This window comes from Oncorhynchus keta, chromosome 12, assembly GCF_023373465.1.
Source record: "Oncorhynchus keta strain PuntledgeMale-10-30-2019 chromosome 12, Oket_V2, whole genome shotgun sequence".
In the NCBI taxonomy this organism is placed as follows: domain Eukaryota; kingdom Metazoa; phylum Chordata; class Actinopteri; order Salmoniformes; family Salmonidae; genus Oncorhynchus; species Oncorhynchus keta.
In genome coordinates this window covers 2,450,899-2,522,987 of record NC_068432.1, presented here as the reverse complement: position 1 = coordinate 2,522,987, position 72,089 = coordinate 2,450,899, and the positions used below count along the sequence as shown (strand labels likewise).

Here is a 72,089-nt window from a genome sequence, read left to right as displayed (position 1 = left end):
TCAGCCTCTTTCTTCCCCTTTCTCTGATTAAGGAATTTCAGTGGAGAACTATGCAGGTATGGAGGAGCTCAGCTTGAAGGGTTCCCTTCTTATCTTGCGAAATTAATACCAGACATAAATACTCATTGACACTTTATTTTTATTCGGAATGTGCATAATTGAACGAATGTGCTGCTCATGCATGCTCTTACGAAAAGTGATTTGCAGCCTTGAGGGTAGTGTTGACTTTTTTGTAAAAGTGAATCATGTCGAGTCAGTATCCTAATTTCCTGGCACATGCACTAAGCCACAACCACGGCGTGCCCGATTGCTAGTATCTTTCCATGACATTCACTGACCAGGTGAAATCTATGATCCCTTATTGATGTCACTTGTTAAATCCACTTCAAATCAGTGTCAATGAAGGGGAGGACACAGGTTAAATAAGGATTTTTAAGCCTTGACATAAGACAGAGATGACTAAATGACTTAAATGGTAAATGTTTGTGTATGTGTGCCATTCAGAGGGTGAATGGGCAAGACGAAATATTTAAGTGTCTTTGAACAGGGTATCGTAGTAGGTACCAGGCACATCGGTTTGTGTCAAGAACTGCAAACCGGCTGGGTTTTTCACACTCAGTTTCCTGTGTGTATCAAGAATGGTTCTCCACCCAAAGGACATCCAGTCAACTTGACAACTGTGAGAAGCATTGGAGTCAACATGGGCCAGCATCCCTGTGGAATGTTTCGACACCTTGTAGAGTCCATGCCCCCACAAATTGAGGCTGTTCTGCCGAGAGGGTGAAACTCAAAATTAGGAAGGTTTTTGGTATACACAGCAAAGTTAAAATGGGAGTACAATGTCAGATATTGTTAATGTATACAACAGATTGTGTTATTACTGTGCTTCTGTAACAGTATAACTTTAGACCGTCCCCTTGCCCATACCCGGGCGCGAACCAGGGACCCTCTGCACACATCAACAACAGTCACCCTCGAAGCATCATTACCCATCGCTCCACAAAAGCTGCGGCCCTTGCAGAGCAAGGGGAACTACTACTTCAAGGTCTCAGAGCAAGTGACGTCACCGATTGAAACGCTATTTAGTGAGCACCGCTAACTAAGCTAGCCGTTTCACATCCGATACACTTCATCATTTTTAAGGTACAAATGACAAATAAGGTACAAATTATTTTCCCGAGGGAGCAATTGGAGCTCAACATAAGCAATGAGAAAGAGAGAATGGTCAAAAGTGGCTTAATTTCAAAGGGAGTTTTTTTGCGAAACAAAAATACTAATTTCCCCCTTTGGGATCAGTGGCGAATTGTCTCTTGACATGGTTTGTCCGGTGGAGTTGACATATGTTTTTGTTCAGCTGTGTCACAGTGGGTAGGAAAGTGTGGTGGGCATAATACATTTTCTCTGACATTAGGCGAGCACCGTTTGTTCAGGTGTTAGTATAGAGAAGGATTCCAGGGTGGGCTCAGAGAGTGGAAGTACGGAGTTCAGTCCAGTAGCAATGCGTGGGTAAAATCACCAGGGAAACCAATCCCCCCCAAATTAAATACTTGCGTTTGTGTCACGTCTACTCCCGCTCCCCCCTCTTCGGTGTGGACATCACCGGTTTACTAACCACTGGCATGGGCAATCATCATTAAGCATGCCTGGCAACATCGTTTCGCTCACCTGCACCTCATTATGAGGCACACCTGGCCTCCATCACGTCACTAATTACCTCCACCATATCTGTCACTCCCTTAGTTCCGTTCCCAAGGCAGTATTGGTTATGTGTTTCATATCCAGAGGCTACTCTTGTTTTGTTTAGTTTCATGGTTCTTGTACTATTAAATTCACCACCTGCTTTCCGCCTTCCAGTGTCTCCGTTACAGTTTGCTCTATAACCTGATTTCATATGCCTTGACACCGTGATATATAGGCCTAAGGCCGAGACAATGAGAAGACAGTGGCATAATAAATTCAACCACACATTTGTTTCATTACAAAACTGGAGATCAACATCTGTTGGTATTGTCCAATCACATGACCTACAGCATGGTCAAACAATATAATGTTGCTGACATTTTCGGACTACTAAACAACTATTGATTAGGAACCACGGAGAGTTCCCTCAAGTCGCAAAAAAAAAAAAACAGGAGCTGCCCCCACTATTCCAGCACCATTTCAACTTCAACATCATCCAATCACCTATGCTTAGTCTAATACAGTGCCAACTAAAATATAACAAAAATGATTTAGTCCAATCAACGTAAGCTAAATATGTGGTTGTCCATAGTACTTATTTCTCTGTGTGTGTGGTATGTGTCTGTGCATGCAAGGACAAACATGTTGACTCCCCCTACTTGTAGAGAAACACCATCCTCTTTGCCATCCTCTTTCATGTTACCTTTGTCTAAATGGTCTAGGATTCTGTCATACAGTACACACTTAAAATGTTAGTTGTCCTAGGCTACCTAGCTAAAATACCTTCTGATTAGCCTAACTTCCTTTCATGGGCAATGATACGCCAGGCTAGCTAGTTCAAATTAGCACACATGAGTCAGGCCTGCAGACAGTGACCGGACCTAGCTACAGACAGTGAACTTCCATCCTCTCAAGCCAGGGGCACAATGTATGAATTTATGGTTGGGGACGGTGGCTACCTGGAGGACAAAAACATAACGAGATGCAACAATTCAATTTTTATCTGTCAATAATGATGTTTGGCTTATGATGTGATTGGTCTGAAGCCAAATCCAAACTGGCTTCAGCTGAGGCTTTTTTTTGGTGCACCAGGTCCATTCACAGCTGAGCTTACTCAGTTTAGCTCAACACTGATTAGCTATTATTTTATTTTATTATCAAGGGAAGCCAAATGCTTGCTGGCTACCCTGGCATTCAATGCTATGGGTTACAACAATGGCATGAACTTTCTGACCAGACAACATTAGATAGACACCCTACACATACTGAGACTGATGGGCTCTGTTTAGTTTGCTCGGCTGCTTTCTCTGATAAGATACATTCAGCCTCCTACAAATTGAAGGACATTTGTGAAACACAAAGAAACTAAAGAAACATGATTTTATATGTTTTTATTTTTTATTTTTCTTCATACATTTTTTGGGGGAGGGGGGGCTGGCTTCCCTTGGCTTCCATGAATACACAGGCCTGAATAATACAGGCCTGCAGACAGTGAAAATGTTAGATTGATGTTTAACAAGCATGTTTAGAGCCATTTAGTTTGTGAATGAGGAAATTAGCCATAATCATCCTTGACAATGTGTTGCATTTAAGGTTTTGAGAAACAATGGTAAAAAGGCCCATTCTCATTACTTCTTACATCATTGCTAAAAACCAAAGAAATATTGAACTCTGGAGGACAGTTCTGCTTTCAGACTTAATTAGTTTAAGTCTAAGCCGTGTGTGTGTGTGGGGGGTCTAATCTGACGTATGTAGTTGTTTTAAGATGGTCATACTATGGGTCATTTAGCTATTTGATTTGGAATTTTAGGACCCCTCTATGTATATAAAAAATATATAATGATTATAATATTGAATTTGGCCTTTACTACTATAGCCCAGATAAATGCATTGAACAAAACATTCATAAATGGCTAAGATGACAGTTAAAAAACAAGGTTTTGAAGTGTTTGTCCCATATCTACAGACATAAGAAAGCTCAAATATTGATTATATATTTTTTTTACAAATGTTTACCTATTTTTTGGGTCAGCACAAAACTACAAAACTTTTATTCATTTTTAAAAACCGGTACCAGTTACCTTCAGATGAGTTCTGAGACCCTTGTGGGGGTTGTAGAGCAAAACAGAGAACACCATCGTGTTCCCCTTTCCACAGTGGTGTCACATTAGTTTGTCGCCCAGACGGTACTGACTTCAGATGAGTCCCCTGACACTTGTAGGGGTCATAGAGCCTTATTTTACCAGGTAAGTTGACTGAGAACACATTCTCATTTAAAACAACCTGGGAGACAGTTACATGGGGAGAGGAGGGGGAATGAATGACCCAATTGGAAGATGGGGATGATTAGGTGGCCATGATGGTATTCGGGCCAGATTTGGAATTTTGCCAAGACACGAGCGTTAACACCCTTACAATAAGTGCAATGGGATCTTTAGTGACCACAGAGAGTCAGAACACCCATTTAACATCCCATCCAAAAGACAGCACCCTAAACAGGGCAATGTACCCAATCACTGACCTGGGGAATTGGGATATAATTTTTTTGGACCAGAGTAAAGAGTATCTAAATCTGGCCCTCCAATACCACCTCCAGCAGCATCTGGTCTCCCATCCAGGGACCAACCAAGACCAACCCTGCTTACCTGCAGAGGTACGCCAGCAGTGGGATGCAGGGTGGTATGCTGCTGGCTAATTGTTTGTAAGTCAAACCGTTCTGATGCTACAGATGTTTTCGTGAGAATTTAGATTTTCGGGATGTCTCATGTCTCATGGTCTCATGACAAACTTTTCTCTAGCTCTGCGGACGTCCGACATCGGTGGATGCAGTGGATTGAGACCAGTGGTGGCTGGTGGGAGGAGCTATAGGAGTGCAGGCTCATTGTAATGGCTGGGATGGAATAAATGGAACGGAGTCAAATGTGGTTTCCATATGTTTGATGTGTTTGATACTGTTGCATTTATTCCATTCCAGCCATTACAATGAGCCCGTCCTCCTCCCACCAGCCTCCACTGATTAAGACACATCCAATGCAAAACATTTTTTTTTTAAATTATGTTACTTATATTGACACGTTGTGGTCTCTAGGGAGTTTTAACGTACATGTGCACATGCACTCATTTTCGAATCAGAAAAGCAGACAATATGGGTCTTGTGATGCTACTTTTTAGTCCAGAAAATGTGTCTATGGTGGACTCCCTACCATTTTGGATGAATACCCGGTAAAATATGTTGTATTGCCTGGTGAAATACAGTACAACATTTACAATTGCCTGAAATTGTGGTGGGGTTAAAAAAAATCTGCAGATGGCCCGATTCCATTTACATTTACATTTAAGTCATTTAGCAGACGCTCTTATCCAGAGCGACTTACAAATTGGTGCATTCACCTTATGACATCCAGTGGAACAGCCACTTTACAATAGTGCATCTAAATCTTTTAAGGGGGGTGAGAAGGATTACTTTATCCTATCCTAGGTATTCCTTAAAGAGGTGGGGTTTCAGGTGTCTCCGGAAGGTGGTGATTGACTCCGCTGTCCTGGCGTCGTGAGGGAGTTTGTTCCACCATTGGGGGGCCAGAGCAGCGAACAGTTTTGACTGGGCTGAGCGGGAACTGTACTTCCTCAGTGGTAGGGAGGCGAGCAGGCCAGAGGTGGATGAACGCAGTGCCCTTGTTTGGGTGTAGGGCCTGATCAGAGCCCGGAGGTACTGAGGTGCCGTTCCCCTCACAGCTCCGTAGGCAAGCACCATGGTCTTGTAGCGGATGCGAGCTTCAACTGGAAGCCAGTGGAGAGAGCGGAGGAGCGGGGTGACGTGAGAGAACTTGGGAAGGTTGAAAACCAGACGGGCTGCGGCGTTCTGGATGAGTTGTAGGGGTTTAATGGCACAGGCAGGGAGCCCAGCCAACAGCGAGTTGCAGTAATCCAGACGGGAGATGACAAGTGCCTGGATTAGGACCTGCGCCGCTTCCTGTGTGAGGCAGGGTCGTACTCTGCGGATGTTGTAGAGCATGAACCTACAGGAACGGGCCACCGCCTTGATGTTAGTTGAGAACGACAGGGTGTTGTCCAGGATCACGCCAAGGTTCTTAGCGCTCTGGGAGGAGGACACAATGGAGTTGTCAACCGTGATGGTGAGATCATGGAACGGGCAGTCCTTCCCGGGAGGAAGAGCAGCTCCGTCTTGCCGAGGTTCAGCTTGAGGTGGTGATCCGTCATCCACACTGATATGTCTGCCAGACATGCAGAGATGCGATTCGCCACCTGGTCATCAGAAGGGGGAAAGGAGAAGATTAATTGTGTGTCGTCTGCATAGCAATGATAGGAGAGACCATGTGAGGTTATGACAGAGCCAAGTGACTTGGTGTATAGCGAGAATAGGAGAGGGCCTAGAACAGAGCCCTGGGGGACACCAGTGGTGAGAGCGCGTGGTGAGGAGACAGATTCTCGCCACGCCACCTGGTAGGAGCGACCTGTCAGGTAGGACGCAATCCAAGCGTGGGCCGCGCCGGAGATGCCCAACTCGGAGAGGGTGGAGAGGAGGATCTGATGGTTCACAGTATCGAAGGCAGCCGATAGGTCTAGAAGGATGAGAGAAGAGGAGAGAGAGTTAGCTTTAGCAGTGCGGAGCGCCTCCGTGATACAGAGAAGAGCAGTCTCAGTTGAATGACTAGTCTTGAAACCTGACTGATTTGGATCAAAAAGAGAAGAGAAAAGAAAGAAGGGATACTGGTCTGTAGTTGTTGACATTGGAGGGATCGAGTGTAGGTTTTTTCAGAAGGGGTGCAACTCTCGCTCTCTTGAAGACAGAAGGGACGTAGCCAGCGGTCAGGGATGAGTTGATGAGCGAGGTGAGGTAAGGGAGAAGGTCTCCGGAAATGGTCTGGAGAAGAGAGGAGGGGATAGGGTCGAGCGGGCAGGTTGTTGGGCGGCCGGCCGTCACAAGACGCGAGATTTCATCTGGAGAGAGAGGGAGAAAGAGGTCAGAGCACAGGGTAGGGCAGTGTGAGCAGAACCAGCGGTGTCGTTTGACTTAGCAAACAAGGATCGGATGGAGATGGGAGAACCTTCCAGAAGTACAACCATCTCTGCAGCACTCTACCAATCAGGCCTTTATGGTAGAGTGGCCAGGCGGAACCACTCCTCAGGAAAAGGCACATGACAGGCTGCTTGGAATTTGCCAAAAGAAACCTAAAGACTCTCAGACCATGAGAAACAAGATTCTCTGGTCTGATGAAACCAAGATTGAACTCTTTGGCCTGAATGCCAAGCATCACGTCTGGAGTAAACCTGGCACCATCCCTACGGTGAAGCATGGTGGTGGCATCATTATGTTGTGGGGATGTTTTTCAGTAATAGGGACTGAGAAACTAGTCAGGATTGAGGCAAAGATGAACGGAACAAAGTACAGTTTACCTTTATGTGATTGAACAAAATTAGCAAACATTTCTAAAAATCTGTTTTGGCTTTGTAATTTTGGGGTATTGTGTGTAGATTGATGAGGAAAACAACTTAATCAATTTTAGAATTGATTAACTAGATTCTGAGGGGACTGGCTTTCATTCAGCCTCAAGAGCATTGGTGAGGTCAGGCACTGATGTTGGGCGGATAGCCCTGGCTCGCATGGGGTTGAGGTCAGGACTCTGTGCAGGCCAGTCATGTTCTTCCGCACCGATCTCAACAAACCATTTCTGTATGGACCTCCAGCTATGCTAGGTTGGCTATACCAGTTAGTCTAGTTGTGGGAGGTAGAGGTAAATGCCACCTGTATAAAGATTTGGATCTCCCTGTATCGAGCCGACTGCCAAACCCTCACCGTGGCCTGAAGATTTACATCAATATTCCATGATGTATCGTCACCTGCTTTGCATTGTCTGGCACGACTCTTTACCTACATTCCCCTCTTCTTCTGTTACCTTAGGCCACCTGCTGGGGATGCATTATTGGCCAGAGGTTAGCAGCAGTGCTATTTACATTTCAGCACACCAGCAGCTATGTGTCCCGCCCGTCCATCAAGAGGAGTCTCTCGTAGTGGCGAATCTCAACGAGCCTGTGAAGTCTGGCAACGTAAGATTAGCTGGTGACAGTAACTAAGAAACTAGTGTTGCTGCTGCTGCTGGGACTCTGAGATAGATTCAGACAGAGATTCAGAGCATATTTGAGTGCAAGATCCCAGAGTCTTTGGTAACACATGGCTCTTATACCTCTATAGAGCAATGCAATTGCTCTATTAACGACATTGTTGGAATAAGCTGCTGAAATAGACCACCAGACCATTTAAATTAATGAAGTTATTGTTGTCTACTCTTCCATGAACTGGGCTTCATGACATCCCAGTGTAAGGCATTGCAACATGGAGCTCAGAGCAGACTCCTGAGTCTAGCATAGTTTTAAACCCTTAAACACGTAGTGCAATTCAGACTCAGAACCCCTGGCTCAACAGTGGGAGGATTTATTGAGCTGATAACTAAATCTGACTCAAATGCCCTTTCAGCTACAAAGCTGAATGTTTAATAGGACAGGAACAGCGTGATGCCTGTCACACTCACACCCTTGTGTCAGAAACAACACAGTTGTTTCTCAAGAATACACTGGCCCGGCATTATTTATCCGGCATTGGGAAGAGTGGGAGACAAACCTTCAAGTGAAGTAAAATGTTTTCTTCATTTTTAAACAGTTCGACACTGCTATTACATAGCCTGAAGTGAACCAAAACAACTATGACCACATTTGTTTGTAAAAACCTCTCGGGAGTGTACAGGGTTGCTGTCTTCGGGTGTCTGAAGAATGCCATATCCAAACCAGTAACAAGGAGCTCACCTGACTGCTGTCCATTTGACCATGAGACAGACAGTTTCCATCATCATCGGTGTCACGCAGGCTCTATAAGATGTGCCGCCCGTGGGTTGTTTTTCCCTTTTAAATGAATTCAAAAGCAACCCTCCATAAAACAAACTCCTACACAAAATAGTACATAAGTGGCGAATCAGACTAGCAAGCAAGTAAGCATTTCACTGTACTGTTTTACACCGACCCTATGCTGTGCATGTGACAATAAAACGTTGAAACTTGAAACTTGCTGCATCGGACACACCTAGCAGCTCGAAAGGCAGTGCATGTGAGGTGCGCACAGTAAACACAGCACCCAGGCGGGAGCAATTGGGGAAACTGAGCTCAACACAACCATGAAAATATGCCCCAGTCATCTGCCCTGGTTCTGGGTGAGTAATTGTTTGTGAGTTCTGTGTCAACCTTATGGAACTTGTAAGCAGTGTAGCGCTGTAAATGGAGCGGTCCATTTCGTTCTAGCTCTGTAAATGGATAAAACACACAAAGCCACCAAAAGCAAATCATTACAACTCCCTTCACATTAGCTTGCTAATTAAATCAGTATCTACTTACATTTATCCACCTATATTTAGTGGGTCAGCCAAAAACAGACGTAAATAATATATTCTCCATGTCTGCAAAACAATACCCAACCATTCCTTCCTGTTTCTTAAATTAATTAATTAGATTAGTTAGCTGGTGATTACGTTGTTTACGTGTACACTCTTAAAAATAAAAGGTGCAAGTTGGAACCAAATAAGGTTCTTGAGAGCGATGCCATAGGGGAATCATTTTAGGGTCTGAAGAACCATAAATGGGATAGGTCTTGGAAGAACCATACAAAACCAGAACATTTTCAGCCCTCGAGGACCAGAATTGAGTCACCCTACTGAAGGGTTTTAAGCCTTATTTTGCATATTTCCCAGGGTCCATACGAATGAATTGAGTTCCCAGTACCACCCATGACTGTTCTTGCTAATTATTTAAGACAATGCAATGCATATTTCATAATGCCTTCTTTTGAGGGCCTAGTTTTACCCTAAGACAGTGGCCTGAAACTCATTCTGTAGTTTACAGGTAATTCCTATTGGAATCCAGCCAGAGTGAGGATATCCAACATTTACAATTTTTATTCACTCACAACCCGCATTCAGAATGAATGCCTTGGTTGGGAAGACTAAGATATGAGACTATCTTAAGCATCTAAAGTGAAACAACCATTTCAGTAACGGGTGCAATAACTCCAAGTATCAGACTGGAATAGTTTAGAAAAATGTATGTTATTTATACTTGAGTAACATAAGATGAATTAATCAATCAATATACACTACCGTTCAAAAGTTTGGGGTCACTTAGAAATGTCCTTGTTTTTGAAAGAAAGGCACATGTTTTGCCCATTAAAATAGCATCAAGTTGATCAAAAATACAGTGTAGACCTTGTTAATGTTGTAAATGACTATTGTAGCTGGAAACGGCAGATTTTTTAATGGAATATCTTCATAGGCGTACAGAGGCCCATTATCAGCAACCATCACTCCTGTGTTCCAATGGCACGTTGTGTTAGCTAATCCAAGTTTATCATTTTAAAAGGCTAATTCATCATTAAGAAAACCGTTTTGCAATTATGTTAATGTGACAGGTTAACTTCTTCGAGATAGGGGGCGCTCTTTTAATTTTTGGATAAAAAACGTTCCCGTTTTAAGCAAGATATTTTGTCACGAAAAGATGCTCGACTATGCATGTAATTGACAGCTTTGGAAAGTAAAAACTCTGACGTTTCCAAAACTGCAAAGATATTATCTGTGAGTGCCCCAGAACTAATGCTACAGGCGAAACCAAGATTAAATTTCATACAGGAAATGCCCCAGATTCTGAAGGCGCTGTGTTCCAATGTCTCCTTATAATATATGCCATTTAGCAGACGCTTTTATCCAAAGCGACTTACAGTCATGTGTGCATACATTCTACGTATGGGTGGTCCCGGGAATCGAACCCACTACCCTGGCGTTACAAGCGCCATGCTCTACCAACTGAGCTACAGAAGGACCCTGTGAATGCGCCAGGAATGAGCCTGCACTTTCTGTCGTTTCCCCAAGGTGTCTGCAGCATTGTGATGTATTTGTAGGCATATCATTGGAAGATTGACCATAAGAGACTACATTTACCAGGTGTCCGCTCGGTGTCCTGCGTCAAAATTATTGCGTAATCTCCGGGTCCATGCGCGTTCCATTTCTTCAGAGGAGAAACCAAACTGCCACGAATGATTTATCATCGATAGATATGTGAAAAACACCTTGAGGATTGATTCTAAACAACGTTTGCCATTTTTCTGTCGATATTATGGAGTTAATCTGGAAAAAAGTTTGCGTTGTAATGACTTAATTCTCTGGTTTTTTCTTACCCAAACGTGATGAACAACACAGAGCGATTTGTCCTACACAAATAATATTTTTGGAAAAACTGAACATTTGCTATCTAACTGCGAGTCTCCTCATTGAAAACATCTGAAGTTCTTCAAAGGTAAATGATTTTATTTGAATGCGAGGCTTAATGCTATGCTAGGCTATCAATACTCTTATACAAATGCTTGTTTAGCTATGGTTCAAAAGCATATTTTGAAAATCTGAGATGACAGTGTTGTTAACAAAAGGCTAAGCTTGAGAGCTAATATATTTATTTAATTTCATTTGCAATTTTCATGAATAGTTAACGTTGCGTTATGCTAATGAGCTTGAGGCTATGAATAGGATCCCGGATACGGGATTGCTCGTCGCAATCTATGAGCCGGAGATCGATTGCTCTGGTCTCCACCCATATTCCTGGGGAAATCACGGTCTTTTCTCACTGAACTAAAAGTTGAATTGAGAAAACAATACCATATCACTCTCGTGATTATTTCTCCCCTGTATTCAGGTACTTTATTGATGATAAAAAATTGTAATTTAAATGTAATAACTCGCTAACGTTAAGAGTGTTTAAGGTGTGTCTTAGTAACATCTTGAGGAAGTTAGAGTTAAGTTTGCAGAGAGTAATATTAGCCCTGCTCGGTTGTAGCAAAGAATAGCATCATACTGAGAGTAGCTGCCATCTTATGTCGATTGTGAATGAACATGTGCGTTGTTAATAAGATATTTTGCTGTGTGATTTGTATAATGGTTTTTCTGTTGTTTTGTAATGTGTTACTTTTGTGAAATGATTGAACTAAAAGTTTCATTGAGAAAACTATACCATATCACTCTTGTGATTATTTCTCCCCTGTTTTCAGGGGCGTAACATTAGCACAGCTGAAAACTGTTGTTCTGATTAAAGAAACAATAAAACTGGCCTTCTTTAGACTAGTTGAGTATCTGTAGCATCAGCATTTGTGGTTTCGATTACAGGCTCAAAATGGCCAGAAACAAATTACTTTCTTCTGAAACTCGTCAGTCTATTCTTGTTCTGAGAAATGAAGGCTATTCCATGAGAGAAACTGCCAATAAACTGAAGATCTCGTACAAAGCAGTGCACTACTCCCTTCACAGCACAGTGCAAACTGTATCTAACCAGAATAGAAAGAGGAGTGGGAGGCCCCGGTGCACAACAGAGCAAGAGTACATTAGAGTGTCTAGTTTGAGAAACAGATGCCTCACAAGTCAACTGGCAGTTTCATTAAATAGTACCTGCAAAGCACCAGTCTCAACATCAACAGTGAAGAGGCGACTTCAGGATGCTGGCCATCTTCAAACAGCAGAAAATACAATATTTTTGTTATTGAAAAGATGTTTCACAATGGTTCAGATGGTACACTGATTCTCTCTCTATATATATTGCTTGTTTTGTCACATATACTGAAATTAGGCAAACTATTAGAATATTAGCAACCAGGAAATGGCAGAGCGATTTCTGCATATTGCACACCTTTAACACGGGCCAATTTGTTGTGTGCTATGAAAGGGACACATCTGCAGGTTTCATACAGTTCAAGAAACTTTCAGAATTCTGGAGAACTGTAGACGCCATGTCAAGAACCCCACACTTATCTCGAAGGTTCTTTATCGGGCAAGAGTTCTCCAAGGAACCTTAAGGAACTGAAGATGATTTTTCTCAGTACAACATACTCGTTTAATGGGCTGGATTTAACCTGTATCGCTGAAGTATCACAGAAGATCTACGTTAAAATGTAAAAGTAATATCCGATTGAGCTGACATATGACATATGCCTGACATATGCCGTTTACCGTGAATGCAGTCTTCGCGAACGCGGAACATTGCCTTTAAATTTCACTCGGACCTTCCACGATTCGGATTGAATCCAGCCCTAAACATTGCATGGTCGTCATCGTTTCACCTTTGTGGTCTTAGCCAGTGGTCACAGCGTCTCATAATAAACAGGGTGTTCCACCAATTTGGTGCCCTTTGAGATGCGTATCTTGGTCAACAAAAACGTTTTAACATTCCGTCAAAAAGAGTACATGTTCAACTTCATGAAAAAAAACACGTTTTCCCCATCTCAAGAAGTTCAATAAAAAAAATACTATAGTAAGTGCCAAATAAAGTAAATGGGTTGACAATTTCAACTTAAATCAGCTATAAATCCTCTTGTGACAGGGGGAATGGAACCCTTTTTTATTATTATTATATATTTTTTTTTACATTCTAGCCTGTCTATTTATGGGTAACAGGGTTGAAATGTTATACATGACCTGCTCAGTTTTCCACCGCAAAACACCAGGAAATGGCCAAAAAGTGTAGAACCAGCTCACATGCGTTTACACCACGATTTGACAATCAGATATTCAATGTTTCTTTAGAATACATTTTTTTGCAGAGGTAGTTTCATCATATTAAAATGAGAGTTCAGTTCACATAAAGGGGTGGACCTTTAAATGAGAGCCAAACATAAATGAATCCCTAATCACATGAAATAAATACTAATCCTCAGAAATGACTTTTGTCAAAGCAACAGTATGAGGCTTTACAATGATGGTGAATACTTTCATATATTTTGGGGTTCAGTGGGTTAAAATCATCCTAGAAGTTACAGAGGGCGCATGGAGGGACACGTCAAATGCAGAATTTTGGCAATTTATCAAGTCGTTATTCATTTAAAAAAAATCAGATTTATTGCATTTGCCATGTGGTCTGCACTGAGTGTACAAAACATTAGGTTCACCTTCCTAATATTGAGTTGAACCCCTTTTTGCCCTCACAGCTTCAATTTGTCAGGGCATGGACTCTACAAGGTGTTGAAGTGTTTCGCAGGGATGCTGGCCCATGTTGACTCCAATGCTTCCCACAGTTGTGTCAAGTTGGCTGAATGTCCTTTGGGTGGTGGACCACTCTTGATATACACAGGAAACTGTTGAGCATGAAATACCAGCAGCGTTACAGTTCTTGACACACTGATGTGCCTAAAAATCCTTCTTTAACCTGTCTCTTCCCCTTTACTTCTGATTGAAGGGGATTTAACAGATGAATCAATAAGGGATCATAGCTTTCACCTGGATTTACCTGGTCATGGAAAGAGCAGGTGTTCCTAATGTTTTGTACACTCAGTGTATATTAAAGGACACTTCATTGAATAAAACAGAATTTAAAAAATCAATATTGGTGCAAAATGTCTACTTAAAATAACAAAAGGCACTAATTTCATGGAACGATCCAAACATTTCCTCTAACCTATTTCATGTCTCAGTGTAACCACCATTTCCCTGTAAAGGGTACTAGGCCAACGTCCAATGGTGACAGAAGTGATTGCTATGTGGCGATAGTCATTTAGTTCAGTTACCTTTGCATTCTTGGGTACAGGAACAATGATGGCCATCTTGAAGCATGTGGGGATAGCAGACTGGGATAGGGAGAGGTTGAATATGTCCGTAAACACACCAGCCAAGCTCGTCTGCGCATGCTCTGAGGACTCGGCTAGGGATGCCGTCTGGGCCGGCAGCCTTGTGAGGGTTAACAGGTTTAAATGTCTTACTCAAAGCAGGCACAGACTCAAACAGGCAAAGAACATGTTCAGCTTGTCCGAAAGCAAGACGAAAGTGTCTACGATGTAGCTGGTTTTCCTTTTGTAGTACTTTTCCTTTTCTCCCACATAAAAATACCTTTTGCCGTTAAATTCCACAAATTCCATCGCATTTTCCACTCTATTGATAATTTTCTCACACAAAATTACAGTGACTTGCGAAAGTATTCGGCCCCCTTGAACTTTGCGACCTTTTGCCACATTTCAGGCTTCAAACATAAAGATATAAAACTGTATTTTTTTGTGAAGAATCAACAACAAGTGGGACACAATCATGAAGTGGAACGACATTTATTGGATATTTCAAACTTTTTTAACAAATCAAAAACTAAAAAATTGGGCGTGCAAAATTATTCAGCCCCTTTACTTTCAGTGCAGCAAACTCTCTCCAGAAGTTCAGTGAGGATCTCTGAATGATCCAATGTTGACCTAAATGACTAATGATGATAAATACAATCCACCTGTGTGTAATCAAGTCTCCGTATAAATGCACCTGCACTGTGATAGTCTCAGAGGTCCGTTAAAAGCGCAGAGAGCATCATGAAGAACAAGGAACACACCAGGCAGGTCCGAGATACTGTTGTGAAGAAGTTTAAAGCCGGATTTGGATACAAAAAGATTTCCCAAGCTTTAAACATCGCAAGGAGCACTGTGCACGCGATAATATTGAAATGGAAGGAGTATCAGACCACTGTAAATCTACCAAGACCTGGCCGTCCCTCTAAACTTTCAGCTCATACAAGGAGAAGACTGATCAGAAATGCAGCCAAGAGGCCCATGATCACTCTGGATGAACTGCAGAGATCTACAGCTGAGGTGGGAGACTCTGTCCATAGGACAACAATCAGTCATATATTATACAAATCTGGCCTTTATGGAAGAGTGGCAAGAAGAAAGCCATTTCTTGAAGATATCCATGAAAAGTGTTGTTTAAAGTTTGCCACAAGCCACCTGGGAGACACACCAAACATGTGGAAGAAGGTGCTCTGGTCAGATGAAACCAAAATTGAACTTTTTGGCAACAATGCAAAACGTTATGTTTGGCGTAAAAGCAACACAGCTCATCACCCTGAACACACCATCCCCACTGTCAAACATGGTGGTGGCAGCATCATGGTTTGGGCCTGCTTTTCTTCAGCAGGGACAGGGAAGATGGATGGAGACAAATACACGACCATTCTGGAAGAAAACCTGATGGAGTCTGCAAAAGACCTGAGACTGGGATGGAGATTTGTCTTCCAACAAGACAATGATCCAAAACATAAAGCAAAATCTACAATGGAATGGTTCAAAAATAAATGGTCCTTCTGTAGCTCAGTTGGTAGAGCATGGCGCTTGTAACGCCAGGGTAGTGGGTTCGATTGCCGGGACCACCCATACGTAGAATGTATGCACACATGACTGTAAGTCGCTTTGGATAAAAGCGTCTGCTAAATGGCATATATTATATTATATATTAAACATATCCAGGTGTTAGAATGGCCAAGTCAAAGTCCAGACCTGAATCCAATCTAGAATCTGTGGAAAGAACTGAAAACTGCTGTTCACAAATGCTCTCCATCCAACCTCACTGAGCTCGAGCTGTTTTGCAAGGAGGAATGGGAAAAATTTCAGTCTCTCAAGCTCATCACCATGCACTTTCACCAGCTTGTGAAGTTCATCATCATTTATTTGATCTGTAGCCTAATAAACTGCATGCTTTCCCGAATCATAGTGGGAGGACCACACACCATATAATCGCGTTACTCCAAGTTTACTTCGATATGATGGATATTATATCAATATTTGCGCATAAAATTGTTTCCACCGACATTTCTCGCATAATTAATTGTACCGACGCAAAAAGATCCCACCTTGTCTAAGGTATTTTGTTTAGTTGACATTTGGAACAGTTACCGACACATTTTCTGTTTCCATTAGGCCTGTCATTAAAAAAGAACTATCCGTAAAGAGGTTGGATGGAAACCTGGTTATTGACTTGCACTGGGCTATATGCCCTGTTTCTCCAATGAAAAATATTCTTATGGCTTTGGTAGCACAGATGTGTCTGGTGGGTAAATATTGTACGAAATCTACTATCCAGTTCTATAAATAGCCTTGTTTACTTTACCAAATGTAAAACGTGAATGTGCAGCCTAATGCACTCATCACCTGATTGTTGTCAGAAAGCCCAAGCAAAGGATCAGGTAACAAATCCTCCAGCCATCCATATTAGGATCACACAGACTCTTCATCAAGCGCTAGAAAATGATGTCACATGTCAGGGACACATGCAGGTTGCATTACGATTTTGCTTTCAAATCAAAGAGGCACGCTGTTGATTTCATCTATATTACAGATATCAAAATCTATTCCCAGATTTCTTGAGTTTCAGTATAGCAGTTCAAAGGCACAAGGCAGAGGCACACTGGCTCTCGGTGTAGAACTTAGGTGAGTCCGGAGGACATTTTGTCAGATTCTATAGAGCTGTTTAGGACATAGCATAGCTGCTAGACTTCTCTAACAGGCACCATGGCAACTGAACGCTGCACATTTTACATCAACCCTGAAAAAGCAAGAAGAGAAAAAAAAGAGAAGAGAAGAGAAGATTTCCTCCACTAACAGCCTCATTTAGTTTGCTAAGCCCATCAAAAGCTCTTTGCGTGTGCGTGCGTGGGTGTGTACGTGGGCGGGTGGGTGGGTGGGTGCTTGGGTGGGTGCATGTATGTCTGTGTGCATTTGTGTGTGCGTGTGCAATTTTTTTATGGGTTTATTGCTGTACAATTTCATATTTGAAAAAGTTGATACCAGCTAACAATACACAGATGAGGTGGAGATGTGAATATTATATGACAACCAGACTGTAAAGTGTGCTGCACTAATACAATTGAATAAATGAGGAAACTTGCTGCCTTCTTGCTGCCACTTGCTGTATTCTGTCTGCCCTCTCCTCACCTCCCCCTCCTTCCGGACCTAGAAGGTAAGAATGACTGGGCAAGCTGTTCCTCATCACTAAGCTCCACAGGCAGACTGGAAAGGAAGGGTTTTTACACTACAGTCAATCAACCAGCCACAAGCAAGGCTTTAACTACGGAAACAAGGTGCCAAGGTCTTCAGGTTTAAAAATCCTCTGCTAAAAGTTCATAGTTCAGTCAGTATAAAATCTTTTAAAAAGTAAAGCATTCTATCTGAGCAATACATGTTCATCTTTATAGAGTCTCTGTCTGTCTGACAAGTTGTTTATGACAAGTGATCACAGAAACACTCCAAGCCAGCTTAAAACCCATGTAAGTCTAAGCTGTTGGGGAGGGTTCTAAGCTGACATATGGAATTGTTTTAAGATGGTTATACTTTGGATCATTAAGTTATTTCATTTAGAATTCTAGGACCCCTGTAGGTATAAAAAAAAATGAATCACAAGGAACAAGATGTTTAAGTGTCGGTCCTATATCTGAGAGATAAAAGAAAGCTCAAGAAAATAATATATATATGTACATATTTTTTTTACACATATTTAACATCTTTTTTGGGGTAGGCACAAAACTACCTCCATACTTCCATTAATTAAAAAACCCCATTAACGTTTACCTTCAGACGAGTCCCATGACACTTGTGGGGGTCATAGAGCAAAACGGAGAACACCATCGTGTTCGTGAGAATCTCTCCAGTGTTTGTAGCCAAAATGGTTCAGACACTACGACTCCCACATACGGGGCTTGTGGGAGTCGTAGAGCAAAACAGAGAACACCGTCGTGTTAAAAGTTCATAGGTGTGGTGGATTGAGATGCAGCCCATGCAGAAGAACAGATATCCCTAGCTTAAACTGATGGATTTATTTAGATTGACGCACCGGTGTTTATTTTTTATTTAAAAGCATGACATTTTCAGTCTCTATAGTTTGCAACTGAAAGGACAGATGAGATGGTTGTTTCCCCCATTATGCTTACGGCTTTTGTCTTAGTTAGAAACGGTTGAGAATGGAAAAAGTGGTTTGTGGTTAAACAGACACTCTGTCTGAAATCAGCATATGACTCATGACTTTGAGGTTCATCCCACTCTATTAATCTCCTGCATCTTGAATAACAGACGAGGAAGACAATCAGAGTCATTCCACTTCGGGAGACAGAGACGCTGAGTATGGTATCGCATAAATGTATGCTACAGGGGCTTGAGTATGCTTTGTTCAATTTTAATGAGGCTCCTTGGCTGTACTGCCGTGGGGGAAACCATACTAATGCTAACGCCACAGTGCTGCAACGTTCAGACAACGTTTCCATGTATTGTTGTCGCGTATACTCCCTCTCCGGCCTCTAGGTCATTAAGCTGCTGATTATCCCAAACAACTGTCACCATTGTCTCGTGCACCTGCGCCTCATGACACTCCCCTGGACTCCATCACCTCCTTGATTATCTTCCTTACATCTGTCACTCCCCTTGGTTCTTTCCTCAGGTGTTATTGACTTTGTTTCTATGTCGGTGCGTTGTTTGTGTTTCGTGTTCATTGTTTATTTTATTTATTAAAACACTCCCTGAACTTGCTTCCTGACTCTCAGTGCACTCGTTACAATTATACACATTGTTGACCGTCGATTTGATACAAGGTAGGGAAGAATCTACCTTTATTCTGAAAGAAAAATACCATTAAAAAAGACAATATTTCTATTCCCTCTGTACAGAGATGGCTTCAGTACATTTGTGATCTTTCCATGAATTGGGTGTGACATGGAAAGTCATCTAAAAAAAGGATTTCATTACTTGAGTAATTGGCATCCTAATAGGATGCTTGTTTATTTGTTGAGGCAATTTGATGTGGTTATTAGGGACTATTATGCAGAGGGCATTTTAATCAGGGATTAGAATGCATCGTAGGAGATGTTCCAGTGCCCACAGCTGGACACAGCTGCTCTGAGGGCGATGTTCAAATCAACCATTTTTCTCACATTTAAGGTGCCTGGCTAACAGGCTGTTCAATACTGAGTGATTGCCACCACAGCCTCAACCAAATATTAACAGAGGAAAACTTTCACCTGGAACCATAACATGTGGGAGAGTATGTTGTATCTGGAGCGCAACAATCACCTTTGCTCCAACGGTGTTGCGTATGGAAATAAAAAGCCATGGTCATGTACACAGGCTCCTAACACACACACATGCATATGTAGCATTATAGCTTCTGTCCCTCTCCTTGTCCCAACCTGCGGCCCTTGCAGAGCAAGGGGAACCACTACTTCAAGGTCTCAGAGCAAGTGATGTCACCGATTGAAACGCTATTAGTGCGCACCACCGCTAACTAGCTAGCCATTTCACATCGGGCCACACATACACATGCACACACGCAAGCATGCAAACCCACCCACCCACCCACACCCACATACACCAGTAGCGGTGTGTGGGTAAAATCCCTGGAGAAGCCAGAAGAAAAAGCCATATTACAAACTATGTGCTGTGAAAGTTGCGTTGTTTGCTCTGTATCCTGTTAGTTCATATGCCTTGTCACTTCTTAAGGCCGAGACAATAAGAAGACACAATGGCAGAATAAATTCAACCACACCTTTGTTTCATCACAAAACAGAAGAGTAACCTCTGTCTGGTGAACACAAAGCATATTGCATGTAACAAACTTGAAACAATTGAACATTATGAAACATCAAAGATGCCAGGCTTGGGCTTCATAGCAGATTTTGAAAAGGTGTTTTATAAAGTATGACTACAATTTATATGTATATACAGTAAATGCCTGGACTACTTTAATTTCGGTGAATCTCTTATACAATAGGTTAAAGTTATGTACAGCAAACCCAGGTGTAAAAGTAAACAATGATCACATCTCAGAAAGTATTGAGCTTTAAATAGGAGTAAAACAAGGGTGTCCGTTGTCTCCATGTCTACTTATTATGACCATTGAAACGCTAGCTATTAAAATCAGATCCAACAAGAACATCAAGGGGTTAAAAATCCCGGGGATAAAAATAAAAGTGTTCATGTATGCCAATGCTTTTTCTTAAGTCCGCAGTCTGGATCCCTGCACAGTCACATTGAAGATCACTTTTCTAGCCTCTCTGGACTAAAACCTAAATATGACAAGTGTACCATATTACGCATTGGATCGTTAAAAAACAATGTTTACACTGCCTTGTAGTTTACCACTAAAGTGGGTGGATGGTGAAGTAGACATACTTGGTATTCACATCTCAAAAAATATAAATGAACTTACCATAATCAATTTCAATAGAAAGTTAGCGAAATAGATACGATTCTGCAACCATGGACAGGTAAATACTTGTCTATTATGGAAAAATCACATTGATTAACTCTTTTCTCCTATCACAGTTTGCTAATGGCACTGCCTACTCCAGACGACTTGTTATTTAAAATCATATGAGCAAAACATATTTCATTTGATTTGAAATGCTAAGCCTGATAAAATTAAACGTGCCAATTTATATAACAAGTATGAGTTTGGGGAGCTAAAATGATTAAATATTAAAACTTAAAACCTCTCACCTAAAGCTTTACTCATAAACTCAGCAAAAAAAGAAACGTCCTCTCACTGTCAACTGAATTTATTTTCAGCAAACTTAACATGTGTAAATATTTGTATTAACATAACATTCAACAACTGAGACATAAACTGAACAGGTTCCACAGACATGTGACTAACATACATGGAATAAAGTGTCCCTGAACAGGGGGTCAAAATCAAAAGTAACAGCCAGTATTTGGTGTGGCCACCAGCTGCATTAAGTACTGCAGTGCATCTCCTCCTCATGGACTGCACCAGATTTGCCAGTTCTTGCTGTGAGATGTTACCACACTCTTCCACCAAGAAACCTGCAAGTTCCCGGACATTTCTGGGGGGAATGGCCGTAGCCCTCACCCTCCGATCCAACAGGTCCCAGAGGTGCTCAATAGGATTGAGATCCGGGCTCTTCGCTGACCATGGCAGAACACTGACATCCCTGTCTTGCAGGAAATAACGCACAGAACGGGCAGTATGGCTGGTGGCATTATCATGACAACAAGCACAATGACAACAAGCACAGTCTGATGATGCTGTGACACACCGCCCCAGACCATGACGGACCTTCCTCCTCCAAATCGATCCCACTCCAGACTACAGGCCTCGATGTAACGCTCATTCCTTCTAAGATTAACGCAAATCCGACCATCACCCCTGGTGAGACAAAACCACGACTCGTCAGTGAAGAGCACTTTTTGCCAGTCCGGTCTGATCCATCGACGGTGGGTTTGTGCCCATAGACCACATGTTTCCGGTGATGTATGGTGGGGACCTGCCTTACAACAGGCCTACAAGCCCTCAGTCCAGCCTCTCTCAGCCTATTGTGGACAGTTTGAGCACTGATGGAGGGATTGTGCATTCCTGGTGTAACTTGGGCAGTTGTTGTTGCCATCCTGTACCTGTGATGTGTGATGTTTAGATGTACCGATCCTGTGCAGGAGTTGTTACACGTTGTCTGCCACTGCCAGGAGGATCAACTGTCCATCCTGTCTCCCTGTAGTGCTGTCTTAGGTGTCTCACAGTACGGACATTGCAATTTATTGCCCTGGCCACATCTGCAGTCCTCATGCCTCCTTGCAGCATGCCTAAGGCACGTTCACACAGATGAGCATGGACCCTGGGCATCTTTCTTTTGGTGTTTTAGAAAGGCCCCTTTAGGCCTTCTTTCTTTTGGAGTCAGTAGAAAGGCCTCTTTAGTGTCCTAAGTTTTCACAACTGTGACCTTAATTGCCTGCCATCTGTAAGCTGTTACTGTCTTAACGACCGTTCCACAGGTGCATGTTCATTAATTGTTTATGGTTCATTGAACAAGCATGGGAAACATTGTTAAAACCCTTTACAATGAAGATCTGTGTCTGGCTTCTCATTTCCAAATCATTGAAAATGAAACTGTTTAAAGTATTCCCCTTTCTTAAACAAGCCATACAAAGCTGGTTACAATTTCAGTTTTATCCTCCAGAGAAGATTGAAAAAATATTACAACAAACTCAAATATACTGATTAATAAAAAATAAAAATCTTTATGGATTTAAAAAAAAAGAAGTTTTATATGTATTAATGATATTATGAATAGAAATGAAGGAGTTATGTCATATATGTAGCTATCGAAAATATATGGGAATATCTGCTCAATTCAAATTTAATATTGAAAAATAGAAAAATATACCAGTTTAATTTGGGGACAAAAATGTTGACAGCAGCATGCATACAGGTTGCAAAATAAATGGGAAGATATTTTTAATGTAACAATTCCATGGCACATGGTTTATGAATTGGTACAAAAAACACTTGATTCAAAACTTTTTATTTTATTTAAACGATTATATAAAATTCTTGCCACCAACTGTCAAGACCTGGTTACGAACTCGGGTCTCCTGTGTGAGAAACAGTCACTTAGCAAACTGAGCCACTAATAGTCAGCAGAACTCAGAAGATGAGGCAGACACAGCAGTACTTGAGACAGTGTTTTAATAAAGTAAAAAGGAAAGTTCTTCAGGCAAAAATATAAATCCACAAAGTCAAAAGTAATACCAAGAGAAAAAGGTAATCCTCCAAGTCAAAAGGTAAATCCACAAGGTGGTAGGTACAGCAGAAAAAAGCCTCAAAAGATAATCAAGAACTGGGGACCTCTGTCGGAAACCATATCTTGAGGAATGCCGAAGACTCGGAACACATGGTTAATTATCAACTCAGCCGTTTCCTTGGGAGAAGGAAACTTAGTCAAGGGGACGAACCTGGCTGCCTTAGAAAACCTGTCAATGATGACTAGGATAGTAGTATTAGGAGGAAGGCCAGTAATAAAGGCCAATGAGACATGGGACCAGGGTCGGTGGGGAATAGATAAAGGGTGAAGGAGTCCTTGAGGGCGGCGGTGAGAAGATTTGCCCTGGCAGCACATGGGACAGGCCTTGACGAAAGTGGCAACGTCTTCTTTTATGGTGGGCCACCAGAACTTTCGCTGGATGAACTCCAAGGTGCGACCTACTCCCGGGTGACAGGTGAGGCGAGAGAAGTGCCTCCACAGAAGGACCTGGGTCCTCGCTGCCTTGGGGACAAACAACCGATTGGCAGGACCTCCTTTCGGACCCGGTTCGATAGCTTGAGCTCGTCTCACGGTATCCTCAACTTGCCACGAGATCGGGGCAATGATCTTAGCGGTAGGAAGGACAGGCATATCAGTATCTTCTCGAATGGCAGGAGCGTAGACTCGGGACAAGGCGTCCGGTTTGAAATTCTTCGACACGGGCTGATAGGTGAGGATAAACTGGAATCGATTGACGAAAATAGACCATTGAGCTTGTCTGGAGTTCTGCTGGATAGACCCCAGATTTTTGTGGTCCGTAAGCACTTGAAACGGTTGAGAAGCCCCCTCGAGCCAGTGTCTCCATTCCTTCAATGCCATCTTAACCGCTAGGAGTTCACGATCCCCACATCGTGGTTCCTCTCGGCCGGGGTAAGCCGGTGTGAGAAGAAGGCGCAAGGGTGGAGCTTCTTGTCTTCACCCCTCTGAGACAGGACAGCTCCAACACCAACCTCTGATGCGTCTACCTCCACCACAAAAGGTTCATCCGCAGTCGGTAGTGTCAGGATGGGAGCAGAGAGGATGCGCTGCTTGAGTCCTTGGAAGGCCATCTCAGCTTCTTTTCCCCACAGAAACCTTGCGTTGCCACCCTTGGTTATAGCTGAGAGAGGGGCTGCCACCAAGCTGAAGTTCTTGATGAACTTGTGGTAAAAGTTTGTGAAGCCCAGGAAACACTGAAATTCCTTAACGGACTTGGGGGTGGGCCAATCCGCTACCGCCACTACCTTCCTGGAGTCCATTTGGACTCGACCGGGTTCCACTACAAATCTCAGGAATTGTACTCGGGAGGAATGGAATTCACATTTTTCCTGCTTAACGTACAAATGGCTGTCTAGGAGTTACTTGTCTGACATGCTTTGTGTGTTCTTGAAGGAAGCTCAAAAAGATGAGAATGTCATCCAAGTAAACGAACACGAAGATGTTAAGCATATCCCTAAACACATCGTTTATGAGCGCTTGGAACACAACCGGGGCGTTGGTCAGGACGAAGGGCATTACCAAGTATTCGTAGTGACCAGTAGACGTGTTGAAAGCGGTCTTCCACTCATCACCGTGTCTGACCCGCACAAGCTTAGTGAAGACAGCTGCTTCCTGGAGCAGCTCAAATGCTGTGGCCATAAGGGGTAGCGGGTAGCGGTTATGGACGGTTATGGCATTGAGTCCCCGGTAGTCGATGCAAGGACGTAATTGTTAGAGGAATTCTAAATTCCTATATGTTTTGTAGCCAAAACCAAATCCACACTCTATTTCATAATAAGTTGTAAGATTTATCATTTGCATGAAATAGCGAGAGACCAGTCTTAAAAACAAGTTCAGCATTTATTCTTGATGAGTACTGACCCAAAATACAAAGAACATTACATTTTAAAGAGAAGATGAAAATGACATCATCAGTTCTCACACTTTCTCCGATCCACACAATAGCGCAGTGTCTTCATGTCTGGAGATTGTCTTCTACTCCCCTCATAAAGCAAACATTCCAATCTTTCTAAAAGATATACCCTCCTTCTCCCTTAAACCCGCAAGGTACAGACAATTCATTAGTTTTACCTACATTTTCAGTCCTAGTTTAACCAAAAACCCATACATTTCATACCACAACATAGTATTAAAATTAATGATTCTAATTTAAATGTATACATAATTAATCATTTCAACTATACTTTCCTCCAACAGTAATCCACCGTCTTTTTTGGCCACAAAGAAAAACCCTGCTCCCGCGGGCGAGATGGACGGACAAATGAGGCCTGCTGCCAGAGCGTCCTTGATGTAGGTATCCATAGCCGCTCGTTTGGGAGGAGATAGGGAAAATATCCGACCCCTAGGGGGGCAGGTGCCCGGAAACAGGTCAATGGGGCAATCGTAAGGTCTATGGGGTGGTAGCATGGTGGCCCTCTGCTTGCTAAATACCGGTTTTAGGTCATGGTAACACTCGGGAACTCGGGACAGGTCGATGGATTCTAGAGACTCGGGAGGAGAACTCGGGAAGATACAAGTGGCTTGGCACGTAGGACCCCACTGCTTGACAGTGCACACAGACCAGTTGATGTGAGGGTTATGGCTGTGAAGCCAGGGGTAGCCAAGGACAAGAGGGAATTCGGAACAGGGGATCAGATATCACTTCCTGGTGTTGGGAAACTGAAAGTCGCAAGGGGGTAGTGACGCGAGTGACAAGTCCAGATCCCAGAGGGCTTCTATCCAACGCAGTAACCCTCATGGGGTCCCTTAGAGGTTCAGAGGGAACGCCATTCTCCTTTGCCCAGATATTATCCATGAAGTTTCCTGTGGCTCCAGCGTCTACCAAGGCTTGAAGAGGAAGCTCGTGGTTGTCCCAGGAAAGGGTGACTGGAATGAGCAGACGGGAGTTGGACGGGAGCCTCAAAAGATAATCAAAAATAAATAAACGAGAACAAAAACAGAGTACCACAAGAGAGTCCAACTGGAGCAACACATGTTCACAGCATCGCTGGGGCTGGGTGCTAACATTCAAACACAGAGCAAAGAACTGAGGAAAACTAAGGGTTTAAATACATTCAAGGGAAACGAGGCACAGGTGCAAATAATAACTGGAAACAAGAAAAAACAAAAGGGTCAAAAAGCACAATGGGGGCATCTAGTGGCCAAAATCGTAACAATCCTGGCCAAATCCTGACACCAACAGAATACTATATATATTGTAACGATCTTCGTTTTCAATGGATGAGGAGTAGGAAGGATCGGACCAAAACGCAGCGCGGTAGGTGTCCATGATTATTTATTATAACAGAACACGAAAATACAAAATAACAAAGTGAATGTAAGAAATGTAAATCAAAACAGTCCTGAAAGGTGAAAACACAAAACAGGAAACAACTACCCACAAACACCAGGTGGGAAAAGGCTGCCTAAGTATGGTTCTCAATCAGAGACAACGATAGACAACTGCCACTGATTGGGAACCATACCAGGCCTATGAATGACTTACGGCATCAGCAGAAAGAAAGATGCCCTGGTGGCCCTGACCTTGCTGAATACAGAGGCTGCCTGTAGCTGTAGTGGTAGCTACTGTATGGCTGCATCCCAAATGGCACCGTATTCCCGATCTACCCCTGCCTGATGACGTTCAAGTGACATATGTGAATTACGACCACCACACATTAGTCTGTGATTGGGACAGTATTGGGGGTGGGATAAGAAAGGGGCCTCCCTTTCAAGTGCCAGTTTATGGGCTCGGCTTGGCTAACTCATTCCCCACATTTGCTCATGGGCTGGCCAGGGTGGGCAGTCATGTGCGTCGCAGGGCCACTCATTAAATAATGTAGAGCTCAGAGTTTATCCAAGGAGCTGTCAGAAAGGGTTTTTCAGATGAGCGCCTCTCTGTGCATCCCCACCGATACCTCGCTCCCCAGCATGACATATTGCAAATTACTTCCAGGTTTGTGGAGTAGAAAGGAGGGTCCACCACATATTCTACTTTTAACTTAACTTTAATCTTAAAATAATCATTACATTAACCATACCCCAGTGAACCTCTATACCAGATGGAAAACAGTATCTGTCGTGTATTACATCAGAGATAAACAAACGTTTGGCTCAGAGGTCTTTTTTAGGAGACAGTCTTTTGAGAAATTAAAGGAGCCGTCGTTGGACGAGTGTAATGAATTTCCTCCTCTTCTTCCGAAGAGGAGAGGCGAAATGGATCAGAGGACCAATACGCGGCGTGGTAAGTGTCCATGGTTCTTTTTAATACGTTAAGGAACACATGAACAACTGACTACAAAAAACAAGAAATGTGAAAACTCAAAACAGTCCTATCTGGTACAGAGACAGGAACAATCACCCACAAACACACAGTGAAACTAAGTATGATTCTCAATCAGAAACAACTAATGACACCTGCCTCTGATTGAGAACCATACTAGGCCGAAACATAGAAATACCCAAATCATAGAAAAACAAACATAGACTGCCCACCCAACTCACGCCCTGACCATACTAACTAAATACAAAACACAGGAAATAAAGGTCAGAACGTGACAACGAGAGGATGATATCAATTAAAGCACATTCCTGAATGAACACAATGAACACAATGAACAAGCTAAAATGTATTGAGTAAATAAGAATTCCACAAAATGTGCGTAACAAGTCACATAATAAGTTGCATGGACTCACACTGTGTGCAATGATAGTGTTTTTTGAATGACTGCCTCATATCTCTACCCCACACATACAATTATATGTAAGGTCACTCAGTCGAGCAGTGAATTTCAAACATAGATTCAACCACAAATTCAACCACAAAGGCTCCTATTGATATATGGGTAAAAATAAAGAAAGCAGGCAATGAATGTCCCTTTGAGTATGATGTAGCTATTAATTACACTGCAGATGTTGTATCAATACACCCCGTCACTACAAAGATACAGAGATTACAGAGTTTAATGGCTGTGATAGGATAAAACTGAGGATGGATCAACAACATTGTAGTTACTCCACAGTTCTAACCTAATTGACAGAGTGAAAAGAAGGATGTCTGTATAGAATACAAATATTCCGAAACATGCATCCTGTTTGCAATAAGGTACTAAAGCAATACAGCAAAAAAATTAGCAAAAACAATTACCTTTTTGTCCTGAATACATTACTGAGTACCACTCTCCATATTTTAAAGCATAGTGGTGGCTGCATCAAGTTATGAGTATACTTGTAATCATTAAGGACTGGGGAGTTTTTCAGTATTAAAAAGAAACGGAATGGAGCTAAGCACAGGCAAACCCTGGTTCAGTCTGCTTTCCACCAGACACAGGGAGATGAATTCACCTTTCAGCAGGACAATAAACTGAAACACAAGGCCAAATCTACACTGGAGTTTGCTTACCAAGAAGACAGTGAATGTTCCTAAATGGCCGAGTTACAGTTTTGACTCAAATCTACTTGCAAATCTATGGCAAGACCTGGAAATGGTTGTCTAGCAATGATCAACAACCAATTTGACAGATCTTGAAGAATTTTGAAAAGAATAATGGGCAAATGTTGCTCAACCCAGAAGAAAAACTCACAGCTGTCATCGCTGTCAAAAGTGCTTCTACAAAGTATTGACTCAGAGGTATGGAAAATACAGAAACACAGAATAAAACATGTTTAATTACAGTTTTTCCCTCTTAAATAAATCATCTTTAACCGTTCCTTCTGACAGGTATGGTCGTAGGAGCTCTGAAGACACATGGCACTGAATAACCTTCTTAGTAGGTCAGTGTTAGGCTAATTGTGTTGCAGGCGGCCAGGTCCCACAACAGAGCCGCCAAGCCTCCTTTTAGTGGAGTATTAGGTCTGACTACAATAAGGTCTGACCCACATCTAACAACCTCACAAGACCAGGCTTTACAGCCCTGAGCCCTCCACTGATCTCCACTGAACATCTATTTAATCCATTTTGAAGTCAGGCTGTAACAAAACAAAATGTTTGAATAAGTCAGGGTGTATGAATACTTTCTGAAGGCACTTGTAACCCTAATTGCTCCTGTAAGTTGCTCGGGACAAAAGTGTCTGCTAAATGACTAAAATGTCATGTAAATGTAATGTGCTTTTTCTAATATGGCAAGATGAGAGAGCTGTCAGAGGGCAGAGACATTCAAAGACCTCAATTCATGTACATCTTCTCTATTAGGACGAAGCCCTGCCTATATAATCAGCCAAGCAGAAAAGAGACACCCCACAATGCAGGACGGACATTCAGAATGTGCAACAACAAATAGAATCAAACAAGTTGTGAGTCCCCCCGACTACCCTTCACCTGACTGCCCATTCATACACGCATGCACGCACACACACACACGCACGCACGCACACACACGTACAGGCACACACACACGGTCCTCTCTCTTGCCATCCCAGTGCATTCAGTTCATTTATGCACTTCAGTTCTGCAATACATGTAATTAACTAATTCAAAAGGATAGTAAAGCAAGCAACAGGTCCTCAGGTTAATGTAAACGATTAACACTTTATTGTGTTAATGTTGTTTGTGCAAAACAAGGCAACATCTAAACCAAGTAATTATCTCAAACGACACAATAACATTTTGATTACCCCATTAAAACACATTAAATATCAACTCGTTCCTAGGCGACAGATGAGGGATGGCTTTTTGCTCTTAGATATTTACTAGTCATTTCCATTTTTTCACCGAATGCAGACATAATACAAACAAAACTACAGATAATTTGAAATGCTCAAGATATGGGAGATTTCTTTGATGTTCATTTCAAAAAACAAAGAATACATTCATAACAAGAAAACCCTCACTGAGAACCTATGTGTCATATTTTTTTATTTATTCAATATTTCCTGAGAGATGTATGCTTGTTAAAGTACTTTATTTTCTTTTGAAATGCCACTCAAAGAGAGAGAAAGAATTTCTGAATTTCTCAAATTAATTTCTTCAAAAATGAAGGAGAAGCAAGAGAGAGATAGATCGAGAGAGATTTATTTATTTTTGTATTTTTTTCACTTTCACTTAAAGATGCACTTTGTAGAAATCTATCTGCCATTTCCTGGTTGCTAAAAATTCTAACAGTTCTTAATTTCAGTTTATGTGACAAAACAAACAAGTATAGTGTAGAGAATTATTGTACCATCTAAACCGCTGTGAAAAATATAGTATTTTCAGCTGTTTGAAGCAGGTGTACAAAACCAAAAGTAAAAAAATCCAAATCAAGACTTAAGAATGAGAAGCATAGAAATAGTGTACATAGAACATGACTACTGCGCCTTAGACTTGCTTTCAATGATAATGACAGATCTATAGGGATGCTATGTTAGCTAGATGGCTATGGCTATCCAACACTGGAACTCTTCCAAGTCAAGGTAAGCTTTTGGTTTTATCAATTTATTGCCACTGGGGCCTGCCAGTGTAACTAACTGCCAAACTGCTTGCTATACACTGTACGATATGATTGTAGCAGGTTTACTAACACGTTAATTCTAGTAGCTCTGCTTTCCTATGACGTTAGCTAATATGGTGACAATGATGTAGGGCAGGCTGTGTGTGGTTATCAGTTATGGTAAGAAGGTTTGGCTTGGCTTTTCGACTGGTCACAGACTAGTGCGTAGATGCGAGATGGAATTATACAACGAGCAAAGTGAGCACTCTGTTTGTATGTGGCCGCTATGAAAGTGAACTGTGTTTGCGGGTGATCAGGGATGTAATTCATTCTGCCGATTCTGTTGAAAAATATTTCTTAAAAAGTTGAATTTGTCCAATAGAAACTCTCATTTGCAACTGTTTGGACTAATGATTACACCCTAGATCAGCTAGATCCAGGCCAGAGTGTGCAAGGCAGTATTGAATGTGTCACTGACCATGTTAACGTGCACACCAATTTCCCCGTTATTATTCGTGACACTCAAGTATTGTTTTTGAGTTGACTCATATAAACATCATATCCCATTTACAGTAACCCAAATAAGCTTGCGTCCTGGTTATGACAAACCTGTTTAAGATGTCTGGGATATACTGATCTTAGACAGGATATGTCTTATCTCATTTACTGTTTTTTTTAAACATTCTGTACATGCTCAGTTTCGCATAACATGAGTTGTTGTGTTATGATATTTTAATTTGATTGTCAAACAAATCATTTCAAAAAGTAGGCTACCTGCGAGGTTCAATACAGTAGGCTAGACTACTGGCTACTTTCACCCTAATTTTGACAAGTTTCTGCTTATAATTTCCATAATTCGGTAGGCCATATTATAATTTCTGACATTTGGTAGGCCATTTGTTTGTCAAATATAGTTAAATACATGCAGCTTCTCTTCTATCATAACTTGTTGCCTCAGAAGACTAAATAGTAGTTCTCACGAGAATAATGTCTTACATTAAAAGAATGAATGAATTAGTGATCTAGTAAAGTGTCTGTTTCGTTTAGGGACCGGGGAGAAAATGCGATCAATGCAGTTTGACCGGTTTTAAGGAAATTAAAAAGCTGAGAAAACAATGAAACAGATTTCTGATAATACTTCCGTTCGGTCTTGGGTGCATATTGGATGTGGTTGAAATACTGGCTACTTACATAACACTGTGAAATATTATGCACATTCACATTTTCTCAAGAGATGCTGAAAGAAATCAATCATATTTCTCCACTCCTGTTCCTGTTCCTGAGAAAATGAACATTTGTTGACTTTGTATTTATTAGGGATCTCCATTATTATTTTTTATTTCACCTTTATTTAACCAGGTAGGCCAGTTGAGAACAAGTTCTCATTTACAACTGCGACCTGGCCTGTTGGTGCAGTTAGTCTTCCTGGGGTACAAACACATCAAGGCACTTACATTACACATAAAACAAACCACAGCAGACTAAACATAGCAGAGGGCAAAAAAATCAACATGTCCACTAGATGTGAGCAAAGGGAACTCTCATGTATTGTAAGTGTGGTCGCTGTGTGGTCTGTCACCTTGATTATTCATGTACAGTATATCACAAAAGTGAGTACACCCCCAATGAAAATGTCCAAATTGGGCCCAAAGTGTCAATATTTTGTGTGGCCAACATCATTTTCCAGCACTGCCTTAACCCTCTTGGGCATGGAGTTCACCAGAGCTTCACAGGTTGCCACTGGAGTCCTCTTCCACTCCTCCAAGACGACATCACAGAGCTGGTGGATGTTAGAGACCTTGCACTCCTCCACCTTCCATTTGAGGATACCCCACAGATGCTCAATAGGGTTTAGGTCTGGAGACATGCTTGGCCAGTCCATCACCTTTACCCTCAGCTTCTTTAGCAAGGCAGTGGTCATCTTGGAGGTGTGTTTGGGGTCGTTATCATGTTGGAATACTGCCCTGCAATCCATTCTCTGAAGAGAGGGGATCATGCTCTGCTTCAGTATGTCACAGTACATGTTGGCATTCATGGTTCCCTCAATGAACTGTAGCTCCCCAGTACCGGCAGAACTCATGCAGCCCCAGACCATGACACTCCCACCACCATGCTTGACTGTAGGCAAGACACACTTGTCTTTGTACTCCTCACCTGGATGCCACCACACACGCTTGACACCATCTGAATCAAATACGTTTCTCTTGGTCTCATCACACCACAGGACATGGTTCCAGTAATCCATGTCCTTAGTCTGCTTGTCTTCAGCAAACTGTTTGCGGGCTTTCATGTGCATCATCTTTGGAAGAGGCTTCCTTCTGGGACGACAGCCATGCAGAGCAATTTGATGCAGTGTATGGCGTATGGTCTGAGCACTGACAGGCTGACCCACACCCCCTCAACCTCTGCAGCAATGCTGGCAGCACTCATACTTCTATTTCCCAAAGACAACCTCTGGATATGACGCTGAGCATGTGCACTCAACTTCTTTGGTCTTTGGGCGAGGCCTGTTCTGAGTGGAACCTGTCCAGTTAAACCGCTGTATGGTCTTGGCCACCATGCTGCAGCTCAGTTTCAGGGTCTTGGCAATCTTCTTATAGCCCAGGCCATCTTTATGTAGAGCAACAATTCTTTTTTTCAGATCCTCAGAGAGTTCTTTGCCATGAGGTGCCATGTTGAACTTCCAGTGACCAGTCAGTATGAGGGAGTGTGAGAGCGATGACACCAAATTTAACACACCTGCTCCCCATTCACACCTGAGACCTTGTAACACTAACTAGTCACATGACACCAGGGAGGGAAAATGGCTAATTTGGCCCAATTTGGACATTTTCACTTAGGGGTGTACTCACTTTTGTTGCCAGCAGTTTAGACAGTAATGGCTGTGTGTTGAGTTATTTTGAGGGGACAGCAAATTTACACTGCTATACACTCACTACTTTACATTGTAGCAAAGTGCCATTTCTTCAGTGTTGTCACATGAAAAGATATACTCAAATATTTACAAAAATGTGAGGGGTGTACTCACTTTTGTGATATACTGTACATTGTAAACTTTCATTCATAGGTTAGGTTGTTGCAACCTCTCAGTGGGTAAAGGGAAAATTAGAGTATCATGTAGTAGCCTAAACCTATCGATGTTACATTGATCTGGGTGAATGGAGAATGACTGACAGTCATCCAATATGCTGTAGTAGAAATAAGGCCATGCCCATAATATAAAAAATCTTATCTTATCTTAAACGGCACCGTCCGCCACTGGAATACAGATAACCTCATTTGAGCCCAGTGGTGCAGCCTTAACTGCGGCTATAAATTAGGATCCTAAACATAATCTGATGAGGTTGTGAGGCACATTTAGCCATGCGGTTCGAATGATTCAGCTGACAAGACCTATTCCCCTATTGTCTTTTATTGTATACATTCTGAGCAGGGTATATCAAAGGCTAAATCACTATGAATACATTTATGCCTTCACATTTACATGTATGTGTACTGTGTGTGTATGGCTGCGTATGTGTGTGTGTGTGTGGGGGGGGGGGGTGTAGTGCATGCATTTATCACTGTATGTATGTACTGTATGAAGTGGAGGGGAAAGGGGGGGGCTAAACAACTGTGAAATCTCTTCACCAACCCATCAGTGCTCGAGGCCAGCCACACTTTGGCTGGCTGTTGTGTGTGAGAGGTAGTTCATAGAGTTTGACTGAGGGTCCATGCAATGAGTGAGACAATTAGCCTAATGAAGTGCAGAAGCAGCAGGGAAATCACACTCAGTGCCCAAGTAACAGTTGATCAGTGAATATTCATGGAGCTGGCAGTTTTGAAATACATAATGCACAGCGTTGCTGAATACCAATCATTGCATTTTCCACAAAACACCACCGCTCCCTTAGGGTGAGCACACGCTAATCATGATAATTTCTGATATAATTTTTGGACCGGCTCTCTCACATATGTAACATCTGCCATTGCTGTGGCCATCCAACAGGCCAATTATTAAGCAGCCATTTCTCAGAAACACATCACACCCTTAATGTGCTAGGGTCATGCTACAGAGTAACAGCGTATGGATGACTTCTGTAAGAGCAAACACAGTATATAACACTTGGGGAGGAAATGGATTGAGGACTCTTTTCTCATGTGACTCAATATACTGGTTCCTTGTTGAATCAGTCCTAAGCAAGTCAAGGATAGTGGAAATTTAAAAAGTGGTGGAAAAAAAATATATTTTCATGCTGTTTACTGTAATGGCAAGTGAATTTTAAGTGATTTGCATTTGACAAACAACTAGTGTATTGACAGTTTTACTTGACATTGTGGAGGTAATGCAATCCAGACTTGCAATCCAAATATGTCTAAATACCACTGTTTACTTTTTACATTCCACAGAGTGGTCACTTACGGTAACTAAAAGTCCCATTTAAAGCAGCAATCAATGTAAATTACGCATTGAGATAAGCATACAGTGGATCTTGATTAAGAAAACTAATCAGATATGTCTCTATGAAAATGTTCTCATTGATTATAAGTCAGGGAAGCGCTTTGGGACATTTGTGTTTCCATTCATTAGAGCTGGCCACTGACAGTATCACAGTAATCTGATGATAGGAGGGGTGAATTAGGTTTTCATTTGCTCTATCATCACTCACCATGTCAGAGAGCACTGCGAAAAACAAACGGCCAATCACCATGTATCAGATGGACGTCGAATTATACAACATTAGACAACATGGCCCGCAATCCTCTACAGCCAACAGGATAGCCAGTTGGACAGGCAATGTATGACTCAACACTGCCATCTAGAGATTCTCTAATAATATCCTAGCCTCATAAAAAAATGACATTTTCAAGAGTTAATTTGACCATATACAGCATCTCAACTGTAATTTATAGACATGCATTAACCCCAAACTGCATCAGGTCTTAAATTGGGACATTATTACTGACCTTACTTACTGTAAACAGAAACCTTAAAAGCTCTAGAGGGGGAACCTGGGCCCATTGTTGAGAATTAAGTTGGCGTACCAATAAACTGGAGACATGTTTTGAGGTTTTTGGAATCATTCTATTTTGTTGCACTGAAACATTAGGACCTGAAACTGAGCGCTTGATCATGACCACTCAAAAAAAAATGGCTGAAGTATTCCTGTAGGCCTATGACCTTTAAAAGCAATTTGTTTACAACCATGCGTTAATTTCAATGCATCATTTAAAACAAACATTTTAAATGGTTTCTAAGGTGTTATGGGTAAGATTTTTTTATAGTCGGAGACACTGTCCCTATGGCAGCTGTGTCACCCTCCCGAGGCCAGAGTTCTACTGTGAAGGACTTACCAGTGCCACAGGGGTGTGTGAAAAACTCTGAGACCCTGTTGAGATCTATTAAACACATCTGTGTCTGTGTGAATCTGTGAAACAATGGAAATTAAAGTAGATTTCTATCAAATGTAAAGCATGAAATCCCCACATTGCCTTTATATAATTTGTTTGATTCTTTATGAGAGCGTGAGTAAGTAAGTCATAAGACACAGAGTGAGTCACCTTCCATGGGGCTCTTAGAGATCTTCAGAAAACATGCAGGGTGGAAGAAACTTGTCTCTGAAAATGAATGATTTAGCAGACGTATTGTAGAGTAAATGTGGAAGGTGTGAAAAAGGGTGAACAAATTGTTATCAACAATAACAAGACACCGTGGTCTGACAACTTAGATGGAAGATTACTGAGGATAATAGCGGACAATATTGTCACTCCTATATGCCATATCTGAAATTTAAACCTACTAGATAGTGTGTGCCCTCAGGCCTGGAGGAAAGCAAAAGTTATTCCCTTTACCTAAGGATAGTAAAAAAACTTTACTGGCACAAATAGCCGAACAATCAGCCCGTTACTGACCCATTGTAAACTTTCAGAAAAAAATGTGTTTTACCAGATACAATGCTATTACACAGTAAACAAACTGACAACAGACTTTCAGCAAACTTATAGGGAAGGAAATTCAACAAGCACAGCACTTACACAAATGACTGATGATTGTCTGAGAAAAGTAGATGATAAAAATATTGTGGGGACTGTTTTGTTATACACTTCAGTATGACTTTTGACATCTTCGATCACAGTCTGTTGGTGGAAAAACGTATGTATTATGGATTTACACCCCCTGCTAATGGAAGCCTCTCCAACAAAATCTAGGTAGAATCAGGAATTCCCCAAGACAGCTGTCTAGGCCCCTTACCCCTTACTTACAAGCCCTTAAACAACAATGCCGTTCAAGAAATAGTGAAGAGAAATGTTTACAAAAAAATGTAATAAAAAGTAACACAGTAAAATAACAATACCTAGGCTATATACGGGGTACCGGTACCGAGTCAATGTGCAGGGGTACAGGTTAGTCGAGGTGATTTGTACATGTAGATAGGGATGAAGTCACTATGCATAGTTAATAAACAGTGAGTAGCAGAAGTGTAGAAATAAAGGGGGGAGGGTGGGTCAATGTAAATAATCCGGGTGGCCATTTGATTAATTGTTAAGCAGTCTTATGGCTTGGGGGTAAAAGCTGTTCAGGAGCATTTTGGACCTAGACTTGGCACTCCGGTACCGCTTGCTGTAGTGTCGCAGACAGAAAAGTCTATGACTTGGGTGACTGGAGTCAATTTTTTGGGCAGTCCTCTGACACCACCTAGTATATAGGACCTGGATGGCAGGAAGCTTGGCCCCGGTGATGTACTGGGCCGTACACACTACACTCTGTAGCGCCTTACGGTTGGATGCCGAACAGTTGCCATACCAGGCGGTGATGCAACCGGTCAGGATGCTCTCAATGGTGCAGCTGTAGAACTTTTTGAGGATCTGGGGATACATGCGAAATCCTTTCAGTCTCCTGAGGGGGAAATGGTGTTCTCATGCCCTCTACACAACTATCTTGGTATGTTTGGACCATGATAGTTTGTTAGTGATGTGGACACCAAGGAACTTGAAACTCTCGATCCGGTCCACTACAGCCTCGTTGATGTGAATGGGGGCATGTTCGGTTCTCCTTTTCCTGTAGTCCACGTTGAGGGAGAGTTGTTGTCAGGGCACCACACTGCCAGGTCTCTGACCTCCTCCCTATAGGCTGTCTCATCATTGTCGTGATCAGGCCTTCCACTGTTGTGTCGTCAGCAAACTTAATGATGGTGTTGGTGGAGTCGTGCCTGGCCATGCAGTCGTGGGTGAACAGGGAGTACAGGAGGGGACTAAGCACACACCCCCCATATTGAGGACCAGCGTGGCAGATGTGTTGTTGCTTACCCTTATCACCTGGGGGCGGCCCGTCAGGAAGTCCAGGATCCAGTTGCAGAGGGAGGTGTTTAGTCCCAGGGTCCTTAGCTTAGTGATGAGCTTTGTGGGCACAATGGTGTTGAACGCTGAGCTGTAGTTAATGAACAGCATTCTCACATACGTGTTCCTTTTGTCCAGGTGGGAAAAGGGCAGTGTGGAGTGCAATTCAGATTGCATCTGTGGATCTGTTGGGGCGGTATGCGAATTGGAATGGATCTAGGGTTTCTGGGATGCTGGTGTTGAGCCATGACCAGCCTTTCACAGCACTTCATAGCTACTGCAGTGAGTGCTACGGGCGGCAGTCATTTAGGCAGGTTACCTGTTGCTTGCCTCAAAACGAGCATAAAATGTATTTAGCTATTCTGGTAGGCCCGGACAAATCATCCACTAAACCCTAAACCTCATATAAATATTGTAATGAATAATATGGTAATTGAGCAAGTTGAGGAGACTAAACTGCTTGGAGTAACCCTGGATTGTAACCCTGGATGGTCAAAACATATTGATACAACAGTAGCTAAGATGGGGAGAAGTCTGTCCACAATAAAGCGCTGCTCTGCATTCAGCACTATCCACAAGGCAGGTCCTACAGGCCTTAGTTTTGCCGCACCTGGAATACTGTTCAGTTGTGTGGTCAAGTGCCACAAAGAGGGACTTGGAAAATTTCAATTGGCTTAGAACAGGGCAGAGGGGCTGGCCCTTGGATGTACACAGAGAGCTAACAATAATATGCATGTCAATCTCTCCTGGCTCAAAGTGGAAGAGAGATTGACTTCATCACTACTTGTATTCGTGAGAGGCATTGACAAGTTGAATGCGCCAAGCTGTTTGCTTGAACTACTGGCACACAGCACGGACACCCATGCATACCCCACAAGACATGCCACCAGGGGTCTTTTCACAGAACAGACTTTGGGAGGCGCACAGTACTACATAGAGCCATGACAACATGGAACTCTGTTCCGCATCAAGTAACAAGCAGTACATTGATTAAAAAAAAGATAAAAATACACCTTTTGAAACAGCAGGGACTGTGAAGCAACACAAACATAGGCAGACACATGCATACAAACACACGATAACATACGTACTACACACACAGATTTTGTGTTATAGATATGTGGCAGTAGAGTAGGGGCCTGAGTGCACACACTTAATACGTTGTGAATGTATTGTAATGTTAAAAAAAAAAAAGCAGAACTGCCTTAATTTCGCTGGACCCCAGGAAGATTAGCCGCTGCCTTGGCAGTAGCCAATGGGGATACATGAATACAAATAGAATATCCTCGTAATTAATCAAATATGATTCATCTCCATATTTCCTATAGACTAATAGGGACTGGGATAGAAAACAACGACCCATTGCCATCAGGATGGGGCATTAGTGTCATTTTCCTTCATGCTGAAAACATAATCCAAACCATTCGTAAAGATCTTCAATCTCTCAACATACAGACTGATGTTATACAGTAGAGCAGGGCTCTCCAATCCAGTTCCTGGAGAACAGTCTTGCAGTGTTGTTTCGCTGCAACCCTAAACTAGCGCATTGGACTCTAATAATTAGCTTGTTGATAAGCTGTATCAGGTAGGTTACAACTGGAGTTGGAGTGGAAACCTACAGGAGGGTAGCGCTCCAGGAACAGGATGAATGACCACTGCAGTAGAGAAAAATATGGTTTTGGTTCCACCATCGTCATTACAGGATGAACTCCAAAAACCACAAACCATTGTTTCTGGCTGAAAGAATGACATAATAAAAAATGTATCAACCTATATTTTATTTAGATAGTGGCCAATAAAACCACACAAGCACAACGCTTTTCCAATTGATCAAGAATTTCAACATGACAAAAGAACAACATTGGGACTTTTAAGAAGCACAAAACAAATGACACAGTATATAAATACTTGGCCATAAAAGAGTAGCACTGTAAATGGCTCTTGGTTGCTTGAAATGCAAACTATTCCCTTGTGTATAGTATGTTGAAATAGAAAAGCACTCAATTTAAATGTTGCATTATTCATTATTCTTCGGAAGACTATATAAAATGGCATCCCTTCAGCTCAGGTTTAGCATAAAAACCAAGTTATTATAGGAAAACTGAGAAAAACCACTGATGACCATAAAACCGTGCCTTTCAGGTGACACCTTTGTGCGAAACCAAAATTCACACCCACATTGTAGTCAAAGTGAACTGTAAAAGACTAAAACTATGACAATAGTTATTCAATGCACTCTAGTGTGCCATATAACCCTGCAGCCAAAAAACAAGCTCAACAATGCATCATAGCCTTGAGGTGAAAAACAGAAAACCGATCAAACACAAAACTTCATGAGAATGGGTAAGAGGACTGAAAATCTCCTAGGATCTGTGAGATACTTCTTGTGTGGTTTGACCGGCCTGTAGTACAATACCATTAAACACAGCTGACAGCCTTGTGACACCTATTCTGTTCGTGAAAAAAAAATGCGGATACACAAAGTCTTAACAGTTTTTGGCGTTTCTAGGGAGTTTTTCCTAGCCACCATGCTTCTACAACTGCATTGCTTGCTGTTTGGGGTTTTAGGCTGGGTTTCTGTACAGCACTTTGAGATAACAGCTGATGTAAGAAGGGCTATACAAATACATTTGATTTGACAGCACAGTAGGCTGGAGCCCTGCAGTGCGGTTTTGATCTTGAATAACAAACTCTTACAATAAAATTAAAACCTCACAAATATCTATTTCTCTTTAAAAATTAATTTTGTACATAACTTGAGTGTGTACACAACTGTGTCATCGCGCAGGCACGTTGACTGCCCAAAGTTTAGAATCACACAAGCTACAAAACCAACACAGCCCTGATCACATGGGGGGCTGGGAAATACAATTGAGAATGCAACAAGGCAGAGTTTTGGTCAAGCAGCGCCTTATGTTTCAGCAATTTATATCGTTCTAAGAAAGACCTAACAGGACAGAAAATGATTGCAGGTTTATAAAACATGTCTTTTCAGACTTGTAAGAGACCTCTTGAGTACCCAGATGTGTATGTATGAATGAGAGAGCTGTTTATATTAGAGATAGATTAACTATGCAACAAGGTCTTATTCTAACAACTCAATTTCAAGTCACCTGCTTCAGTTGAAGAAAATTGAAAATACCTGTGCAAAACATTTTCTGAAGGCCTCAAAGCTCAAATAAATCTTAGAAACAAAAACAGAATAAAGAACAAGCCTTACATTAAATATAAGATTGCAGTGGTCCGTGGATGGGTCCTTAAGTCCTGAATGGAAATGGTTTGGAATTGATACTCTACAACTGACCCCTGTCGGGCGGGTGTAAAAGTGGAATGAAACTGACAGGGTTTCTGGCCACACCACTGCACTGTGATGTGGGTGCAGCACAGCAGCGCTTCTTACTGGTCCTCAAGTTAGTTGGGTTTGCTGGGCCGTTTTCCTGCATGGTGTAGATGACAGACAGAGACAGTTCAGAAGACAGAGATGAGAGCAAACACCCCATAGAGGAGGGCACAGGGGTACGCCACCAGAAGTTGCTGTCCGTCCATGGCCAGGGCCGAGATGAAGATCTTGGAAGCAGAGAAACTGCACCAGCCAATTATCGTGGCTGCGATGATTATTCCAAACATGCCTCTGAAAAAGGTAAAGAAAAGCCAGCTAGATCAGTTGGTAAATTGTTTGGTAAAACAATTGTGCAATTTAAATTGTCCACAAACAAAGAGCATCAAAAGTCAGTCATTTTTCAGTAGCAAAGGCTCATATTATGTTGTGCACCACCTGATCCACAGATCTGCTCTATATAATGTGACGGAGCACTTTACTAAACTGACCTAACCTCTATTCTCAGGCCCATGTTTGTTCTTACTGTAAAGAGAAGATGATTCCGAAGCTGGCAAGGAGGATCATGGGTAGAAGGCAGTAGCCCAGTACACTGGCGACACAGCCAAACGACACACCTGTCATGCTCATTAGGTTGAGGAGACAGTACATCCCCAGGCAGCCGATGACGCTGATGCCATACACATATCCAAACTGGATCTTTCCTGTCTGTAGCAGATAGACAGAGACAGGAACATATTGACAACTCATCAGCCATCTGCATTTACAGTAATTTCTTCCCAAGGCAGACAATGCTATTGCACAAGGTATAATGACAAATATATACAGATACCATGTAAGTGTTCAAGTGCTGTACTACATCAGTAATAGAATAGTTCTTACCAGAAGTAAGGTGGCTCCGAAGGCCAGACAGAACACCATGGGCCCAGCCAGGTCAGTCTCGTTCATAATGTTACCATCTGCTGCCTTCATGGGGTGGAGCACTGTCAGGGTCTTCTGCCAGATGTGGTCAAAGTTAATGCCCAATTCTGTGAGGTAGAGCAAAAGCATGAAATTATATTAAAGCAATGTCAGATATAAGTGAAAGGGTTGGTTGAGAGAAGGGACAACTCATTCTTACAATATAGTCAGAAAAAAAGAGAATCATACAATTCTCTATACCTTCTAGAATGACACTTTTTCAGTTTAATAAGGAAATGACAAGCAACAGAAACATTTATTTTGTATCAAGAGAACACTTCTTTCCCTACCACACACCAATGTATCAGATGAATGCTCGTCTCCGAAATAAGACCTTACTTGGAGTAATTTATTAGCTTAGCAGGATGGCCCTGGTGATCCCTGACTGCTGACCCATTTAGTGCACACAACTGGGTCACTCTACTGGTTTAACTAGGTCTTCTTGTCACAGGGGAGGGCAACATGGACACCTATCCCACTAAACCCATCATAGTGCTCCCTTCAAAGAGATGTATAGAGATCACAACTTTGCATCTGTCCCGTTATGGCATCTGAGCACGTGGGCAGCGCCATTGAGGCCATCTCAGGTTTGAAGTAGTCCATTTTCTTCTACTACTTCTTTAGTAGGTAAACACACAAAGGTACATAATGGAGTGTATTGTTTGAATAGGTATGAAGCCAGGGTTGGCAATTTACTGCCACCCGCATTTATGGAACGTTTTGCTCACAAGTATAATTCATTGACTGATCCCTCCTGATGACCTGGATGGAATTATGTGATCCTTCCTTAAACCATAGGAAGTCCAACCCAGTTAACCACTTCAAAATGGTGAAAGTCCTTAATGGTGCTGCCCATGCTAAAATTGGCTTTTGGGCACCGGAGTCCTCTCTAGATCTTGATGTGCTCCCAAGCCAAAAGGATCTGACTTGTTCATTTCTCTAGTCGGAATGTGGACAATCAAGAGCCCAGGGCGGTATATGGCTGGGAAAACATACGGTACCTCAACCTCGGGATGGAATACACTATATATACAAAAGTATGTGGACATCGCTTCAAAACGAGTGGATTCAGCTATTTCTGCCACACCCGTTGCTGACAGGTGTATAAAATCGAGCACACAGCTAAACATACTCCATAGACAAATATTGGCAGTGGAATGGCCTTACTGAAGAGGTTATCGCATTTCAAATGCGGCACGGCCATAGGATGGTGCCACATCATACAAGTTAGTTCGTCAAATTTCTGCCCTGCTAGAGCTGCCCCGGTCAAAGGTAAATGCTGTTATTGTGAAGTGGAAAGGAGCAACAATGGCACAACCGTGAAGTGGTCTGCCACACAAGCTCGCAGAACGGGACCGCCGACTGCTGAAACGCATAAAAATAGTCTGTCCTCGGTTGCAACACTCACCACCTAGTTCCAAACTGCCTCGAAGCAACGTCAACACAGAAACTGTTCGTTGGGAGCTTCATGAAATGGGTTTCCATGGGCGAGAAGTCGCACACAAGCTTAAGATAAACATAGTCAATGAAAAGCATCGGCTGGAGTGGTGGTGGGGGAATAATGGTCTGGGGCTGTTTTTCCATGGTCTGGGCTAAGCCCCTTAGTTCCAGTAAAGGGAAATCATATCGCTACAGCATACAAGGAGATTCTAGATGATTCTGTGCTTCCAACTTTGTGGCAACCGTTTGGGGAAGGCCCTTTCCTGTTTCAGCATGACAATGCCCCCGTGCACAAAGCGAGGTTCATACAGAAATGGCTTGTTGTGTGGAAGAACTTGACTGGACTGCACAGAGACCTGAACTCAACCCCAGAGCATGTGTCCACATAGTTTTTGGTTGTAGTGTATGCTAGGCTAGGTAATGCTATATCCACCCATTGGATTCCATGAAAATGCAATGCCTAGGGTTGGGGTGAGTAGCTACCAAAAGTCTAGTTGAATCCGATGGGTTGCTTTAGCATTAGCTAACCTAGCATGTTGACAAAAACGTCAGACAAATATTTCAATCTTCTTGATTCACCTTTCATCATTTTGATTAGGAGCTATATTCAATCTATTGCTGAAGGGTTACAGATCGCACAATAGAAATGTAAAGGTAATTTCCGATTGAGCCAACATATGCAGGGTTACCAGTGCCTTCAGTCTCCACTAATGCGGGAACATTTCCTCGAGAGAAATGAACGAGAGTTGGATCCTTTTGGCTATGTGCTTCCCTGACCACTCATACCTTGAGAAATGTGTCTTCATTCCCCCAATCCCTAGTATGAAGCTCCTATGCTTCAGAGTAAGTCAGAGATAAAGATCAAATCTAAAAGCTCCACCTGGCTTCAACTAGCCAATCCTCTCAGATCAACAAAAGTGCTTAGGTAGGTAGAGGAAAAAGCTTTATTTGTGATCAAGTAATTTGAGTTAGCATGCTTTACCACCCCTTTCCCTATGGAGTCTCACCACTTGGTTATCCTTACCCTCCCAACGCCACCACTTGGTTATCCTTACCCTCCCAACACCACCACTTGGTTATCCTTACCCTCCCAACACCACCACCACTTGGTTATCCTTACCCTCCCAACACCACCACCACTTGGTTATCCTTACCCTCTCAACACCACCACTTGGTTATCCTTACCCTCTCAACACCACCACTTGGTTATCCTTACCCTCTCACACCACCACCACCACTTGGTTATCCTTACCCTCTCAACACCACCACTTGGTTATCCTTACCCTCTCAACACCACCACTTGGTTATCCTTTCCCTCCCAACACCACCACGTGGTTATCCTTTCCCTCCCAACACCACCACGTGGTTATCCTTTCCCTCCCAACACCACCACGTGGTTATCCTTACCCTCCCAACACCACCACCACTTGGTTATCCTTATCCTCCCAACACCACCACTTGGTTATCCTTACCCTCCCAACACCACCACTTGGTTATCCTTACCCTCCCAACACCACCACTTGGTTATCCTTACCCTCCAGCAGCGGGGGCTCGTCATCAAAGCTGCTGCCGTACATGGACTGTGTGGGGGAAGGTGTGAAGGCTGGTGTGGGTTGGTAGATCTGGCCTGTGTAGGGCTGCTGAGGTTGCATCATCCCTGGGGCTGAGTATCCCATCGGTTGGGAGTAGTCATACTGACCCCTAGGGGGGGAAACATAAGCACACTTCTAAGAAAACCTTCATGGCTTTGTTAAAAACACTATGACTCATGCTAGTAAGCAACACATAAGGAACAATACTAACAAAACAGGCCATTGAGAGACATTGAGGGGAAAATGCATTTTTTTCAAATTGTTGACAGGCATGTGTATTTTCAGAGCACGGTGAGTTACAGAGTAACTGGGGTCAATGCAATATTAACAAGTTCACAAAACATACTGTTTGTAGGGGTCTTCTGTGTTACTGTAGCCATATCCAGCAGGTTGGCCTTGGTCATCTACACTGTAGCTGGACTGGTAGAAATCTGTGTTGAAGTTGTCAAACCCTGACATTTTTGACCGTCTGCAAAAAATAAATAGTTCATGAGCATTGTACAGATGGAGGAGAAAATTGTGTAAACAGTATTCAATTGATGGCTAGTTTAGCACCACTTGATGCATTGGTATCTGGGAAGTTAGTGTGTATTGCTGCCCTTATTCCTGGCATGTTTATTTTCATGTAGATACGTTTGCTCGCTAGAAACTTAGCATCAAGGGAAAAGCCATTCGATGCACCAAATATACTTGCCCATGTCATTTGTGGTTAGACAGTCGACGCCTGATGCCTTGATGACAGCTTTGTACACTCTTCGCATTTGCTCAACGAGCTTCATGCGGTAGTCACCAGGAATGAATTTAAATTAATAGGTATGCCTTGTTAAAAGTAAAATGTGTGGAATTTATTTCCTTCTTAATGCGTTTGAGCCAATCAGTTGTGTTGTGACATGGTAGGGGTGGTATATAGGGTTGCAAAATGCCAGTAACTAAATTTCCAGGTTTTCCAGAAATCCCATTTGTTAGATTCCTGGATTTCCTGTTTATTCTAGTTTTCCTACCAGGATTTCTGGAAAACCTGGGAATTTTGCAACCCTAGTTGTATACAGAAGATATCCCTATTTGGTAAAAGACCAAGTCCATATTATGACAAGAACAGCTCAAATAAGCAAAGAGAAACAACAGTCCATCATTACTTTAAGACATGGTAAGTCAAATGCGGAAAATTAAGAAATTCAAGTAACAGACATCAACTGTTCAGAGGAGACTGTGTGAATCAGGCCTTCATGGTCAAATTGCTGCAAAGAAAACACTACTAAAGGGCACCAATAATAAGAAGAGACTTGCTTGGGCCAAGAAACACGAGCAATGGACATTAGACCGGTGGAAACCTGTCCTTTGATCTGATGAGTCCAAATTGAGATTTTTAGTTCCAACCACCATGTCTTTGAGACACAGAGTAGGCGAATGGATGATCTCCGCATGTGTGGTTCCCATCGTGAAGCATGGAGGAGCTGTGATGGTGACTTTGCTGGTGACACTGTCTGTGATACATTTAGAATTCAAGGCACACTTAAACAGCATGGCTACCACAGCGATACGCCATCCCATCTGGTTTGCGCTTAGTGGGACTAGAATTTGATTTTCAACAGGACAATGAAGCAACACACCTCCAAGCCGTGTAAGGGCTATTTGACCAAGGAGGAGAGTGATGGAATCCTTCATCAGATGACCTAGCCTCCACAATCACAAACTTTTCACTGGTTCTGTATGTAAATGTCAAGTTGAATTTTTTATTTTGAATACATTTGCTAAAATGTCTATACCTGTTGTTGCTTTGTCATTATGGGGTATTGTGTGTACATCGATGAGGGGGGAAATCAATGTAATACATTTTAGAATAAGGCTGTAACGTAACAAAATATGGAAAAAGTCAAGGGTTCTGAATATTTTCCAAATGCACTGTATTTATGACAATGTAAAACAATACAACCACGCATTTGGATAGTACATTAAAAATCATCGAGGATGACAAAAGTTAGACAATTTATTTCCATTGTGGCGACTTCATACCCCTCCACAACTGACGTGTAGCACCCACGTTGGTGATGCCTTTGCTGCTGCTACAGCGCAGAAAGCCCACCACACATCAGTCTAGATAGAACAGTAGTCATCTCCACTACGAGCTCTGACATTTTCAGAATGGGGGTCAGGTCTCATTGATCAAGCAGCCGGGGCTGAGATGCATCTTTTAAACGCAAACTTCAGCCAGCTGATAATTTAGCGAAATTAGACAAGTCAACATTCCACCAGTCCTGCAACTCCGTGGATATAAATAACCAGATATCCAATCAACTTATTAAAAACAAAAACGCTTGATTAAGAAACACTTTAATAACAAATATGTAGCTACAACATTTGAGTTCGTTGTTTAGGCTGCTTTACAACGCCATGGCAACCACACAAACAACGTTAACCTACCGTTAGCTAGCTGGCAAGCACGTTTGTTAAACGGGTGGTGCAATATTTGATTAAATAATTAGCCGTGTAACGTTAGCTGGTTAGCTAGCTAGTTTACTAAAACTGGTATTTAACGTCAGCTAGCTAACTAGCCAAATGTATTCCAGGTTAGCTAGCTATCGTTGGCTAGCTAGTAAGCAAGAGCAGACTAATAAAGGAATGCAGCCTGTCAATTTACCCCACTGATTACCATACTGCACTACCTATAGTATCAGTCCTGAAATTATATCTAGTTACAAATGACATCCGTGCAGTTATAATGTAACGTTAAGCTCGCGGGATCAGGCGGCTTCGCGACGCTAAAATGAATGTGGGCCTCGACACAATATTTAACCAAGCTATAAAAAAAGTGTTTTACTATTACATGGATTTTACTAAACAATACTAACCGCTGTTACCTGCAACGATGAACAATTCAACACTGGACTCCGCCAACTTCGCTGCTAGATACGTGTCAAGAGAAAACTAAAGGAATGTTTTCCGGGTCTTCTTCTTCTATGGCATTTGGCGGTCAGGAAATATACGTTAGAGGTGCATGGTGCCACCTACTGTGTGGGGTGAAAACTGGGGAACTTTAACGCAGAAAAACACAGGGAAATAGGGAAAGGGTGAAGAAGGTTGGATGGGGAGCGTCGCTACTCATTTACCTCCCCCATTACCTCCATTCACAATTATGTCACGTTTCTTATATTTCTTGATGATTTGACTTTATCCCCTGTGCAATAAACGCAACAACATCCACCTTCACTATCAGTACTTCAGGATCCCTTAAATCGATGAAAAAACACTTTCTGCAGGCTGGGGGGCATTTATTGCACTTGCTCCTTCAGCTATTTGCAGTGCCTCTGCATAGGAGATCTGGTGGACAGCCCGGATATGTGCTACTTCAACCTCCTTCACCCTTATCGGGCACTCCTGGTAGTTGGGAGCATGGTTCTCACCACAATGGCACACTGTATCCACTGATTCTTCCACATCATATTTATTCCATCTGCACAAACTTGCCATGTGGCTAAACATTTTACATTTAAGACACTACAATGGGCTATTCATGGTTTTGACCCTTTCCGCACTGCTCTCACAATGGAAACTTTAATCTGTCTCACTCGCACAGGACATTTCTGATCCCCCATAATTGAAATACTCCACTTTATCCACCGGAACGACACATCCTTTTGTCCCATGCCCATCTGCACTCCTCATAATCTCCCTCCTACATTCTGGAGCTTGAAACACTGTAGTGGGTTCGGAATCAAAAACTCACAGGACTTTATCTGGCAAACACTTTGCATCAAAACTCAAGACAGACTTGGTATTCTCAGTCTCTTGCTCACCACCGGCTCACCATCTAATAATAATAATTTAAAATAATAATAATAATAATAAATAAAAAAATAAACCAATAGAAGTCCACCCTTGAATATTTTGACCGAATTGACAGAATTCTATGCAAAAAGGTTTTTATTTAACGTACAATGTGTAGAAACTATGACAATAGAAAGGTTCATAACTTTTGTATAACATCACAGCGGAAAAATATATACGGCAGCTAGAAATTAAAAGTGGATGTTCTTCAGAAGTAGATGGGAGGGGTTGAGGTTAGTTGAGGGCTGAGACTAAAAACAAAACAAGATAACTATAAATATACCGTGTCCGTAAAATGTACAGTACATTCAGAAAGTATTCATACCCCTTGACTTTGTCCACATTTTGATACATTACAGCCTTATTAAAAATATTTTTCCCCCCTCAATCTACACACAATACCCCTTAATGACAAAGCAAAAACAGGTTTAGACCTTTTTAAAAATGTTTCAACAAAAAAAATAGAGAAATATCACATTTACAAAAGTATTCAGACCCTTTACTCAGTACTTTGTCGAAGCACCTTTGGCAGAGATTACAGCCTCAAGTCTTCTTGGGTGTGACGCTACAGCTTGTCACACCTGTATTTGGGGAGTTTCTATCAATCTCCTCTGGAGATCCTCTCATGCTCTGTCAATGTTGGATGGGGAAAGTCGCTGCACAGATATTTTCTGGTCTCCGCAGAAATGTTCAATCTAGTTCAAGTCCGGGCTCTGGCTAGGCCACTCAAGGACATTCAGAGGCTGTTGTGCCTTTTACTGAGGAGTGGCTTCCGTCTGGCCACTCTACCTTAAAGGCCTGATTGGTGGCGTGCTGCAGAGATGGTTGTCCTTCTGGAAGGTTCTCCCATCTCCACAGAGGAGCTCTCAAGCTCTGTCAGAGTGACCATTGGGTTCTTGTTCACCTCCCCTGATTTCTCAGTTTGGCCAGGCTGCCAACTCTAGGAAGTGTCTTGGTAGTTCCAAACTTCTTCCATTTAAGAATGATGGAGGCTACTGTGTTCTTCAGGACCTTCAATGCTACAGGCATTTTTTGGTACCCGTCTCCCAGATCTGTGCCTTGACACAATCATGTCTCGACACACTATGGACAATTTCTTCAACCTCATGGCCTGGCTTTTGCTCTTACATGCACTGTCAACTGCAGGACCTTATATAGACAGGTGTGTACCTGTCCAATCAATTGAACTTATCACAGCTGTAGAAACATCTCAAGGATGATCAATGGAAACAGGATGCACCTGAGCTCAATTTCGGATCTCATAGCAAAGGGTCTGAATACTCATGTCAATAATTTATAAATGTTTTTTATTTTGTAGGAATTTGCAAACATTTCTAAAAATGTGTTTTCACTTTGCCATTATGGGGTATTGTGTGTTTAAAAAATATATATGAATTAACCTTTATTTAACTAGGCAAGTCAGTTATTTACAATGATGGCCTACCCCCGGTCCAAACCTGGACGATGCTGGGCCAATTGTACCCCGCCCTATGGGACTCCCAATCACAGCCGGTTGTGATACCCGCCTGGATTCGAACCAGGGTGTCTGTAGTGATGCCTCATGCACTGAGATACAGTGCCTTAGACCGCTGCGCAACTCAGGGATTTTTTTTCCACAAAATGTGGAAAATTCAAGGAGTCTAAATACTTTCTGAAGGCACTGTATATACATAAGTATGTGGACACCCCTTTAAATGAGTGGATTTGGCTATTTCAGCCACAACCGTTGCTGACAGGTATATAAAATTGAGCACACAGCCATGCAATCGTCATAGACAATCATTGGCAGTAGAATGGCCTTACTGAAGCGCTCAGTGACGTTCAACCTGGCACCGTCATAGGATGCGTGGAAGAAATGTCAGCACAATAAATGTTCGTCGGGGGCTTCATGAAATGCGTTTCCATGGCCGAACAGCCGCACACAAGCCTAAGATCACCATGCGCAATGCCAATTGTCGGCTTGAGAGGTGTAAAGATCGCTGCTGTTAGACTCTGGAGCAGTGGAAATGTGTTTTCTGAAGTGATGAATCACGCTTCAACATCTGTCAGTCTGATGGACGATTCTGGGTTTGGCGGTTGCCAGGAGAGCGCTACCTTCCCGAATGCATAGTGCCAAATGTAAAGTTTGGTGGAGTAGAAATAATGCTCTGGTGCTGTTTTTCATGGTTCGGGCTATGCCCCCTAGTTCTAGTAAATGGAAATCTCAAAGCTACAGCATACAATGAATGACATGCTAGAGGATTCTGTGCTTCCAACTTTGTGGTAACAGTTTGGGGAAGGCCCTTTCCTGTTTCAGCATGACAACGCCCCCGTGCGCAAAGCAAGATCCATCCAGAAATGTTTTTTCGTGATTGATGTGGAAGAACTTGACTGGCCTGCATAACACAGTATACTACAGTAATGTCTGCAATAACACTACTGTAAATACTACAGTAAAGTCCGCAGAAACACTACAGTGAATACTATAGAATATGAATAAGGTAATACTACACAGTATTTTTACGATATCATACTATAGTATATGTTATTTGGGGAAGCCCATAGACTTTTTGCCATTTGGCTCATAAGAAGTCAGTCTTGATTTTTCCAGTAAACCTACAGATCACATGTATCATCTACAGTTAATTTTAATTCATGGTTTCTTTAGAACCTTATTGGATTCAGTCCCATCAGCTATATTTCTGCTCCCTTACCTCTTCAATGAAGATCTTAGAGGCCTCTACATTATAGACAAGGTATCAGTATGAAAAGTGTTTTCAAAGGTGAATTGTTTTTTCATTCACATTTACCACAAGAAAAGGTATGAACACTGATATCCATTTTTCTGTCCATTGCGGTATGACTACATATTGCGGAAGAGTATTACAGTGACCCACCTCTTAAATTGTTTCAGCTGAAAGACGATGGTCAGAGCTTACCCACAATGTTGCACAACGATTTAAGTCAATAGGTCATGATTTTAGTTCAAGAATGATATATTTTGGATTGAAGTGACAAATCTGAACTGCCCACTTCTGTCACACCCTGACCTGTTTCGCTTTTCTCCATTATCCCCTATGTATTTATACCTGTGTTTTCTGTTTGTCTGTTGCCAGTTTGTCTGGTCTCGTCAAGCCTACCAGCGTGTTTTTCCCGTACTCCTGTTCGCTCTAGTCCCTGTTTTCTAGTTCTTCCAGTTCCAACCTATTCTACCTGTCCTGACCCCGAGCCTGCCTGCCGTCCTGTACCTATCAGACTCGGACCTGGTTACGAACCTCTGCCTGCCCTGACCCCGAGCCTGCCTGCCGTCCTGTATCTATCAGACTCGGACCTGGTTAAGAACCTCTACCTGTCCTGACCCCGAGCCTGCCTGCCGTCCTGTATCTATCAGACTCGGACCTGGTTAAGAACCTCTACCTGTCCTGACCCCGAGCCTGCCTGCCGCCCTGTACCTATCGGACTCGGACCTGGTTAAGAACCTCTGCCTGTCTTGACCCCGAGCCTGCTTGCCGCCCTGTACCTATCAGACTCAGACCTGGTTAAGAACCTCTGCCTGTTCTCGACCTGCCCTTTGCCTGCCACCTGTGGTTTTATTAAACTACTCTGTATATTGAACCTTCCGTCTCCTGTGTCTGCATCTGGGTCATATCCTGAGTCGTGTTAGTGTAACCGATGTGAAATGGGTAGCTAGTTAGCGGTGGTGCTATTAGCGTTTCAATCGGAGATGTCACTCCCTTTGAGACCTTGAAGTAGTTGTTCCCCTTGTTCTGCAAGGGCTGCGGCATTTGTGGAGAGATGGGTAACGATGCAACGTGGGTGACTGTTGTCTGTGTGCAGAGGGTCCCTGGTTCGAACCAGGGTAGGGGCAAGGGGACGGACTAAAGTTATACTGTTACATTAGTATGAACTGGCCATGACTGACACAGCAGACTCGGGGGGCCACCATTTTCTCTAAGTTGGAACTGCGGAAAGCCTACTATCTGGTGCGGATACGGGTCTTCCACTCGTGATGAGTAGAAGACAGCCTTCAACACGACTAGTGGATGCTACAAATACCTGGTGATGCCATTCGGTCTGACCAACGTCTTCTGCAGCATGTTGAACTGGTTCGTGTTCGTCTACCTGGACGACATCCTCGTCTTTTCCCACTCAGCTCAAGAAGACATTCTTAACGTCCGACAAGTCCTCCAGCCTCTCCTGGAGAACCTACTTTTTGTTCAAGCAGAAAAATGCGAATTCCATTGCTCCCCCATGACTTCCCCCCTTTCAGCACTCACCTCTCCCAAGGTCCCGTTCACGTGGTCCCCAGCTGCTGACCGGGCGCTCCTGGACCTAAAGTGCCGCTTTACCACAGCTCCATTGTTAATCCATCCGGGCCCGTCCCGTCAGTTCGTGGTGGAGGTCGACACTTCTGACGTCAGAGTGGGTGCCGTCCTGTCCCTGACCCAGCTAACCGGATGTTTGTCCCTCCTGTGTCTGCATATGGGTCATATCCTGAGTCGTGTTAACTTTGTGCAAATATGTGTGAATGCTTTTGATTGATTTTGATTTTTACATGACATTAAAAAAATATATATATTTTAATGTTACCACCCACTGGCATTGGCATTATTTTATTAGTCAGAAACAGCTGCAAAGTTATTCATCTTCACGACTGAGATGAGCTAAACAAAGTGTCTATCCAGATAATGAAAAGGCACCCGTGAATGAAAATTCAAGGAACTTATAGTTACAGTGCATGTCCTTTGCGGCATAAATGATCATGCGCAAAGTCATTGCAGCCTATCATTTCACTTCCCATTTGAGAACCATGAGCACGGGCTGACTTGCCTTTTTAATGCACACATTTAAGCATACATCTTTCAATAGGAGAAAAAAGAAGATGGGGAGGCAGGAAACTGATAGAATCACAGTTGTCAGAAACAATACGACATGACGACATAGATACACTTTTGCTCACACACAAATAATTCATTAACTGTCTCCCTGAATTCATGTGTGTAACATATAGCCAAAAACAAGCTTCAGAGTAGTCCATGTTTGAGGCACTCACACAATTCTTTTTAATGTGGATGTAAGGGTTATTATTGTGGTTGCTGACATTAAATGAGTGCAGAGACTATTCTTTATCGTCGATAAGCATTGCATTCATTTACCACTGGTATCTTTAGTAGGCGGAGCATTTTTCTGTGCACTTATTCTGACTAAACAAAATAACACTTAAAAATTAGATCATTAGTTTATGATGCTCCATTGACATTTGAGAAAAGGACAATTAGAATTGGATTAATTTGATGCCAGTTCATGGTATCCACTACCGGGAGATTCGAAAGGCCTTGATGACATCTGGAAAAACTTGCCCAGGAGAAGGGAAGGAAAACTGAAAACAGACCTATCACTGATAGCACCATGTATCCCTTAGAATTTAATAGTTAAATTATAGCCTTGTTTCCACCAAAACTCTCTCCCAAAGCTAACATTCACTGTTATCTTAAACAAATTAGATAAGCAAATTCTAAATAAAAGACATGTCCCTGACAGGCTCCTGGACCATACAAAAAAAAGAGAAGACGGGAAAAAAGAAGGAAAAGAAAACAGCAAACAGCCTTAGTAGTAGTGATAGCAAGCTCTGCACGAGGCTCAGCACGAGGCTCAGCACGAGGCTCAGCACGAGGCTCAGCACGAGGCTCTGCACGAGGCTCAGCACGAGGCTCAGCACGAGGCTCTGCACGAGGCTCAGCACGAGGCTCAGCACGAGGCTCAGCACGAGGCTCAGCACGAGGCTCTGCACGAGGCTCTGCACGAGGCTCAGCACGAGGCTCAGCACGAGGCTCTGCACGAGGCTCAGCACGAGGCTCAGCACGAGGCTCAGCACGAGGCTCAGCACGAGGCTCTGCACGAGGCTCAGCACGAGGCTCAGCACGAGGCTCAGCACGAGGCTCTGCACGAGGCTCTGCACGAGGCTCAGCACGAGGCTCAGCACGAGGCTCAGCACGAGGCTCAGCACGAGGCTCTGCACGAGGCTCAGCACGAGGCTCAGCACGAGGCTAACAGACTTCTTCCATCGCGATGTCCCTCTAAGGCCTTTCTGCTAGCTTGCTAGCCCTGGTCCGCTAGCTATCTGAATCACCGTGTCTCCAGCCCACCTAACTACTCACTGGACCCATATGATCACTTGGCTACACATGCCTCTACCTAATGTCAATATGACTTGTCCATTGCTGTTCTGGGTAGTGACAATTGTCTTATTTCACTGTAGAGCCTCTAGCCCTGCTCAATTTGCCTTAGCTATCCCTTAAGTTCCACCTCACACACATTCGGTGACATCACCTGGTTTAAATTATGTTTCTAGAGACAATACTTCTCTCATCATCACTCAGTGCCTAGGTTCACCTCCACTGTATTCACATCGTACCATACCTTTGTCTGTACATTATGCCTTGAATCTATTCTATCACGCCCAGAAACCTGCTCCTTTTACTCTCTGTTCCGAACGTACAAGATGACCAGTCCTTATAGCCTTTAGCCGTACCCTTATCCTACTCCTCTTCTGGTGATGTAGAGGTTAATCCAGGCCCTGCAGTGCCTAGCTCCACTCCTATTCCCCAGGTGCTCTCATTTGTTGACTTCAGTAACCGTAAAAACCTTGGTTTCATGCATGTTAACATCAGAAGCCTCCTCCCTAAATGTGTTTTATTCACTGCTTTAGCACACTCTGCCAACCCGGATGTTCTAGCCGTTTCAGAATCCTGGCTAAGGAAGAACACCAAAAACACAGAAATTTCCATCCCAAACTATAAAATTTTCCGACAAGATAGAACTGCCAAAGGGGTTGAGATGCAGTCTACTGCAGAGATAGCCTGCAGAGTTCTGTATTACTATCCAGGTCGGTACCCAAACAATTCGAGCTTGTACTTTTAAAAATCCACCTTTCCAGAACAAGTCTCTCACTGTTGCCGCTTGCTATATAGACTGCACTGAGACACTCTAGACCCAAACTGCTACAGACCTATATCTATCTAAGGTCTTGGAAAGCCAAGTTAACAAACAGATTACCGACCATTTCGAATCCCACCGTACCTTCTCCACTATGCAATCTGGTTTCAGAGCATGTCATGGGTGCACCACAGCCACGCTCAAGGTCCTAAACAATATCATAAGAGACAATACTGTGCAGCCGTCTTCATTGACCTGGCCAAGGCCTTCGACTCTGTCAATCACCACATTCTTATCGACCGACTCAACAGCCTTGGTTTCTCAAATGACTGCCTCGCCTGGTTCACCAACTACTTCTCTGATAGAGTTCAGTGTCTCAAATCGGAGGGCCTGTTGTCTGGAACTCTGTCTCTATGGGGGTGCCACAGGGTTCAATTCTCGGGATGGCTATTTTCTCTGTATACATCAATGATGTCGCTCTTGCTGCTGGTGATTATCTGATCCCCCTCTACGCAGACGACACCATTCTGTATACGTCTGGCCCTTCTTTGGACACTGTGTTAAGTAACCTCCAGACAAGCTTCAATGCCATACAACTCTCCATCCATGGCCTCCAACTGCTTTAAAATGCAAGTAAAACTAAATGCATGCTCTCCAACCGATCGCTGCCCACACCTGCCCGCCCATCCAGCATAAACTACTCTAGACGGTTCTGACTTAGAATATGTGGACAACTACAAATACCTAGGTGTCTGTTTAGACTGTAAACTCTCCTTCCAGACTCACATTAAGCATCTCCAATCCAAAATTAAATCTAGAATCGGCCTCCTATTCCGCAACAAATCCTTCACTCATGCTGTTAAACATACCCTCGTAAAACTGACCATCCTACCGATCCTCGATTTCGGCGATGTCATTTACAAAATAGCCTCCAACACTCTACGTAACCATCTGGATGCAGTCTATCCACTTTGTCACCAAAGCCCCATATACTACCTGTCACGTTCTGACCTTCATATCCTTTGTTTTGTCTTTATTTAGTATGGTCAGGGCGTGAGTTGGGGTGGGCAGTCTATGTGTGTTTTTCTATGTTGGGGTTTAGAGTTCAGCCTAGTATGGTTCTCAATCAGAGGCAGGTGTCGTTAGTTGTCTCTGATTGAGAATCATACTTAGATAGCCTGGGTTTCACTTTTGAGTTGTGGGTGTTTGTTTTCCGTGTGTGTGTGTTTGTTGCCACACAGTACTGTTTCGGTTTCATTTGTTTCATGTTTATTGTTTTGTAGTGTTCAGTTTATGTTTTTAAATAATGGACACTTACCACGCTGCGCATTGGTCCTCGGATCCTTCTCGCTTCTCCTCCTCAGAAGAGGAGGAGGAATGCCGTTACACTACCCACCACTGTGACCTGTACGCTCTCGTTGGCTGGCCCTCACTTGATACTCGTCGCCAAACCCACTGGCTCCAGGTCATCTACAAGTCTTTGCTAGGTAAAGCCCCACCTTATCTCAGCTCACTGGTCACCATAGCAGCACCGGCCCATAGAACGTGCTCCTGCAGGTATATCTCACTGGTCCCCCCCCAAAGCAAAGTCCTCCTTTTGCCTTACAGTTCTCTGCTGCCAATGACTGGAACAAACTGCAAAAATCACTGAAGCTGGAGACTCATATCTCCCTCACTAACTTTAAGCACCAGCTGTCAGAGCAGCTCACAGATCACTGCACCTGTACATACCGCATCTGTTAACAGCCCATCCAACTACCTCATCCCCCATACTGTTACTTATTTGATTTATTTTGCTCCTTTGCACACCAGTACCTCCACTTGCACACTCATATTCTGCACATCTATCACTCCAGTGTTTAATTGCTATACTGTAATTATTTCGCCACTATGGCCTATTTATTGCCTTACCTCCCTTATCCTACCTCATTTGCACACACTGTATATAGACTTTTTCTATTGTATTATTGACTGCATGTTTGTTTATTCCATGAGTAACTCTGTGTTGTTGTTTGGGTTGCACTGCTTTGCTTTATCTTGGCCAGGTCGCAGTTGTAAATGAGAACTTGTTCTCAACTAGCCTACCTGGTTAAATAAAGGTGAAATAAAATTTAAAAAAATAAAGGGCATCGTAAAGTGACTAAGCATCAGGAATGATAATATTACAATTCAAATTAAGAACACAGAAGCAGAATATGATGAGTGTAAAAGTGTGTGTATGTAGCGTATGTGAATGTGTGTGGGTTTTGTGTGAGAGGGTCTTTGGAGTGTATGTGAGTGAGTGTGTATGTAGTGTGTATATACAATATAGCCTTGTGAGTGTGCAAAGAGTCAGTGCAAGATAACGTCAATCAAATAGTCTGGGTAACCATTTAATGAACTATTTAGCAGTCTATGGCTTGGGGTGGAAGCAGTCTCTGAGCATGTTGGTCTGAAAGTCGATGCTCTGGTACCTTTTGCCAGATGGTAGCAGGCCTTCCTCTGACACCGCCTGATATAGAGGTCCTGGATGGCTGGGAGTGATGTACTGGGCTGTCCGCACCACCCTCTGTAGCGCTTCGTGTTTGAGGCCGTTGCATTTTCCATGCCAAGTGGTGATCCAGCCAGTCAAGATTCTTTCAATGGTGCAGCTGTGGAACCTTTTGAGGATCCAAGGGCCCATGCCAAATCTTTTCAGCGTCCTAAGGGGGACTTCGAATACCTGAGAGACAGACTATTGGCTACGGGCAAGCAGCTTGTTTTGTCTGCCCTATCCCAACACACCGTTGTGGAATTGATTGCTTCTCCCGTCTATTTGCACTGGACTCTTGGATGAAATCAGTACTCTACTCTGAAAATGTAATTGACAACTTTCAATCTGTTTTTGAACGACCACAGTTCCTAAAAAGGGATGGCCTGCACGCAAACGGCAGAGGAGCTTGGATACTGAGTGATAACATTGAAAAGGTACTAAAAAAGTATGGGATTTCGGTCCTTGCCCAAAACAGGTAAACCTCATTGAATTAATCCACGTCCTCATTCGAGTTATAGTTCTAATCCATTTTGTATCTACAGCATTCAATTTCAAGCCAACCTCATGGTTATTTCATATAGAGTGTTACCTGCTGAACATAGCATGTTTGTGTTAGAGACTGTTTGATCTGAAATTCCGCAGCTGTGGCCTTGGACTTATTCATGTAAATGTCAGAAGTTTGATTTCGAAAATGGATCTTATTGTAATTCTGGCTTCTCAAACTAACATGGACATTTTGATTATTACTGAGACTTGATTAAAAAAGTCTGTGCCAGACTCATGTGTCTCTAAATTAATATAATGTTTATAGATCTGTTGTGTCTTTGCATCATTAATGTTATGACGATTGTTTAATCAAATCGATTAATTAACAATGTTTAATTATGACTCATGTAACAATTATTTAAGGTGTAATCTTGGGGCAACACGGAAAAAGTTTATTTTTCCGAATGAACTCTAAAGATATAGCTCTTACAGTTCAGTCATCAATCAGTCATTAATGAATTGTTCACCTTCTATCAGTCTCATTCAGAATGTCGCAAAATCCTTGGACATCTGCACGAACCCTAGCATAAATGATTAATCAGCGATATACAAATTGGCTTAATTATTTATTTACCAACTAACTAAATAAACACACAGAATTACATAGTCACACACACAGGAAATGTTACACATATTGCAATGAAAAGTCCCTGGTGGACTAAACCGATATGACGGCTTGTTACACAAAATGAAAATGGAGGGGCATGTAAAGAAGGAGCAGGAGAAAAGACAAAGGACTTCACTGTCGTACACACAGCTGATTACTATGATCATGGAAATGCTAATACTTTGGGTCATTCCCTCCTTGGTCCTCCCAGTTGCTCTTAGCAAATTGTCTGACTTGCTGTCTAACTATGCTAAATCTGAATTATTAGTATTGGGTGATATTAAACTGGATTGGTTGATACCAATATCAGATAGACTGAAATATATTTTTACTGAGCTTAATTTAACTCAACTGATAACCGAACCAACCCACCAAACTTAAAATACCCAGACAAAATCTATTATTTTGGATATCACTCTGACAAACTCACCAAGTAAACAGCCAATGGAATTGTTGCTAACGAGCATAGTGACCATTGTCCCATTGCCTCTATTAGAGATTCTAAGCTACCGAAATCTCATCCACACATTATTACAATGAGAAATGTCATAATTTCAATTATCAACATTTCCTGTGTGGCCTGGGGTTGTATGATTGGGAGGGTGCTGATTCGGATTAGGCCCTTAAATGTGTTACCTCTCTGTTTAACTCTGTTGCAGATAAGCATGCCCCATATAACAAATTAAGGGTAAAAGACAGATCTAACAAATTGTCTGAAAGATTTAATGAAATGAAGGCTAGATTGACTGATTCCACCTCTGAACAGCAGTCCTTCAGACATTTGAGAAATAGATATCTTTGGTTAGAAATGCAAAATCAGCATACTTCTTGAATTTTGTCTTTGAAAGTGGTGGAAATCCAGAAATCCATCTAAATTCTGGTAAGGGGTCAAATCTTTGAAAAAAACCCTCCAACCCCTCATTGCCCCAGCAGGTTATGACAGCCTCTGGTCCCATAACAGACAATCATTGATATTTGTGATGCTTTTAATGACCATATATCCTCAGCTGGGCATCTATTTGAAAGAATGGCTTCTGAAAATACCTCAAGTTCCACTAGAGGGAGTCCTTTATTCACCTTTAAACAAATAGCAGAGAATGACGCACTTCCAGGCACTCGCTTCTTTTCTAAATTTGAACCATTTTATGTTAATGATATATTAAGCGCCTTGCAAAAAAAATTCACAGGAGCTGATTCGCTTGATCCCTTTCTACTGCAGCTTTCTGCCCCCCTTCGACCCACATTTTTAAATTAACAATTGCTTCTGGTGCTTACCCCTAAGCTCTGGAAGGTGGCGCAAGTCCTCGCCCTTTACAAAGGTGGGGATCCTTCTGACCTAGATAACTACCGCCCCATTTCTAAACTATCTTGCCTTGTAAAAATATTAGAATCACTGGCAAACTTTCAGCTAGGAACTTTTTTTTTTACCTTCAAATTATATTCTTGATGTGTACCAGTCTGGTTTGAGACCTGGACATAGCACCATTTCTTAAATGATGTCTTAAATTATTTATTAAATTGCTTAGAAATCCCCGTGCTGCCATATTCATAGACCTATTCAAGGCCTTTAATACTGTTGACCATCCCCTATTCTGAAATGGGCGTCAACCAAGTGGCTTGGGAACTACTATATCTGTCAGATAGGGCACAGTGTATTCTTTCTGATGGTGTCAAGTTACGTCGATATTACAAAAGTTTTTGGGACCTGTCCTCTTTACTATTTATATAAATAATATTGGTTTAGCTGCAAAAACCTGTAACATTGCCCCTTCAGATGACCCGGCTATATTGGAGCTGCAATCTGATTTTGTTGCCTGCATAAAGTCCTTATTGGTACTTAATGCGGGGACAATTTAAATGTATGCTTTCTTAGAAATATTTCAGATGGCTTACACATTTAAGCATTGGATGGTTGTTTCATCTGGCAGGTTCCTGCCTATAAATAGCTTGGCCTTTGGATTGATAATCATTTGATGTTTAAAAAACATACTGAAGAGCTAGTTAAAAAGCTGAGACTTAACGTATGCTTATTTTATAGAAATACAGTGCATTCGTAATGCATTCAGACCCATTGACCTTTTCCACATTTGGTTATGTTACAGCCTTATTCTAAAAGTGATATTACCACAATAATGAGAATGAGAAAACAGGTTTATAGAAACTTTAGCAAATAATACAAATATTTTTTTTATTTTTTTTATTTACATAAGTATTCAGACCCTTTGCTATGAGACTCGAAATTGACCTCAGGTGAATCCTGTATCCATTGATTACCCTTGAGATGTTTCTACAACGATTGGAGTCCACCTGTGGTAAATGCAATTGATTGGACATGATTTGGAAAGATACACACCTGTCTATATAAGGTCCCACAGTTGACAGTGCATGTCAGAGCAAAAACCACGCCATGAGGTTGAAGGAATTGTCCATAGAGCTCCAAGACAGGATTGTGTCGAGGCACAGATCTGGGGAAGGGCACCAAACATTTCTGCAGCGTTGAAGACGTTCATGAACACAGTGTCCTCCACCATTCTTAAATGGAAGACGTTTGAGCAATAGGGGGAGAAGGGTCTTGATCAGGGAGGTGACCAAGAACCTGATGGTCACTTTCACAGAGCTCTAGAGTACACAGAGATCATTGATGAAAACATGCTCCAGAGCGCTCAGGACCTCAGTCTGGGGTGAAGGTTCACCTTCCAACAGGACACACCCTCAGCGACCCTAAGCACACAGCCAAGACAACGCAGAACTGGCTTCGGGACAAGTCACTGAATGTCCTTGAGTGATCTAACCAGAGCCCGGACTTGAACCCGATCAAACATCTCTGGAGAGACCTGAAATTACTGTGCAGCGACACTCCTCATCCAACCTGACAGAGATGGCGAGGATCTGCAGAGAAGCATGGGAGAAACTCCACAAATACCAATTTGCTAAGCTTGTAGCGTCATACTCAAGAAGACTCATGCTTGTAATCGCTGCCAAGGGTGCTTCAACAAAGTCCCAAATAAAGAGTCTGAATGCCTGTTTGTAAAATGTAATATTTCCGTTTTTTATTTTTAACAAAATAGCAAACATTTCTAACCCTGTTTTTACTTTGTCATTATGGGGTATTGTGTGTAGATTGATGAGGGTTTAAAAAAAAAAAAAAAATTTTTTTAGAACAAGGCTGTAATGTAACAAAATGTGGAAAAAATCAAGGGGTCAAAATACTTTACGAATGCAATGTAAGTCATGCGTCTCCCTGAACAGCAGGAGGCAGATTGTACAGTCAACTGTCCTGTCAGTTTCTTTTTTTCACCTTTATTTAAATAGGCCATAGTGGCGAAATAATTACAGTATAGCAATTAAACACTGGAGTGATAGATGTGCAGAATATGAGTGTGCAAGTAGAGATACTGGTGTGCAAAGGAGCAAAATAAATCAAATAATTAACAGTATGGGGGATGAGGTAGTTGGATGGGCTATTTACAGATGGGCTATGTACAGGTGCAGTGATCTGTGAACTGCTCTGACAGCTGGTGCTTAAAGTTAGTGAGGGAGATATGAGTCTCCAGCTTTAGTGATTTTTGCTGTTTGTTCCAGTCATTGGCAGCAGAGAACTGTAAGGAAAGGCAGCCAAAGGAGGAATTGGATTAGGGGGTGACCAGTGAGATATACCTGCAGGAGCGCGTGCTACGGGTGGGTGCTGCTATGGTGACCAGCGAGCTGAGATAAGGCAAGGCTCTACCTAGCAAAGACTTGTAGATGACCTGGAGCCAGTGGGATTGGCGACAAGTATGAAGCGAGGGCCAGCCAACGAGAGCGTACAGGTCGCAGTGGTAGGTAGTATATGGGGCTTTGGTTACAAAACGGATGGTACTGTGATAGACTGCATCCAGATGGTTGAGTAGAGTGTTGGAGGCTATTTTGTAAATGACATCGCCAAAATCTAGGATTGGTAGGATGGTCAGTTTTACGAGGCTATGTTTGGCAGCATGAGTGAAGAGTATGCTTTGTTTTGAGGAATAGGAAGCCGATTCTAGACTTAATTTTGGATTGGAGATGCTTAATGTGAGTCTGGAAGGAGAGTTTACAGTCTAACCAGACACCTAGGTATTTGTAGTTGTCCACATATTCTAAGTCAGAACCGTCCAGAGTAGTGATGCTGGACGGGCAGGCAGGTGTGGGCAGCGATCGGTTGAAGAGCATGCATTTAGTTTTACTTGTGTTTAAGAGCAGTTGGAGGCCACGGATGGAGAGTTGTATGGGATTGAAGCTCGTCTGGAGGTTAGTTAACACAGTGTCCAAAGAAGGGCCAGAAGTATACAGAATGGCGTCGTCTGCGTAGATGTGGATCAGAGAATCACCAGCAGCAAGAGCGACATCATTGATGTATACAGAGAAGAGAGTCTGCCCGAGAATAGAACCCTGTGGCACCCCCATAGAGACTGCCAGAGGTCCGGTCAACAGGCCCCCCGATTTGACACACTGAACTCTATCAGAGAAGTAGTTGGTGAACCAGGCGAGGCAGTCATTTGAGAAACCAAGGCTGTTGAGTCTGTCGATAAGAATGTGGTGATTGACAGAGTCGAAACCCTCGGCCAGGTCAATGAATACGGCTGCACAGTATTGTCTCTTATGGATGGTGGTTATGATATTGTTTAGGACCTTGAGCGTGGCTGAGGTGCACCCATGACCAGCTCTGAAACCAGATTGCATAGCGGAGAAGGTACGGTGGGATTTGAAATGGTCGGTAATCTGTTTGTTAACTTGGCTTTCGAAGACCTTAGAAAGGCCGGGTAGGATAGATATAGGTCTGTAGCAGTTTGGGTCTAGAGTGTCTCAGTGCAGTGGGCAGCTGGGAGGAGGTGCTCTTATTCTACATGGACTTTACAGTGTCCCAGAACATTTTTGAGTTTGTGCTACAAGATGCAAATTTCGGTTTTAAAAAAACTAGCTTTCCTAAATAAAAACTTTGCTTTCCTAAATGCCTGTGTATATTGGTTCCTAACTTCCCTGAAAAGTTGCATATTGTGGGGGCTATTCGATGCTAATGCAGTACGCCACAGGATGTGTTTGTGCTGGTCCACTGCATTCAGGTCTGGAGTGAACCAAGGGCCATATCTGATCCTGGCTCATTTTTTTTTAATGGGGCATGCTTATTTTCTTGACTACGGTGACACCATATATCAGAATGCAGCAGCCACTAATCTTAATCCTTTCGATGCCATTCACAATTGCGCTCTTCACTTTATCACGTGGTAGTTTTAATCCATATCACTGCATCCTGTATCAAAAGATAGACTGGTCCTCATTAAAGTCCCGTGGATCACTTCATTACTCCCTTTTTGTTCACAAAGCTGTACTATACAAGCTTCTGACTTACTTGCTGTTAAAACCCGTTCACAGGGTTCATTAACTCTCGAGAATCCTCGGGTCTCCACTGAACTAGGTAAGTCTGCTTTTGGAATTCATTACATTTGGATTCCCTGGTGCCACTAAGGCAGTTTTAAACCATGATGATACATTAGTTCACTGAGGTGTGCAATTGTTTTGATTGAAGGACTTTAATGATTTGTTTATGATGCCTGTGATGTTTGTGATGTTCTAATGATTTGTACTTGTTATTGTATATTTTTTATTCTATCTTGTATCTTGTAGTTTTATATTTTATTTGATGTCCTCAGGGCACCATTTTAAAATTAGACCCTAGTCTCAATTGGACTCCCTGATAAAATAAAAATAAGAGGCGCTGTCGTGCCCCCTTTATGACTGTGCGGGTGTGTGTGTACTGCATTAAATCATTAGTGATGTGGATGCCAAGGAACTTGAAACTCTCAACCGGCTTCACTACAACCCTGTGGATGGGGTCGTGCTCTCACCTCTTTCCTCTGTAGCCCACGATCAGCTCATTGGTCTTGAGGAAGAGGCTGTTGTCCTGGCACCACACTGCTTAGTCTCTGACCTTGTCCCTGTAGACTGTCTCATCGCCGTTAGTGATCAGGCCTACCACCGTCATGTCTTCAGCAAACTTGCTGATGGTTTAGAGTCATGCGTGGCTACGCAGTCGTGGGTGAACAGGGAGTACAGGAAGGGACTAAGCACACACTGAGGGGGCCCTGTGTTAAGGATCAGCGTGGTGGAGTTGTTGTTGAATACCTTCACCACCTTGGAGCCCAGGTTCCAGTTGCAGAGGGAGATGTTCAGTCCCAGGGTCCCCACCTTGGTGATGAGCTTGGAGGGGACTATGGTGTTGAACGCTGAGTTGTAGTCTATGAACAGCATTCTAACATAGTTATTGAGATTGCGTTATCTGTGGGTCTGCTGGGGTGGTATGCAAATTCAAATAAAATCAAATTGTATTTGTTACATAAAAGTGTTTAGCAGATGTTATTGCAGGTGTAGCGAAATCCTTGTGTTTCTAGCTCCAACAGTGCAGCAATATCTGACAATACGCACAATCTAAAGTAAAGTAATGGAAATAAGAATATATAAATATTTGGACGAGCAATGTCAGAGCGGCATTGACTAAGATACAGTAGAATAGGGCAGTATATACATTTGAGAAGAGTAATGCAAAATTTGTAAACATTATTAAAGTGACTAGTTTTCCAATTATTAAAGTGGCCAATGATTTCAAGTCTATGTACAGGGCAGCGGCCTCTAATGTTCTAGTGATGGCTATTTAACAGACTGATGGCCTTGAGAAAAAAGCTGTTTTTCAGTCTCTCTGTCCCAGCGATCATGCACATGTATTGACCTCGCCTTCTGGATGATAACAGGGTGAACAGGCAGTGGCTCGGGTGGTTGTTGTCCTTGATAATCTTTTTGGTCTTCCTGTGACATCGGGTGAAATAGGTGTCCTGGAGGGGAGGTAGTTTGCCCCTGATGATGCGTTGGGCAGACCGCACCACTCTCTGGAGAGGACTGCAGTTGTGGGCAGTGCAGTTGCTGTACCAGGCAGTGATACAGCCTGACAGGATGGTCTCAATTGTGCATCTGTAAAAGTTTGCCAGGGTTTTAGGTGCCAAGCCAAATGTAATAATATATAATATAATATAATAATATATAATAATAATATAATATATATGCCATTTAGCAGACGCTTTTATCCAAAGCAACTTACAGTCATGTGTGCATACATTCTACGTATGGGTGGTCCCGGGGATCAAACCCACTACCCTGGCGTTACAAGCGCCATGCTCTACCAACTGAGCTACAGAAGGACCACAAATGTATTCAGCCTCCTGAGGTTGAAGAGATGCTATTGCACCTTCTTCACCACACTGTCTGTGTGGGTCGACCATTTCAGTGTATCAGTGATGTGTACGCCGAAGAACTTGAAGCTTTCCAACTACCCCACTGCCGTCTCTTCGATGTGGTTAGGGGGGTGCTCCCTCTGCTGTTTCCTGAAGTCCATGATCAGCTCCTTTGTTTTGTTGACGTTGGATGAGAGGTTATTTTACTGGCATCACACTCCAAGGGCCCTCACCTCCTCCCTGTAGGCTATCTCGTCATTGTTGGTAATCAGGCCTACTACTGTTGTGTCGTCTGCAAACTTGATGATTGAGTTGGAAGCGTGCATGGCCACGCAGTCATGGGTGAACAAAGAATACAGGAGCGGGTTAAGCACGCATCCTTGTGGGAACCCAGTGTTGAGGATCAGTGAAGTAGAGGTGTTGTTTCCTACCTTCACCACCTGGGGGCGGCCCGTCAGGAAGTCCAGGACCCAGTGGCACAGAGTGACGTTCAGACCCAGGGCCTCAAGCTTAATGATGAGCTTGGAGGGTACTTTGGTGTTGAATGCTGATCGAAAGTCAATGAACAGCATTCCTACATAGAATTTGAATGGGTCCAGGGTGTCTGGGTTGATGGTGTTGATGTGTGTCATGACCAGCCTTTCAAAGCACTATCTCAACCAGCTTCACCTGGAATGCTTTTCCAAAAGTCTTGAAGGAGCGCTACAGTGCGATAATCATTTAGGTAGGTCACCTTGGAGTTCTTGGGACCAGGGACAATGGTGATTAGCTTGAAACATATTGGGATTACAGACCCTGAAGTGGTTGGTTGCTATACCCATTAAATGTTTGGGAGCATAATTAGAGTTGGGACTCTTTTTGGAGTTTAGGGCAGGGGTCATCAACTATATTCAGCTGCAGGCCGATTCATTTCTTGAGCGGATTGTCAATTACAAATCATTTGTAGACTGCAAGATGCCCAAACAGACATGTTTCACTAAAACATAATAATGTCAAACTTTGCTTATATTTGTATACAATCATGTGTCTTTCTGTTGTGAGTGGGAATACTTGGGAACCAATTTATTTTATTCCTGGTGTTTTATGTCCAACAACGAAAAAAAAGTACATACACTACAGGTCAAAAGTTTTAGAACACCTACTCATTCAAGGATTATTCTTTATTTTGACTAATTTCAACATTGAGACTAATAGGGAAGACATCACAACTATGAAACAACACATATGGAATCTTGTAGTAACCAAAAACATGTAAAACAAGTCAAAATATATTTTATATTCTTCAAAGTAGCCACACTTTGCCTTGATGACAGCTTTGCACTCTCTTTGGTATTATCTCAACCAGCTTCACCTGGAATGCTTTTCCAAAAGTCTTGAAGGAGTTCCCACTTCTAATGAGCACTTTTTGGCTGCTTCTTCTTCGCTCTGGAGTCCAACTCATCCCAAACCATCTCAATTGGGTTGAGGTCGGGTGATTGTGGAGGCCAGGTGATCTGATGCAGCACTCCATCCCGCTCCATCTTGGTAAAGCAGCTCTTACACAGCCTGGAGGTGTGTTGGGTCATTGTCCTGTTGAAAACCAAATAATAGTCCCACTAAGCCCAAACCAGATGGGATGGTGAGTTGCCGCAGAATGCTGTGGTAGCCATGGTGGTTAAGTGTGCCTTGAATTCTAAATAAATCACTGACAGTGTCTCCAGCAAAGCACGACGACACCTCCTCCATGCATCACAGTGGGAACCACACATGCGGAGATGATCTGTTCACCTACTCTGCGTCTCACAAAAACACGGTGCATGGAACCAAAAATCTCAAATTCGGACTCATCAGACCAAAAGACAGATTTCCACCGGTCTAATGTCCATTGCTTATGTTTCTTGGTTCAAGCAAGTCTCTTCTTATTATTGGTGTCCTTTAGTAGTGGTTTGTTTGCAGTAATTTGCAGTAATATTATTATATTATATATATATTATTATATTATTATTATTATATATTAATTTGACCAAGAGGCCTGATTCATGCAGTCTCTGAACAGTTGATGTTGAGATGTTTCTGTTACTTGAACTCTGTGAAGGATTTATTTGGGCTTCAATTTCTGAGACTGGTAACTCTAATGCAATTATCCTCTGCAGCAAAGGTAACTCTGGGTCTTCCTTTCCTGTAGCGGTCCTCATGAGTGCCAGTTTCATCATGGCGCTTGCTGGTTTTTGCGACTGCACTTGAAGAAACTTCATGAAACTTCTTGAAATATTCCTGGATTGACTGACCTTCATGTCTTAAAGTAATGATGAACTGTTATTTCTCTTTGCATATTTGAGCTCTTCTTGTCATAATATGGACTTGGTCTTTTACCAAATAGGGCTATCTTATGTATACCACCCGTACCTTGTCACAACAGAATTGATTGGCTCAAACGCATTAAGAAGGAAAGAAATTCCACAAATGAACTTTTAACAAGGCACATTGAAATTGAAATGCAATGCCAAGAGTGTGCCAAGCTGTCATTAAGGCACAGGGTGGCTACTTTGAAGAATCTCAAATATATCAAATATATTTTGATTTGTTAAACACTTTTTTAGTTACTACATGTTCCATATGTGTTATTTCATAGTTTTGAGGTCTTGACTATTATTCTACAATGTAGAATGTAGACTGCAATAAAGAAAAACCCTACCACTTTTGACTGGTACCATATATGCACAGCTGAAGTCAGAAGTTTACATACACCTCAGCCAAAAACATTTAAACTCAGTTTTTCACAATTCCTGACATTTAATCCTCGTAAACAAATATAGTCTTAGGTCAGTCAGGATCTTCACTTTATATTATATTAATGTGTAATGTCAGAATAATAGCAGAGAGAATGATTTATTTCAGCTTTTATTTATTTCATCGCTTTCGCAGCGGGTCAGATAACATACACTCAATAAGTATTTGGTAGCATTGCCTTTAAATTGTTTAACTCGGGTCAAACGCTGCGTGTAGCCTTCCACAAGCTTACCACAATAAGGTGAGTGCATTTTGACCCATTCCTCCTGACAGAGCTGGTGTAACTGAGTCAGGTTTGTCTGCCTCTTTGCTCGCACACGCTTTTTCAGTTCTGCCCACACATTTTCTATAGGTCAGGGCTTTATGATGGCCACTACAATACCTTGACTTTGTTGTCTTTAAGCCATTTTGCCACAACTTTGGAAGTATGCTTGGGGTCATTGTTCATTTGAAAGACCCATTTGCGACCTAGCTTTAACTTCCTGTCTGATGTCTTCAGATGTTGCTTCTTTATATCTACATAATTTTCCTCCCTCATGGAGCCATGTATTTTGTGAAGTACACCAGCCCCTCCTGCATTAAAGCACTCCAAAAACATGATGCTGCCACCCCCGTGCTTCAAGGTTGGGATGGTGTTCTTCGGCTTGCAAGCCTCCCCGATTTCCTCCAAACACAACAATGGTCATTATGGCCAAAGAGTTCAACTTTTTGTTTCATCAGACCAGAGGATATTTCTCCAAAAAGTACGATCTTTGTCCCCAGTTTCAAAGCATAGTCTGGCTTTTTTTATGGCGGTTTTGGAGCATTAGCTTCTTCCTTGCTGAGCAGCCTTTCAGGTTATGTCGATATAGGACTCGTTTTACTGTTGATATAGATACTTGTGTACCTGTTTCCTCCAGCATCTTCACAAGGTCCTTTGCTGTTGTTCTGGGATTGATTTACACTTTTCGCACCAAAGTACTTTCATCTCTAGGAGACAGAATGGGTCTCCTTCTTGAGCGGTATAACTGCTGCGTGGTCCCATGTTGTTTATACCTGCGTACTATTATTTGTACAAATGAACGTGGTACCTTCAGGCGTTTGGAAATTGCTCCCAAGGATGAACCAGACTTGTGAAGGTCTACAATCTTTTTTCTGAGGTCTTGGCTCATTTCTTTTAATTTTCCCATGATGTCAAGCAAGGAGCCACTATGTTTGAAGGTAGGCCTTGAAATACATCCACAGGTACACCTCCACTTGACTCAATTGATATCAGAAGCTTCTAAAGCCATGACATAATTTTCTGGAATTTTCCAAGCTGTTTAAAGGCACAGTCAACTTAGTGTATGTAAACGTCTGACCCACTGGACTTGTGAGGCAGTGAGTTAAAAGTGAAATAATCTGTCTGTAAATAATTGTTGGAAATATGACCTTTGTCATGCACAAACTAGATGTCCGAACCGACTTGAAAAACTATAGTCTGTTAACAAGAAATGTGTGGAGTGGTTGAAAAATGAGTTTTAATGACTCCAACCTAAGTGTATGTAAACTTCCGACTTCAACTGTGTGTGTGTATATATATATATATATATATATGAAATAGAACATTGCCATTCTTTGATCCCTTATCTCCACATAGTTTTGCAAAAAGGCGTGCACACAGTTGATGTGGTTTGATGTAGTTTATAAAAACAATGTTGAAACCACACTAGGTCGCACTTGATATTGCACACCCAGCAGAGAATCAGTGATTAGGGGCATCATCGGGCACACATCGAGATACTATAATAAGCAACTCCTTGTCAAACCCTGAGCAATATGACATTTTAATCGATTACAAATTACATGACCCTCCCCTGGACTAAATTTAAAAAATACTAAACCCTACTAAAAACATGACCATCCCCCATTTTCCTCTGGGTAACAATTGTGTATATGTTGACCTCTCCCTTGCTCTCCTTAGTCAGCCACTCTACAAAACATTTTTGAGTGTTAGTTAGTTTATGCATTTTACTAGTTATAAAGTCACCAATGGACCCTCTATTTTACAATGTGCCCCTGCAAATCAGAGAGGCCTCTGAAGATAACAAGTATTATTGACTCATCCAGTAGCCAGATGTAATGAATTGCATCTACAGTGCCTTCAGAAAGTATTCAGACTCCTTGAGTTTTTCCACATTTTGTTGTGTTACAAATTGGGGATGAGGGGTGATTTAATTGTTTGTTTTTTGTCAACGATATACATAAAATACTCTAATATCAAAGTGGAAGAAAAATTGTAACTTTTGTAAAAAATAAATCATTATATACTGTATCTTCATTAGATGAGTATTCAACCCCCTGAGTCACCGAGAATCACCTTTGGCAGTGATTACAGCTGTGCGTTTTTCTGAGTAAGTCTTTAAAAGCTTTCCACAACTGGATTGTGCAAAATTAGCCCATTATTATCTTCAAAATTCTTCAAGCTCTGTCAAATTGGTTGTTGACAATTGCTAGAGAACCATTTCCAAGCAGATTTCAAGCAAAACAGACGCTCAGGGACAAGTCACTGTCTTCTTGGTAAGCAACTACAGTGTAGATTTGGCCTTGTG

At 42.4% G+C, this 72,089-nt stretch overlaps 1 protein-coding gene across 2 annotated transcripts; it reads right to left on the bottom strand.

Moving 5' to 3' along the window:
- Nucleotides 1–39,536: 39,536 nt before the first annotated feature.
- Nucleotides 39,537–48,122, bottom strand: LOC118390863 (protein YIPF5). Of its 2 annotated transcripts, none has more exons than XM_035781567.2 (6): nucleotides 47,966–48,122; nucleotides 45,454–45,576; nucleotides 45,050–45,216; nucleotides 41,998–42,143; nucleotides 41,642–41,823; nucleotides 39,537–41,409 (listed from the first exon to the last, which is right to left on the bottom strand). In XM_035781567.2, the coding sequence occupies exons 2-6, from the start codon at nucleotides 45,564–45,566 to the stop codon at nucleotides 41,247–41,249; spliced, it is 771 nt and encodes a 256-aa protein (XP_035637460.1). In that variant the 5' UTR covers nucleotides 45,567–45,576; nucleotides 47,966–48,122; the 3' UTR covers nucleotides 39,537–41,246. The 2 variants fall into 2 exon arrangements, with proteins under 2 accessions (XP_035637460.1, XP_035637459.1); XM_035781566.2 differs by having other exon boundaries at nucleotides 47,957–48,110.
- Between the last annotated feature and the right edge of the window lie 23,967 nt (nucleotides 48,123–72,089).

Bases quoted from the DNA above. Each gene is read 5' to 3' on its own strand.
- LOC118390863 (XM_035781567.2), bottom strand. From the start codon at position 45,566: ATGTCAGGGTTTGACAACTTCAACACAGATTTCTACCAGTCCAGCTAC. The intron at 45,217-45,453 runs GTATGTTTTGTG...TTCCCCCCCTAG, and splicing joins ACAGAAGACCCCTACAAACA to GGGTCAGTATGACTACTCCC. The intron at 42,144-45,049 runs GTAAGGATAACC...TCTACCTCACAG, and splicing joins CGAGCCCCCGCTGCTGGAGG to AATTGGGCATTAACTTTGAC.